The sequence below is a fragment of the Pyrgilauda ruficollis genome, unplaced genomic scaffold (assembly GCF_017590135.1).
Source record: "Pyrgilauda ruficollis isolate IOZ18807 unplaced genomic scaffold, ASM1759013v1 scaffold18, whole genome shotgun sequence".
Taxonomy (NCBI): Eukaryota; Metazoa; Chordata; class Aves; order Passeriformes; family Passeridae; genus Pyrgilauda; species Pyrgilauda ruficollis.
Window position 1 is genome coordinate 5,554,296 of NW_024516984.1, and position 71,643 is coordinate 5,625,938.

General features: G+C 41.8%; 1 protein-coding gene across 5 annotated transcripts; it reads left to right on the top strand.

Moving 5' to 3' along the window:
* Positions 1 to 14,922: 14,922 nt before the first annotated feature.
* TPD52 (tumor protein D52) lies at positions 14,923 to 55,631 on the top strand. 5 transcript variants are annotated; one of them, XM_041464502.1, is made up of 8 exons: positions 38,305 to 38,476; positions 43,446 to 43,561; positions 45,182 to 45,330; positions 46,224 to 46,325; positions 47,335 to 47,361; positions 51,605 to 51,646; positions 52,970 to 53,018; positions 54,122 to 55,631. In XM_041464502.1, the coding sequence occupies exons 1-8, from the start codon at positions 38,305 to 38,307 to the stop codon at positions 54,236 to 54,238; spliced, it is 774 nt and encodes a 257-aa protein (XP_041320436.1). In that variant the 3' UTR covers positions 54,239 to 55,631. The 5 variants fall into 5 exon arrangements, with proteins under 5 accessions (XP_041320438.1, XP_041320439.1, XP_041320436.1 ...); XM_041464505.1 differs by lacking the exons at positions 38,305 to 38,476; positions 47,335 to 47,361; positions 51,605 to 51,646 and adding exons at positions 14,982 to 15,038; positions 23,481 to 23,562; XM_041464504.1 differs by lacking the exons at positions 38,305 to 38,476; positions 47,335 to 47,361; positions 51,605 to 51,646 and adding an exon at positions 14,923 to 15,038.
* Positions 55,632 to 71,643: the final 16,012 nt, after the last annotated feature.

Consider the following 71,643-nt stretch of genomic DNA (forward strand, 5'->3'; position numbering starts at 1 on the left):
GCATGCCAATGCAGCATAGATTTATTAAAACTGAAACCAATCAAATGAAAAAAGCTTTCTCTTTTTGACTCCATGTTATCACTTACAAAGTGGCTGGCCAAAAATTCTGATCCACTTCCTTTATCTCATCCTGATAAATTCTTAGAGAATAGCTACTTAAAATAGTTTATTTATCAAACTTTCTCTCTCTCAGTTTTGTTTTTACCTTTCCTCTGAAAGACTGCTAGTGGGCTGATGTGGTATTTTAACATAGAAAATGTGGGAGCTTTTTAAACTGACATGTTAAAGTTCTTTCAAATTTGAACCTCCTGATCTAACTCTGCTTGCTTGCTAAGACAGAGCAATCTGCAGCTGTTGCTGCACACTTGCCTGTTGTCATTATTTATACACCAGATTAAGGTGAGGGATAATAAATTAACAAAGTGTAGCTCCACAGAGCATGATCCTCAGTGCTTTAAATTGGAACTGACTCTGGTGGGCACAAGAGTGATTTGAGCAGAATTTTGCCCTACAGGCATATTTTTCACCACCCCATCTGTTGCCCCAGATACTAGGGATGGAAATGCACATTTTGCTAATTTTTCTTTCCTTTAAAACCATTTTTCTCTTCTTTCTTGAGACTGTTCCAAATGACATAGGAAACCAACACTCGAACCAGGGCACAGTGGAATGCATGCTACAAGCCAGAACAGCATAAAATATTCAAAGAAGGAATACATGTGTATTCAGGCCAAGTAAAGAGAGGGATTCCTGCAGTCAGGAATCCTTTCAGTGGCTTGAACAAATTATTACTCCTTAGTAATCATTTGCCAAGGATGCCCTCTTCTTTTATCTCTCTTCAACTGACGAGCTGGTGGCCTGACATTTGGTCCCTGGAGCCTTTCCATGAGATTTGCCTTCATCCCATGTCAATCCTCTTTCCAAGAGCTTGAAGAAGCAACTTTATCTTCCTGTAACCCAGAGTAAGGAATGCAGGACACCCAGAATAGAATAGGTCAAGTTCAAAGCAGGAGATTTTCCCCCTGAATTTAATCAAGAGCTCGTTTCTTTGGGATTCCTCATGAGTTAGTCAAAGTGAACTCTTAGCCAGATTAGCTCTGAGAGTTTTGGAGAGAAGTATCCACCTGCAAGCCAGAGCAGCTTTACCTATAAGATCTATGCTTTCCTCTCCTTTTTTTTTCTCACTCCAGGACCATTATTTCCTGCTATGAGCTCTGTTCTGGGTGAAGATGGAAACATGGGACATTATTACTGCAAATTATTTGCCTTTTAGTGAATCCACTTGATTCTCCATTCTGGCAAATTCAGGGCCAACAGTCTATTTCAAGGTTTCCTAATTGTGAAAAATTCTCTCCACACATATTTTTGCCTTTTCTTTTTCTCCACATATTCTGTACCTGATATTGCAGCAGTGACAAACCTCTTTGCCATACTTGGATCTTGCTTAGAGCAATCAATATGTGGGAGTTCAGAAAAGTTCAAGCTGCTCATTTCCCACAGCAATTTACCAATTAATGGAATTAAAACTGCTAGATCAATAAATAAACATAGTCAGATTTTTAGGCTTTGCACCTAGAAATACAGGCCTAACTCAGTAAGTGTTCAAAGCTGAATGATTGGACACTCTTGCGTTCATAATTTCATGTAACTTTTCAAATATTTGTTCCTGAAATACTCCTGAGCTGTATTATTTTACAGCTAAAACTTTGCAGTTTCCTCCTGTCCAATGGAAAAAGCCAGCATATTCCAAATACTGATTTTGACTGAGAGAGATGCAGGATCCCTGGAGGTCCTGAACACTGACCAGCAGCATCCAGGCTTCAGGCTCTACCAGCTGCTGCTGAGAAAGGGCTTCTTTGGGGGTCTTTTGTTAGATCTTTGCAATTTGTTGAATGAAGATGGGGAAAAATGTCCCTGGTTTTTGTGATCTCCCGTTCCATCACAAACAGTATGTCCACTGCTGTGTCTAGAAAAGAAGAGCCCTGGACATTCAGTCATTTCAAGTCCAAATTATCTGGCAGTGATTACTTCAAACACTGATGTTCTCTGGTGGGATCTGGTCCTTGTAAATGTCTTTTTCCATCCTCAGAAGCAGATAAGTGATATCATATTCCTGCTGGCTCAGCAGGGAATTGCTGGCCTCCACAGGCAGGCAGGCAGGTCCCTCTTCCCATGGCAGACTGGGATGTTACTCCACCAGTGAGGAGCCCTGTGAAACATCAGAATTGACCTCTGAGTCAGGAGGTCCCCGTCTGATTCTGCCTGCTCTCTACGTTTCCCTTTCTTTAAACCTAACATATGCTCCGTCTCCAACATATGACTGCTAACCTCCAAATATTTAAGTAATATGATAAGAACTGAAAAGTTTGTATGTTTAATACTGTAATTGGTCCACATGTCCCCTCTCTGACTCTCCATGTGCTCATTGCCTTCTCCATTACTGCTTCTTATCACCACACACATTTATGCCTGTAAGTAGCATGAAATTAATACAATGAAAGCAACCACATTAATCAGACTTTTTCTCTTTTCAGAGGCATCAGCATTTGTATAGAAGAATGACGAAGGAGAGCTTGCTCCATATGCACTTTTGTCTGGTGCTGCTGGATCCAGACCCAGCGCTGGTGTGCAGAGCTCTTCCTGGTAAGGGAAGCTGCCCATCTACTTGAAGCCTACCTGAGATACCTGTCTTTAATAGACATTAAAGCCACATTTTCAGCACAATTCCCCCAAAGTGGTAGATGTGCTTAGTAGTGGGAGAATTAGTAGCAATAACATGTATTTTGTGTGACTTTCACCAGGGATGGACCAGCTCCTCTAAATGGATTATTTTATTTAAAGGGATAACTCCACCCCCTGGTTTTCACACTCCCTGCACAGACCAAGCAGTGTGTTAAGGAGCTCTTCCTCTATCTAAACCTGTCTTCTAATCTCCCAGATGTATTCTTAAAATTAAAATATACTTGCTTTCTTCTTTTATTGTGAAGTCACTCAACAATTAGCCTGCTGAAGATTTGTGAAAATTTCAATTCATACTAATGAGATGCAGTTCTGACTGATATCTGTCAAAGAGAGTAGGAGAAGGTGGGGAAAATTATATTTCTAAACAGGGATGGAAAAATGGAACCTTCTTGCCAGGACTCTGGGCAAATCCCCTTCTGGAGCATAGCTGGCTATATCCAAGGTCAACCAAGCTCCACTGATTAGGGCTGTTGGGAAGACACACAGAAGCACAGGCCTGCCCTCCTGCCTTCTGGGAGATGTTTTTAGCTGAGGTTTTACCCCTGGCCCCACCTGTGCTGCAGTGGTGCCTGTGCCCTGGATGCTGCTGCTGTGATTCTGACCCTGACCCAGCTCCTCCAGATCAGCTTCCTGACTTGCCCTTGTACCTGGCCTGTTGCTACAGACTTGCTTGGTGACCACCCATCTGTGTCTGATGCCGGCTGCTGCCCTGCACCTGATCCTGTCCTGGCTTCTCAGCACCCCAGCTCCTTGGTGAGGGCTCAGCTTTGCTGGCTGTGCTGCCAGGGAGCAGCACAGTGCTCCTCACAGCACCCTGACTTGTTTTTGGGCTTTCCAGAGAATGATTTAACCACATTCTCTAAAATTGCCTTCAATTCAAAACCCAAGTGAAGTTGAATTGCCTTGTGCTGCCACATGCTGAAGCTGTTTCTGCCCAGCTCATTATTTCCAATGAATAATAGCAGATTTGTCAATATTTATATTGCATCCTCAGTAGAAGTCAGCTTGTCTAAGCTGAAGTCAATATCAACTGTAGTGATTCATGCTGGTTCAAAAATCAGTTCACATTTTCTAAACACTTCAGTTGAGTTAAAACCCTTGCACCTTTAGAACAAGAAATATCTTGTGTTAATATCTCCATGTTAATATTTCCCCATTATGTAGATGACAGGCTCAAGGAACGACATTAGCACTTTCCTTCAGCACCATTTATAGCTTTTGACAGCTTCCTGACTTTGATAAAGAGTGTTATGAAAAGCAGAGTCAGCAGGCTGAAGACACTGACTGGGTTATGTTTTTATTAAAAGCATTATTTGGCTGTCACATAATGTCACATGTAAATATCCTCATGATGTTCTAGCAAAGCAATGTCATATAAGCAAAAGGTCTCTGTTTCCCCTGTTGCCTTTGCTGTAAGAATTCCACACCAGCTGTAAGAGAAGGGAATGGGGGCCCTGAAGCTCAAATCCACTCCTCCTGGTTTGTGGGCATTGCTGAGTTCTTGGGCACAGGACACATGAATTCTCAAGCAATATGAGCGAGGTGTTACCTTCCAGATAGATACCTTACAATTGAAGCAAATATTTAGAACCACTATTTTAACTCCATTTTTCATGTGAACAAGTGCTGTCAGATTGATCTGCGTTATAAACTCAGCTCTGAACTCAACTGTGATATACTCTGCAGAGATTATCACCTCTGGACTCAGTTGTAATATACCCTGTGGAGATTATTTGGACTATTCTCATTGCAGTGTGTACCCTACAACAAACAAAAATACCTCTTTGCCTACTGGACTCACCACTAAAGCCATGTCTTGTGGAGTATGCCCTGACTAGTTCAGGACCTGGTTATGTGTAGCTGTGCAAGCCCAGGACTCACCAGCAGTCCATATTTCTGCTGCCCCATGGCTAGACGACAACCTGCAATTCAATTTCTTGCTCTACAGCTACATTACTGAAAATCCCAGAGTTGGGTACTGCAGAGCTGGCCTGGAGTAGCTGCATGATTGGCACAGCAGGTCCTTCTGCCTGCCTTGACACAACAGGGTGAGGGACAGCAAGAGAGCTCCACAGAACCACAGAAAAGGATCACAGAATCATTTAGCTTGGAAAAGACCCTTAAGATCATCAAGCCCAATCATTAACTTAACATCACCAAGTCCACCACTAAACCCTGTTCTCAAGTGCTACATCTACTCATCTTTTAAATACCTGCAGGGATAATGAATCAGTCACTTTCCTGGGCAGCCTGTTCTGATGCTTTATGACCCTTCCAGTGAAAAATTTTTCTTAATAACCAATCCAAACCTCCTCTGGTGCATCTTGAGGCCACTTCCTCTCCTGCTGTCACTTGTTACTTGGGAGAAGACACTCACTACCACCTCCTTTCTGGCAATGAGAGTAGAGAGTGATAAGATGCTTTCTGAGCCTCCTTTTATCCAGGCTAAAAACCTCAGTTTCCTCAGCTGCTCCTCATAAGAGCTTTGTACTCTAAAGCTTTGTGTAAGAAGATATATATACATTAATAAAAAATTAATAGCAATAAACAAATATGTCTCTATTTGTTGCAGCATCACAACTAAAAAAAGCAACCTGGCCTGCAAAATGCATTTCTGTTTGAATTTGTCATTGTTTTGCAAGTAGAGATAATAGTAATATACTTGTGGGAGTGATATAAAAATAGAAATTAATGGGTTTGGAAAATGAGTTCTGAGCACAAGACATCAGAAGTGTGGTGAGCAAGTCTTGCAGCTTGATGTAAACATAACATTTTGGGGTTTTTTTGCCCAAGTTTCACTGTCTCCCAGTACTTGATTATGTATGGCATTCACCTCAATTTTTCTTCTTTTCTTTATGAAGTACCATTAACTAAGCTGTTTTGACCCCAGTTTGCACATGACCTAGATGAAGACAGCACTATGTCGTTAGAACTGCCCAGAAGGCAGAAAAGGTGAGTCTGAGGGCATGAAGCTCCCTCAAGGTTCTTGATGGGAAAAGAAAGTTAAAATAACCAGAATTATATCAAATGCCATTTAAAAAAACATTATTTTGAAGACTTTATCTTATCTTCAGCAGTGGCAAAAAGGAGGCTGGAGGCTGGAGTCTGGCCACTTACCACTGCCTACAACATTAAGGTTGTGAAAGGGTACAATTTTGCCCAATCCTTTTAGTATTTATATTTCTGTTGACTATAAAGAAGAAAAGACAAGGTAAATAAAGACAAGCCATGTAAGAAGCTTCATGAGAAAGGAAGGCTGTTGGAGCTTTGTCTTTTTTTGTGTCTGGCAATGCCTCCTAGGAATGTCTTCCTCCAGCTGCTGTCTTAAGGGCTGGTTTTGCTCTTTGGTCTGCTGGTCTCTCCTTTCCTCCTGTTTAGATGGGGGTGAGGGATCCATAGGGTTTGCAGGCTGGGAAACTGCAAGCAATGCATGGAGAAGCAAGGAGGGAATTCTCTGTCAGCAAACCAGACTGCTGAACTACAGCCCCTGTAAAAATGCATTGCACAGCACCTGGAGGTGCTCTGGGGGAAGCTCATAAACATCACATGGCGGGTGCTGGCATTTTCCCTGACCTGATAAATAATTACAGGCACTTTCCAAATGTCCGAGGACAGTGAGACAGCGCAGTGGCAGTGAGGTGGCAGCTGCCACAGAAATGGGTCGCTGGAAGAGTCATGCAGCTAAGGCAAGTAAAAGCCAAGAAATCATCCATGTGGAAACTGACTTCCTAAACATCCACACCTTCTCTTATTGTGTGCACTTTTGTGCAGAGAGATGGAGCGTAGAAACAGAGAATTTATCATCAGCCAACTTAAGAGGATTGTTGCTTTGGGTTTTTTTTTTTGGGGGGGGGGCAGTGGGCAGGGCTGAGCGGAAGTAGTGTACATGCTCTTTAAATATGAAAGAAATGACCACTTAGAGCTTTTCTAAAAGCTCTGTCTTCCACTGCCCTTATTTATTATTTAGCTCTTCAGCTAACATATTTAATACTGCAAGACACTTGGAGACTCTAGCTTGACAGAAATACTCTGCAGAAAAGCTCCCTCACAGGAGCAGGACACATCTTCAAATGTTAATTACTTTTTCTTCATTAGACAAACCTCTTTTTTACTGCTTTACTCAATAAGAAAATGAATGTGCAGCATGTCTTTAATTTCTTCAGGGTGCATGCTGAACTCCCCTTTCATTTTCTGTTTTGATAACAGTGAAAACTGCACGCCAGTGAGTTGACTCTGACTGTGTCTTGGTACACAGAAGAAGAGAATTAGCTGTGTTATCTGTGATACTTCCTCTTAATGCTGAAATTGGCTGGAGACACAGAGCTACATAGTGATTTACTTTATTAACCTTAAGGATAAGCCATATAAGAGCTGCAAAAGAAACTATGGCCTTGTCATAGGCTGTTTTATGCTGACAGCAGTAGATAAAAAAGTAAGTTGAATGCACACTGAAGATACCATTATGTACCATTTTCACAAGAGAAATAAAAATAGAGAGTTCAGTGTTCTGAGACAACAGCCACAAATAATAGTTTTTCACACAGAAAAGCAGGGTCTGGCTCCAGGCTGAGTAACAAAACCCTTCACATGCTTGTTTCCTTCAGCAAACCAACATATTGTTCATAAAACTCCTCTGAATACCTCGATTAAAGGATTAATTGTCATGAACCTGTGAATTGCAGGACCTGCTCCCTTACAGCTTTTGGACTTACACACTCTTCTATGCCTTTGAACTACAGCACCTAGACACGTCTGTGAGTGTAGGGAGGATGTCATGCATTGATTTCTGGTTTTCAGTGAAAGGAAGTACATTAAAATGCTTTCAGAAGAAGAAGGAAGAGCAGGCAATCAGCTGTTTCCTCAGACCTCCTGTTGTGTTTTGCATTCTCCCAGGGCTTTACAGGTGGATTAGGAGTTTGCCCTTGTAGCACCCCTTACTGCAGTGCAGAGTGTCATTATGTGTAGCACGTCCCTGTTTCCAGCCAGGAGCTCAGTGGAGCCACCCATAGGAGATGTAAAAGGACAAGACTGTGACCAAATTCTGGGTTGTTTTGTGGGGTCCTGCCCTGCAGTGGGGTAGGGGCATTGACATGCCTGGAATGACTGTCCTCCAAAGTAACAAAGGAAAGCCGTCTTGCCAAGTGCACACTAGGAACAGTCAACAGCCTCTGCTACCACAAAGGAAACCGAATCTGCACTGAAACCAAGTCTAGCTAATAGTCAAATACGAGACTCAGACTATTTATTTAGTGAAGTAATGGGAATGAAGAATACGTAATGAAAAAATACAGTTTTGGGACAGTAGAGGGAATTTCTCAGACACAGGAGCTTCACAGTTATTCACCCAGTTCACGTCTATATATTGATCTGGAGAGCTGCTGCTGCTGCAGTGAGGACTGAGAATGAAATTCTCAAAGCATGAACTGAGGACACATCCTGAGGTCAAGAAGGAGCTGAGAGATACAAATTTAGAATGAAGGTATAAACATCTATATGTGGCCCAGCTAGTGCTGTAGGAGGGCAGGATATTGCTTTAAGGGGCATAAATTCTCCTTTGGGTTAGTGGGCAGGTAACTGCATGTGCACTGCTTGCCATCAGCCTGCAGTGTGGCTTTATCACTGCTTACATGCACAAACCTCAGTGAATGCACAGGCAAACAAGAATGCCTTCCTGCTTGCATTTAGCACATGCAGTAATGTATAATTCAGACATGAAATCTACAGGCTATTGCAAATGAAATGAGTACAGTCATTTTCTCTTTGAAGAGAAGAAACTAAACCCGAAATCTGCTTGGGCTGGGGCTGACTGGTGTCTGACTTCACAGAACCACATCTGTGCTTCCTTGTTGCTGATGGGCAGGGAAGTGGCAGCCCCATTTTTGAAAAGTTCTGGTGGCAGTTTAGGCTCTCTGAGAAAATGGATAAACTCTGTGCTGCTTTTAAACAAAATAGATATGTTGTGGGAAAAGAAGGGAGGAGACTTGCTTTATCTGTTTTGTTGTGACTGGAATTGGAAGTATGGTCTGTCTTCTCTGGGGAAATTTCAAGGCATGTTTTTTGCAAGGAGTTTCAAAGTGAGCTTTATAAGATCAGGTAGGAACTATGTTAAAACATGTAGCATAGTTGGCTTTACAACAGTCTGGAGGAAAGGCTAACTTATATGAGTTACATCTGATTTGTGCATCTCTTACTGGAAGCATTTCTAAGTGAGACTGTAATGGAACTGCCTAGTCACTATAATAATGGCAGCAGGGAGTAGACAATGTAACTAGTAAAATATTAATGAGATGAATGAAAGTTTAATCTCAGTGTTTATAGTCTAATTTGTTGCTCTTATTTTCACTTTACATTTTCTAGCTCAGTGGTATGCCTTTTCAGTGAAAACAGCTATATACTTAGAAGCCTGAAACACAGATTTTGTCTCTGCAATAGGCTAGATGTTACAATATCAAGGAACTATGAGCCTTTACTTCTTGTTTGTAAAATGGATAAGGAAAAAATGTCTGAGGGAATTCAGAAGGCTGGAGTCCTACAGCTTCTGTTATGCAAGCAAGCAGGCTTTCCCATTAGTCTTCTTCTGCTTGTAAAATACATAAACAATTTGCAGCAATTTTAGTTAATTGGATCATTGCTTTTTTTTTCTCCCTTGTAACCTTGTAATTGCACTCCTACATATTTCTTCTGGCCCCAGTTCTGCTTTTCTTTTTTTTTTTTTTTTTTTTTTTTTTTTTTTGTCTGTTTCTAAAAAATATTAAATAATACTTCTCTTTTGCGTTTTGGTTTACCAGTAGTGAAGTGGACCTGGTAGTACACAGTCATCTCACAAGAGCATTCCAAAAGTTAACTACAATTTAAATCTAGATCCTCTGGTTCTTAATTATCATGTAGTAACTGTACAACACTGCAGCCTTAAAAATAATTTAGTAATGAGTTACTGAAGACATGACCTCATTTTATTCCCAGTATCAATTTTAGAATGTTAAAATGTTCTATTCATCTATTATTTCAAGGCTCATAGTTCTATTGCATTTTAACATTTTAGAATGTAAAATGTTCTACTTCTGAAATAGCATCATTGTGACTAATTAGCAGTAGTTAATTGACATGGATTTAGTTTAGCTATGGCTTTATCTACAGTATATTTACTACAGCAATAAAGCTTGCTGTAGATCATGATGCATGGTGAAAAGAAAAGACAGTGCATTCCAATCAATATATTTATTTCATAACCGGAAACAGCTAGAAGGCTTGAGAACATTTTATCTCATCATTCCTGGAGCTATAATAGAGCAAATGCTGTCAAAGACAGTTGTGGTACAAGATAAACAGGTAATGAGAAGTTAGAAACATTTCTTCTGCTCACAAATGAAAGTAGCAGAGGTGGGGAGAGGGGGGAAAAATAAATATGAGGTATTGCTAGATATACATTTACAGCATTCATGCATCTGTTTGCACATCTATGCTCAATTTCTTGTATGTATCTCATGCAAAATAAGATCTGTTTGGAGATTTGGGCACTTAATTAAAATAAACATATAGGTATTCTTCCTTCATTGGGAAATAATGAAATAACCAAGAGACACGCAAATTCCAAACTCATGCGGTGCTCTAGCCCTCCCTCTAGTGCCCCTGTAGCAGATTTAACACGGGATTAGAATGATTTACTTATTTATTTATTTTAAATGTTTACTTCCCACCCCAAGCCATTTTACCCCACATCTGCTAGCAGCTGTACACAGAGGGTGCCAAAAGCTGCTACAGGTTTTTGGGAGGTGCAAACTCCCAGTTAACAGCCTTTTGCAGGCACCCAGTCAGATTAGTTACAGGAAGAAGTTAATGTAGGCATTTGAAGATTGGTCCTTTGATGGAAGGTTTAGTGCCTGTAAGGATTTTGGGATTTGACCCAGGACAAATAAAAGTCCCACAGCTAGCACCACTGTGCAATGCTTGTGGAGGCTTCTTTATGGTAGTCTACTCAGCTGAAGACCTCCAAGGTCTTTTGGAGTCATCTCCAACAGCCCTGGCCTCAATGTGTTCTCACTCAAATACTTAGAACTGCAGGGTGTTCAGCATTTAACCAGTTCAGGATTGGTTTCAAAAGTGGCCTTGGACTTGGAGACACTCAGGCATTTAAAGAGGTGGAAAGGCAGCCACAGATATTTTCAGCAACGTGCTGCTCTTCACTTGTGGGAGCCTATGGGATTTTAGAATGCCACTAGGCATCTGCTTATCTATCCCACTCTCATACCATGGTATGATCTTGACCTGTAAACACTAAGAGGTATGAAAAATTTATTTTCCACAAAAGAGTTTTAGCAAGAAATACATAATAAAAACCTATAAACTCTTTGACTTGTGAGTCAGACGATACCAGCCTAAAAAGGCTCTTACACATTCAACATCTCTTTTTGATTGTACAGCTGATTTGGCATAGGCAGATCTGATTTTAGCGACTTTTAATGCTTCCTCAGGAGGGACATATTGCATAGCATTTCTGATCCAATGTATGCCCCTCTTTGGCTGCCAGGACTTTGATCCAGTTAAGTGCTTTCAGGGTTATGCTTGGTGCATCAGGCAATAATGTAGAGGGAGGGAGTGTGCTTGCTTGTCTGTTTTTCTTCCACTAATATCCCAGTGATATTCACCTGGCATATGGTAAATACAGATTCATTACAGCTTTTATTTACCTGTTATACTGGTGGTTCAGAATGTGTATGTGTCCTCTGGTAAACGGGTTTTGAATTTTTACTTTGCAAGGGAGTGCCCAAGCCAGAGGTTATGAGGAAGGGGCTATGAGGTAAGCCAGAGAATGGTGGGCTTAGCTACATCACAATGAATATTTATAAATGTCCCTAGAAGAACACAGATGAGCAACAAGGTTCTTCTCTCACTAAAATTGAATGTCACACTCTTTTGGTCCTGTGAACTTTCTTTGTATGCACTGGAACCATTTCCATTGGAGGTTGTGAACATGATCCTAACCCATGGCAGAATACTTCCCCCTGAGCCTAGGACAGATTTATGGGAGCTAAGGGCTTACTTTTCTGCCTAGAAGAGGTAGTTGAACAGAGGTTTAGCTTAATAAAATTATTCCAGGCCTTGAAAGGAGCCAAGCCAACGGTAATCTTTTATTGCATTTTGAAATAAAATGGAAATAAATTAGTCTTAAATGTATATTCTTCAATATACATTCACTTTGTCAGTATTATATCTTTGACACCTTGGCCTTTATTCACTTCTGACTGCCTTGCCAGTTATTTTCAATAAACAGCTGATCCAGGGGGAATGTATTTTAAAACTGGGCTCTGACTCCACAGTGGGAGTATCAGTATGGCAGAATGCTGGGAAGGCTCCAGGGTCGTGAGTGGGAAATGAAATGTGACATGCAGCCATAATGTCAGGTGTTTCTGTGTGTGTTGCTCTACTCATATTCCCTGGCAATAAACATCCCTTGCACAGGACAGGCCCCATACCACTCAGGACAAAGTATTTTCAAGTCCTGTAATTAGGTGATTCAAAGTTCTAGTAGGCTTGCCTTCTATAGAATCCTAGAATGGCTTGGGTTGGAAGGGACCTTAAAGATCATCTAGTTCCAACCCCACTGAAGTGGACAAGGACACCTTCCACTAGACCAGGTTGCTATACATGCTTTGTTTTCATTTGTTATAACTGATTGAAGAAAACAAGGAGTTGCAGGAACTGATCTCAGTACATCCATTGTCCTATACTTCTGTCCTTTTTCATAGACACAGCGGGACCTTCAGGACAGATGCAACCTTTTCTTCTCAGTTCATGTATTTATGTCCTGTGATCATAATTGGAGCCTGTAGGCAACATTCATACAACTTGTAACATGCTTCAATTTGAGTAACAGGTGCTTGTTACAATTCCATCTTCTTGCTAGTCAGGGCAATGAGCAAAATAGCAATGACATCATTGTATTTGGAGATGGTGAGGTTTGGCTGTTTCTCTTTTATCTAAAAATTTTCTGGGCAGGACATCTGGGGACCTGTTTGGGATCTGGTACCCCATTGCTACTTTGAGAGGGCCATAGCTGCTGGGGAAATTGAACAGCACAGTATCCAGCAGGACTGGGAAGGGGGTTTTTCTAAGCTTAGAGTTCAGCAACTGTGAGTAAAACTGTGCATTCAGGCTGTACTTGCATTTAGCAGGGTGTTCCTCAGCTGGGTGGGTGGTGAGTGAATCAGCAGTGCTCTACTCTACTCAAACTCAGCTGGGCTGGTGGGAGTGTCATTACCAGAGGGTACTGAACCAGCTCTCCAGGTAGTAGTCCTTTCCTGATGGCCAACTCTTGCTTTTATGGATGTGCTAGTGAAATGTCCCTTCCCCTACAAGAGGCAGTGAGATGCTGACAGCTTCACTGCTCTGCGAGTTGGTTCTTGACGGGCATTTCAGAGCTGCCAGGCCTGCTAGTAGTGAAAAGTACCTTCAAAGAAGGGCAAATTTTATTGCTACTGATATTCTTCCACTGCCATTACAGATAATGTATAACATATCTGCTGGTCAGTGGGAAAGCTTGGGACTTCAAGTGGAGTACTGTGGGGGAATTTTTTTTTTTAATAGAAGCAGATGTACCCTCTCAAATATCTATTTGAATTTATTTTTTGAAACCATCATAAAACATATCTGAGATGTGTGTTGAGTCATATATCTGGGAAAAAAATATAAACATGCAGGGTATATTCTGATTGACTTCCTGTTTTCGTGGCATCACTCTAACAACGTCCTGCTGCAACTATGCATATCCTAGAATATAAACATGCTCTCCTTTTCCCTAGCAAAAGCTCACATTTCTCAGCTGCCTTGTGGATCGAAAGCTACCTGGATTTGCTGCTGCTGTTTTTTATCCAAAGCAAGGACATTCTGAGTTGGCACCTCATGACTCTCTATTGTGCTCTGCTTTAGCATGTGACTGTGCATGCTGAACGCTGGGGACAATTTGGCTATTCACACAGCCCTGCCATGGAGGCCTTGCTGCTCATTCTGCACAAGCATTGATCTTTTCAAACAATCAAATCCATAGATGTCAAGGCCAGGGATTTGAAAAGGGTAAAGCAAAAATCTATTTGGTAGCTTAATATTGTCGGTAAGGCAGACTGCTGGTCAAAATGCATAATGAAAACTTCTCTGCACTTAATGATAATTCAATAGAAAGAGCTGTGATTGCAGGGAGGATTGCAGCTAGAAAAGTTGTTGGTTTTCTCTTCAGCTGCTGAAGTCTCCTTAAGGCAGCCACAGCCATCAGCTTGCTGTAAATGCTAGTGAGTCTTGCAGGGCAATCTTTAAAGTGAGAATAAAATCACAGTTTAACTTCTATAATGCAGCACAATTTGTGTGGATGGGTATATTTTGATATACAACCAGAAGGAAGATCCCACAGCCGCACAAAGGTGCTGGGGCATGTCCAGAGAAGGACAAAAGCTGGTGAAGGGTCTGGAGCACAAGTCTTGTGAGGAATGGCTGAGGAAGCTGGGGCTGTATAGCCTGGAGAAAGGGAGGTTCAGGGGTGATCTGATCGCTCTCTACAACCACCTGAAAGCCAGGTGGCATCTGCCTCTTGTCCCAGGCAATCAGCAACTGGACAAGATGACACAGTCTTAAGCTATGCTCAGGGTGGTTTAGGTTGGACATTAGGAAGAATTTTATCACTGAAAGGGAGATTAGATGTGGGAACGGGCCACTCAGGGCGGTGATGGAGTCCCTGTCCCTAGAGGTGTTTAAGCAAAGATTGGATTTGGCACTTGGTGCTATGCTCTGGTTGACAAGCTGGTGTTTGGTCACAGGTTGGACTCGGTGACCTCAGAGATTTTATCCAACCTAACTGATTCTGTGAACTGGATCTCTTCGGTGGTAGCTTCCTCCTGCCCGTCGCACCAGCTGCGGGCAGCACGTTGGTTGTGTCTCGCCGCACAAGCCGGTGCCACGCGGAGTCAGCCAGCACAAGCCGAGGTGCAGCAGCACAGCGGAGCCAGGCGCTGCCCTGGAGCCAGGGCACAGCCGGTGAGGGGCTGACCGAGGGGCAGGCTCGGGGCGGCTCACCCTGCGGGCCGCGCCGCGCTGCGCTCACCTGCGCGGGGCGGGGCGGGGCGGGCGGTGCTCGCTCACCTGGGCGGGACGCGCCGCTGAGTGACGGGCGCGGCCCCGCCCCGCGGGCACGGGCGGTGCCTCAGCTGCCACCCAGGCGCCGGCGGGGGCGGGCGTCGAGCCGAGCTGGGGTAGCCGCGACGGGCACCGGGACGGGCGCGGGGCCGCCATGGAGCCCCCGAGGGACCAAGGTAGGGCGTGGGGTGGGCGCTGCCGCTGCGCCCCGGGCGGCTGGCGGCGCTGGCGCGGCGGGGGCGGCGGTGGTGGCTCTCGCAGCCCTTCGCTGCTCGGCCCGGAACTGCCCTGCCCAGCCCAGCCTTGCCGGGCCGGGCAGCGCTGGGGCCGGGCGGTGCGGAAGGGGCTGCCCGCGGCCTGGGCAAGGCTGCGCCGGCCGTCGGCTCGGGAAATGCGGAACCGGGGCCGGGCGGCGGAGCACGGGGCGGCTGCCGGGCCCCCAGCCGCGGCTGCACGGGCAGCGCATCCCGGCCTAACCGCGGCGCTTCGCGGGCAGAATAAACTTTCTACTTTCACCCTGCAGTAAAAGTAAAGCTCTTCCATTATAGAGTGTGCGACTTTGGATTGACCAGCGCTGTTCGCAGGGTTTGTTCCCTTTTAGTCGTCTCCAGCCCGGGGTTGCTCCACAGCTGGCAGCTCTGTTAGGGCAGCTGTCCCTCGGCCCCTGAGCGGCAGCAGGGCTGGCGCCTCTGTGGTGCTTCACTGGTGTGCCTTTTGCCTGGGAAGACTGGTGTCCTGGCTGCCGTGCCTGCAACACTCTTCCTAAAACTTCATGGTTTATTGAAACCAAAATCCTTGGGACACCTTGCCCAAGATAATAGTGCCCTGATAAAAACTGACATGAATGCAAGCAAAGCACGTTCTCTTGCTGTATAAGCTTATCCCACAGAGGTGTATTACATTTATCCAACCCATTCACGAATCAGTTGGAGCCTTTTATATGGTGTGGTACTGAACGACATGCCAGCTGCTCTCCTCTAGACGAGGTAGGGCAGGCTGGGGTCACTAAGTTACCTGCAGCAAGCTGGCAGGGCTGCTTGGCCCAGCTCGGTGTCTGTGCCCTTGGGCTGATTTCATTCAGGGTTTTCCTGCTTGGCATGCTGGGGATGGCAGGAGGCCTGCACTTGTGGCGGCTGGGATATTGGAGGTGCAGGAGCTGCTGGGAACGTACCCCTTATTCTGCCACAGTCAAGCTTTGTGCTCTGCTAGCTGAGCAGGCGCCAGCCTTGATTTGCTCCCAGCTGAGTGTTTCGAGGATTGTGTAGTACACTTGTAGAATCAACAATGCTTTCTGAGTTTCTCTGTATTTACAGAAAAGGTCAGGCTATCTCTGCCTGAGCAGAAGGTAATCTGGTGAGGAGCTGAATCACCTCAGGGAGGTTTCTTCAACCATTTTGAAGTCCTGTGTCTATCTTCAATATAGGTATAAATTAAAAACAGAACAAACAAAAAAACCCCAACAAACTCCCCCAAAAAAGGAAAGAAAACAGCTCCCAAACCCTATTCTTGGGTACCACCAAACAGAATTGTGCCAGCAAATAGCACAACTGTCAGTTGCTTCAGAATTCTGATTGCAACTGCAGGAGCATTAAAACTGGTTTCAGTATTTGTTTCAAAGTTCTTGAGGCTATAAAAAAGGCAAAGGTTGTTATTGCAACTGCAGGGTCTTGAACATCTAATGATGGGAAAGGAGAGTAAAATAACATGATCTTTTGAAAAACTGTGGTGACAGTCCTGATACTTCCTAGAGGCTTGTTTTGCTGTTGTACTCATTTCTGTTATAAATTGCTTCGTACTAAGAGGGTATTGCACCTCAGGATGTTTATCAGAATAGTGTACCTAGTGTGATGCAAGGGACTATTACAGAGCAAAGGTGGTGCAACACCTTCTTCCTCTGCCTTCTTTTTGGAGTAATTATGCTGTTTTCTCTTCATGGTGAGGTGGAGATCTGCAGATACAGTGGGAAAATCTAGAATAGTCAACACACTTGTGCCAGTTGATTAAAGGCTTCTAATACCCTGCCAATTAGACTTCAAAGACCACCTTGGCAAACTGGAGTGCTTGCATTGGAAACTCCTTGATGATACAATATTATTATTCACTAAAGCCAACATATATGGTTAAAGTCCAGGCCATCAGGTCCTGTCTCTGGTGCCAGTGTAAACCTTCTGGATTACCACTTCCAAACAGAAATTAATTTGTGTAAAATTGTGAGTCAGAGGTTGCACTCTTTGTTGTTATGGTGACAGCTTTCTCACATAGCGGTAATTAGGAAGAAAATCTAGGTTATGGTTAAGACTGCAGCCAAACTAGATGAGGCTAATGCTCCAGGTGTAGAACGTGCTTAAGTCTCTCCTCTCTCTTGAGCAGTCAGATTTGGCAGCAGTCCTTAAGATGTTGTTCCTAGCCTACTACCAGCAGCATCAGAATCACTGGGCAACTTTTCACTTGAGATGTCTTTGTTTTCAGTGAAGGGATATTTGGACAGACTGGATGGCTCCAGGTGATTCTCAGTGCACTCCAACAGCTCTGGAAATAGGTCTCCAAGCACTCAGAGTCTCTTGCTCTGTGATTACAGGCACCAAAGCAGTAGTGGCAGCTCAAGCCAAATGGCTATAATATTATCCTGAGATGAGGAGTCCCTTGTTCTGTTGCTTTTCTTTAACTTGTCATGAACAAAAATCTGATTCACTCTATGGACTTAGTTGCTGAATAGATTAATAACTGCAGTTTTGCTTTTACAAAGATGCTGTTGTCCCCTCTTCGTCCCTACTCCCCCTGCCAAAAGAAAGCAAAACAACAAAACCACAACCACACCTGATTTTGCTTGCAAAATGAGTCTCTCTCTGACTTGCCACTGTTACTGTTGGTGCTGGTACAGTTTCTCAGTGGAAAAATAAGGATGAAGCTGCCCCTACAGTGTAAGCAGTGTTCTGAATGAGGAGACTGTGCGATTGAGCAGTCTCACAAACACATGCACCACAGCACAGATATCTGGTAATGATCCATCTCCAATGTTGTGTTCAGGGTTCCTCTTATGCTTCAGCAACACTTCACTTATGTAATTTTTTGTCTTTCAAAATCTTCAGGCTTTTGTGGTACTTAAAAGTAGTCCCATAACACTACATGTGATTTCTTGAGAGACTATGTAAATCTATCTTTTCCTGTAGCCTTGATTTGTACTTTCGGGGCTGACAGAGTAGACTTTAATATTCTTTTTTGTGTAGAAAGAACTTATTGTTGGCAGTAGGGCAAAGTTTCCCCCATTGTCCTGTTGGACAAAGCTGCACCTTTTCCTACTGCTTTATTTGTTTTCTTATCACTAGGTACTTGCAGTACTGTAGGTATGATTTTTTTTTTTTCACTTAATATGCAATTGTGAAATCAAACACTTGTAAGTAAATACAAGTGGACAGCTGTTGTGGGAACTGCAAAGAAAGAATGATTTCACTGAGCTGAGTGTCTGTAGCAGTGACTTGAAGATGACAGAAGTATCAGAAGGTTTACGAGTTGGTCCCTTGAACAGCAGCAGTCTTTCATTTCTTTTGCAAGAAAAACTGTATTGGTGGGGAAAACCTTGTTCTGACTGAGGCTGAGGGTCCTGATGTGATAAGGTGGCATTACATAGTTATTTGATGGCACTGCTGTCCTCTCTCAGCAGTGCATGAATGAGGTACAGAAATGTGGGGGATCAGTGTGCTGTGTTGGAGGGATGCTGGAGCAGCTGATGCGCAGCTGTTGGGTGGGCAGCTGGAGGCTGGACCAATGTCAGCTGTTCCTGCCTTCTGCAATGCTTGAGCATTGGAGGGTAACTGGAACTCTTCATTCATACTCACACCCACTTCAGTAGGGTATGGAGAAGGGGACCAGCCCAGTGCTCCAACTGTGGAAAGAATCTGTTGCTTGTGGTATGCATGGATCTTTTTCCCTGTTCCCTGCAATGACCACTGTCCCAAGCAGTCAATGCAGTCCTTCACTCATGCAGAGTAAGGTCTACTCTCAGACCTTTTAGTGCAGGGAAAGCTTAGCTAAGGATCTGTGTCCTTTAATCCTCCAATGAGGCCAAGCTGTAAGTGCTCAGGGCTTTTAAAATCCCCAAACTACGTGAAACTGATGCAATTCCTTTTTATTCCAGTTTCCCACACTTTGAAGCAGCCCACGAGTTCCCCCTTGCTCCCACTGCAAATGCCTACCAAAGCAATGGGAGGCCTTGGGGGCTCAGGCTGACATTTCTGGCCTAGAATAAAGCACTGCAGCTTGGCTTCGGTTTAAGAATGTGCTGGTGGAGGCTGAGCAGGTGCCTTGCTCTGCTTGATCTGGATGCTTTATGGGTAAAGTGGGAACAGCTGGTTTTCATGGCTGAAAGTTGGCTGCCATCTGTTAACACCTCTCCTGGCCTGGGCACGAGCGCTGTTGAGCTGCTATGAACTGTGCTTGGAGGCTGCAGAGCGCAGCCCCTTCCATCTGCAGGGGCTGTCAGTAACCACATACTGCACTACTCTGCCTTGGGAATGTTATCTCTATTCATTTTTATGTCATTCATATCTCTGTTCATGCTACTGTCTATCTTTTATGTACATTTTCCCCCCCTTGTCTTCTACAGCTGCTGAATACAGCAGCCTTTGACTAACAACTTCTGCTTTGTGAGCCAGATGTCACTATAGTCCCAGGAGGAGCTGGGTGATAAAGGAAGTGGGTGTTGGGGCTTCTGATGCTTTCTGCCATGCACTGACCCTGCTGGGTAAGGACATCCCAAAATCTGCTTTTGTTGCCTGAGTGTTGTAAAGGCTGCAAAGGCTTTGTCCTGTTTCTTCACAACTGTTTGCTCCTTTAACAGGAGAACGTCCTGGCAGTTTTTATTGGCAGGAAGTCCCTCAGCCAGTATAGAGAAAAACAAGGGACTAGATTTGCCATGTAAAATCAGTGAGCTGTTTGTGGATTGCTGATTCCTGAGGGTGCTGGATATTGCTGCAGGTAAGGGACGATATGTGCTATATCTCTTCAAAAAGTGATGTTTCCATGGCAGCAGATACAGTGCAGGGAGTGTTCTTGAAACCCAATGTTTCTTGACCAATTTTCAAAAGAAAATAATCCAAACTCTTCCTTCTTAATTTAATAGGAGAGAGCAGCAGTGTTGTTTGCTGAGCCCTGTGCAGCAGACACCTGATAGGTGTGGGGGTTTTGTGCTTTTATGAGATGCTGCCCTCCAGGTAGGAGAATGATGATCCCACTGTTGCCTCCACTGGAGTCTTTGTAATATGGGCACTTCTAATTTGAGATTTCCTATATGGAGGAAGGGGAGGTGTTTACCCTTGTTCTTTTAATATCCTGCAGTGAGTAAGCAGAAAAATGTCAAACAAAGGGTGACTGAAAGGGAAAGCAGGCATTAAGTGAGATTAAGCACTAAATTGAAATGCTCTTGTTCAGCCAACACAGTCACTCTGTATCAGCTTCAATTTAAGTCTCCAGAGGGACAGCTTTCTCTCCTGTTAAAGGTGGAGTGTTTTCAAAATTGCTCATATTTGGGTGTGTTAGCCAGAGTGATTGGGAACCTTCACTCAAAAACCTAGTATTGGAGGACAGGCTTTCTACTGCAAGCCTTCTGTTTTGAAAAGGGCTGCAGTAACAGACCAGCTACCCTGAACTTTCTAATCTGGATCTCTCCTGAAGGTTCAGTGTCACTCCTGCCATTTCCTCTTACTTGTCTTCCTCCTTTTCCTCTGCCTCTGGTTAAGGGAGCAGAAGTGAAAGAATATATAGCTGTGTGTTGGCTTTGGCTGTTTGGCAAGATGATACCATGAGTTGGGCTGACTGGTCTGTAGTATCTGCTATGAAAACACTTATTTCTGGCAGAGGTGTAGATGGCTGTATGGATTTTCTGCTAGTGCGAGTACAAGTACAGCTGCAGGAGTCTGCAGCCACTTGTCCCTGGGTGGGGTAGGGGGAGCAAGACAGCACTGGCTGCCAGCAAATGCTCGTGTGTGGGAAAAATGCTCACTGTGCTGTTACTTGCTCCTGAGCAGAAAGGGGTGGATTGATGCTATCTAGAGAGAAACCAGCACTACTGCTGTGGTGTGAATGCTGTCACTGAGAGGCAGCTTTCCTGTTTTGCAAGCTAACTTCTCTATTCCAGAGTGTGAGAGCAGAGCAATAAGTGTCCTTGGATGCTGACTGACAGTGAAGTGGCCCAGCAAATGCTGCCTTGGCCAAGCCTGGAACGCTCCCTTTTCTGCAGAACTGAGGTCTACAGGTACATGCTGTGACACGTGTGGTTTGGAGTGACAGGCTTCTGAACTGCCCCTCTTCTGCTTGTAGCTTCCCAGCAGAACAAGAAATGTACACTGTGCTTAAAAACTTCACAGATAAAGAGGAAGCACACTTTGTGTGTGTACATGGAAAGAAAACCTCATTATTTTTAGTGTGGTTGAAATATTAGCAGTCTAATTCAATAATAGTCTAATCAATAATTCAATTTAGAAAAATACTATTATGCAGATGAAGTCTTAGTAATAATAAAGCTAACATACAAACTTAGTTTTTGCACGTTTTTCTTGGTGGTTTACTCATCCTACCTCTGGCTTCTGAGGCTGGTAATATTGTTTTAGTGGTGGCAGGGGCATTAGAGCAAGTTATCATATTGTGACTCCTTTTCTGGGAGGACTAGGATGGTGGTGGTTTCTTCCTCACTGTAGGATCCACTGGAATCCTTCTGTTTGCTTTTTACATATCTGTCGTTTCTTTCATGGCTTTTCAGGCTCTGTATTTCATCCAAATCTATTCTATAAAGTGCCTTTTATATATGCTGGGTATTATTCCTTTGTTCTGTTATCTCTATAATAATTTTGTCCAACTGCACATCTCAACTGGTGACTGCTGACTTTCTTACAGCCATGGGATCTCCATTGTCAGCTCTGTGCTCCTTTACTTGTACCATGCCTGTATTCTCACATTCTGTGTCTCTGCTGAGGCACACCAAGTAAAACAAACCCTCAAGCAAATTAAGAAGGGTAGAAACAGAGCAAGGCTGACAAGTCTCTAGTCCTGGGGCCTTGCATGCTTGGCTCAAAGCTTACGTTCTGTCACTAGCAATGCCTGTGTTGTACTGTGGAGTAACGAAGAGGCTGGGGAGCACCTGCAGCTTGCTGGGGGTGGTGGGTTAGGCAAGCAGAGGCAGAAGAACAGGTATTTTTTCCTGTTTAGCTTTCCCTTGTTTAGCAGCTAGAGGGAAGTGGTGCTTCATCAGAACCCCCTAACCCCGTAAAGAGATGAAAAGATGTGCCAAGGGAGGCAACCTGGGCTGGAGTTGGTGTTTTCAGACAGGTGCTCCTCTTGTGCTTTGCTATGATTGGACTCTTATGTATGACACTGGCATTGGTTCATGAGAAAAAGCTCAAAAATGTTGAAAACAAAGCTTTGTAAGTAATGTTTTTTAACTTCTCCTTAGCCTGGCAAAGCTGTGTATTTCAGTTATGAGCATTGGGGATGTTGCTTGTATCTGTTTTGCATTGTTTACTTTTTGCCTAAAGTATTTTAATTAAACTACTAGCAGGGATCCCAAGATGAGCAAGAAGTGATCTTACTCATGTATCTTTGTTCTCTGCCTAAATGTGTATCACATCATGACATTAGAAAGTCTTGATTAATTTGATCAGGATAGCAGAATTTGAAAGAAATTCCTCTTATGCTTCTACTTGAGTTCTCTCTGTCTGATGTTTATTGCAGTGTTCAACAGCAATCCAGTCCCTGGGAATAACATAGCAGTGGACATTTGCAGCTGCTGCCAGGACAGGCTGCCTTTGAAGAAGGCCATTTCACTGAACTTGCATCTTCTGAACTTGCATCTTCTGTAGTCTCTGCAGGAGAACGTCAGAGTTCTGATATGCCCCTTGCTTTTCCTCACACAGGTTCCCAGGAATGGGGCTGTATGTACAAGGACTTGCTTATAAGCATCTTTAAAGAAGCTGTCCTTTAAGTAGGAACCAGTACTTCCTACTCAAAAGAAGGGTCTGGGTTATGAAATGGGTACAGCTCCCACTGACTAGAGTGCACCTTTCTCTGTAGTGTCTGTACTGTTACATAGAAGAGAATTCCCTTCAGCACATCTCAGAAGTGTTTTGCCTGCTTCTGAGGAGTTTTAAAAGCAGGGTGAAGGCAGAGCAGAAAGCCCCTGGATCAATCACTGTTTTTAACCTGCTGACTGCTCAGAGCTTTGGTTACTGCTGGCAGAGGTTAGTTCTGTGCCTGCACACACACAGGCCTCGGAGTGTGTGAGCGGATCACACGCGCTGTGCAGGCTGTTTCCATAGCACCAAAAAGTCTGCGCCAGGCAGTCCCTGAAGAGGCTTTGCTGAGCAGCTGACGTGCATTCAGGACTGAGGAGCATCAGAAGTAGTACCAGCCTAGGCATAGGGTGGGAATGGAGCCTGATTTAAATATTGACTTTCCTGTTGCCAGATGTCTCTGTCTTGGCAGAAGGAAAGCAGGCTGTTTTACTGCAATGTGCTTTTCTTTGAGCTGTGAGCTCTTAAAAGCACCATTCATGCTCTGTTTCGTCTCCTCAGCAAGCTGCTTGCAAGATGAGTGTTCCAAAACTGTATTTTTTTATTTTTTTTTTACAGGGAGTTTGTTCTTGAGTAAAAGGAAAGACCTGAAATGACTTCTTGTCTTTCTCTTAAGCCTGCTCTGGTGCTTGCATGGCAGGTATGTTTTACCTTCTTGTGCTCTGAGTTCTGACAAGCCTCTTTGTCTGTTGCCTGGGCAGACTCTATAGGTGCTGTGCAGCTCTGGTATCCCAAGTATGTCATGTAGGAGCCCCTCTGCAGCTTTGGTATCCCAAGTATGTCATGGGCCTTCAAGAAAGGGATGGGTCCATCTGCTGTGTTCAGAACATTGCCTGTGGTCTGTCACCACCTCTGAAGACACTTGAAGGAACAGAAGTTCCTGCAGAGCACCCCAAGGAGAACTGTCTGAACATCTGAAGAAGGTCACAACCCCAGCTTCCCATTGTCTGAAATGCCGAGCCCATTGTGGGTCTGGCTCCATACTTCTTCCACAGCTCAGGCCATGGTTGGATCCCTGCACAGTACCTTTTTCCACCAGCTCATGGTTCAGGGTGTGTGGGGACCTCACCCCCAAGCTTGTTGGGAGGATCCTGTGAATCATGGAAGTTGTTGTTTATGTAGTTTAACTGCCAAAAACTCTACTGCACTTCTAGATGGCTGCCACTGTCATATGATTTAAGTGCAGTAATTTGGAAGGAGGGGAAGACTCTGAAACATTACTGTTATTTTCTCCAATGAAGCAGTCCTTAACTGCAATAAAGATGTATTTTAGATACCCACTCTAAACCTCCTTGCCTGAAAACTCTGATGATGGAATAAACAGTTGCAGCTACCATTTAAGTAACTGTTTATAGCAATCAGTCTTAAGTACTAGCCTTCCGTAAAATACATTTGAATTTCTTAGTGCACTTCTAGTAAATGATGAGGTACAACAGAGACACCTGTCTGTACTTTGTGAACTGCTACTTGAGCTTTGTATATCAAACTTGTTAGCACTTGATGTAGCAGAACTAGTGTGGACACTAAGCAGGTAGTAGTATGCTTCTTGGGAAAAGTGAAATGCAGTGGCTTAATGTCTCTTTTTGAATATAGTCTTGATTTTTAGATGCAAACGAATTTTGCTTTCCTGCTCTTCAGTTTAATCTTTAAATACTCAGTTAACTTATTTTTGTTTTTCTGGAGGAGTCTTTGATTAGTGTAGGGAGAAGAATTCGGTTTTGGACTGTGGTGTCTCCAAGAGTTGACTTTTTCTGCAGAACTTAGTCTACTGGAAATACATTCTTGATTATTCATTTTCAGCAGTGCTGACATTCAATATAAACTTGTTTAATTCTGTTTAATATCAAAGGAGGAAAAAGCCAGCAGCTCACCAGGTATGTAACAAGGGCCAGAGAGGTGCTGCATGTATTGCAGGATGTGGCCTCTGTGTGCTGGGCTGCACTAACCTGCCCACTGATTGAGTTGTTTGGACAATACAGAGCACTTCTGTAAAGAAGCAGGAGTTTCATGGTTTTGCTGGTGTATGTATGTGGATACTTCAGGTTCAAATGTGGTTTTGAGGACTTGGTTTTAACAGTCCAGCAACCCTACAGGGAAGGTGATGGGTGATCCCATAACACAGCTACAGTGGTAGGTGAGCCTTCTGCCTAATGCAGCCCTCTGGGTGCATTGCTTAAAACACCAACTTCTGAGCTGCAAGCTGTTCACACTCTTAAAGTGTGTAATTTGTTCCTGTAAATTATTCTGGGTTAAGGCAACCTGCGGTATATCATTACAGGCTGGGGAACAAAGGGATTGAGAGCAGCCCTGCAGAGAGGGCCTTAGGCTGGTGCTGGTGTATGAAAAGCTGGACACGAGTCAACAGTGTGCACTTGCAGCCCAGAAGGCCATAACACATCCTGGGCCTTATCAAAAGCAGCAGAGGCAGCTGGTCAAGGGAAGTGGTTCTGCCCCTCTTCTTGGATCTCATTGGATCTCACCTGGAGTATTGTGTCCAGTTCTGTGGTCCCTAGAACAGGAAAAACTTGGACCTGTTGAAGCTGGTTCAAAGGAGCGCCATAAAAATCATTGAAGGGGTGGAACACCTATTATATGAGGAAAGGCTGAGAAAGATGAGCTTGTTCAGCCTGGAGAAAAGAAGGTTCCAGGGTAATCTTACTTCAACCTTTCAGTAGTTAAAGGTGGCTTATATGAAAGATGGTGACAGACTTTTTAGCAGCACCTGTTGTGATAGGACAAGGGGTAGTGGTTTTGAGCTGAAGGAGGGCAGCTTCAGACTAGATATAGACAAATTTTATATGATGAGGGTGGTGAAACACTGGAACAGGTTGCCCAGAGAGGTGGTGGATGCTTGATTCCTCAAAACATTGGAGGTTTTTAGTGGTCCACTGGACATTTGGAAGGTCCAATGGAAACACTGGATGAGGTTCTGAACAACCTGATCGAGTTTAAGATGTCCCTAGCAGGGGAGCTGGAGCTCCCTTCCAACCCAAACCATTGTATGGTAAAACACAGATACTGACCAAATCTTTAACTGGGAAACTTACACCACCCTTAAAGGTATTTGGGGCATCCTGCTTTGCTTCCTTTGTGTGTGAATTGCAGATGAACATGAGTACTATGGTTCATGAGCAGTGATGAGCAGGGAGAATTAGTTTCTACACATTTCTGAACAGTAGCAAGTGAAACCTGTTGGAGTTGCTGCTTTGAAGCTGAGTGGTTTTGATTGGCTTCTGTGCCTGTCACTGGGCAAGGTTTTTGGCATGACAGATTTTTGGAGATTGTATAAGAAGGATTGTATAAGAAGGAAAACAAATTGAATGTCAACGGAATCAGCAGAGTGATGTGCTGAGTACTTCCTCTGTGGTGAGGAAGTGTTTTTGGGATAAATGGCAAAAGGGAGACCTTTACTGGGATGAATGTACAGACTTTCATTCTGTGTTAGCACACTGATACATGAAGCCTTTAGTATGCTTCTGTTTCTTGTTTACAATTCAAGACCAAGCTTTACCTTGGTGAATCCCAGAAACATACTTCCCTCCCATCCCCAATGATGAGTATTTTCCTATTCCAAAGCAACTTTTGAGAAAGTGAAAATATGAGAAGAGGGATACAAAAGTCAAAGCAAGACCTCTGTGTTTTGTGAAGAGGAGCTGAGAAGACTTTTCAATATTTTTAGAAGGGATAGCTGATAAATTAAGGATAGAGCAAGTGCCAAGTAAAATAACTTCTCTAGTCTTCCTTTTCCAAGGTGATATTACTGGAAAGGCCTTGTTTCCCCTTCATGCAAGGTGGTGCCAGCAGCATTTCTGAGGGATATGATGGCTTCTTAGTAGTAATGCTGTATCACAGCTCCCTGCTGCAGGGCACACTTGTGGATTGACAATTGAGGACTAGCAGTATGCAAAGCAGTGTTTCGACTTCCACCTCTTCAATATCCCGATCAAGTGTTTACCAGAATGAAAAATTGTGGATTGCATTATTCATAGCTGTTTAAGCTGAGTTATTTTGAGTGGTTTTTTTGTGCTGATGGCCAAGCTGTGCTGTGCCAAATCTGATGTAACAATAACCTGGGTACCAGCTAGAGCAGTTCTTAACCATAAAGTTTGAAAAGTTTACCAGACTAATCTGTTAAACACAATGGATCCATTAAACTAGGGCATCACCAGTACTCAGAATGGCTATGAATAGATATATTTTTTTTGTTTGACATTTACAGTTGTGAAATGAGCTTTGTGGTGAATTAGCTTGTGCAATACGGAGTGATGCTAAACTTAGATTTCACGTAGCAGTGTAAAGCTTTATTCTTGGAGTTTGCACTCTTGTTCTGTTTCAGGTCAAATACTAGGAGGAGGCAACTTGTGGAACAGTGCAGTTCTGGAGCAGCTGGTTACTAAAATCAGTGGAGGCATGCTTTCTTTACCAAAAAACCCCCAACCACAAATCCCAACATAAAAAACCCACAAACAACCAAACCCACATAAAACTAAAAAAAACCCCAGTCACCCCCTCCCCTTCTTTTCTTTCATTTCCTGTCTACTTTTAGAGATGAAGCTCAATATCCTTCAAACTTTGCTCCTTTAAACCTGCATTTCTTTCCTCCCCTGTAGTTTTCATCACATCAACTGCACTAGAATCAGGAAAAATGTCTGCCTTTGTGTGCATTAGATAGGTCTTTCCAGTTCTGTCCACTATCGTAATTTCAGTAAAATGAATGGTTAAACTCATTCTGCTTACTTTACTGTGAAATATGAGGAGCCTGGACTTATCTAAGCATGCTGGTATTTAGGAAAACTTCCCTTTGTATGGAATAGGCTGGAACACAACTAGGTGGTGCATAAATATATTAATATTGCTTGGAGATCTTGAGAGAATAGTTCTTTCATGATCTGAACCTGTGTAGGTTGTTAAAAAGGAAATGCAGGTTGCCTGTAATGTCACCCAGCAGCAAAAAAGTAGCATCTCATGTCCAAAGTCTGATCTGATGGAGGCAGGTATGCTCAAGTCTTCTAGGACCTGGAAGTCCTTTAAAGCTTTATATCTTTTTGTGGAATCATCACTGGACAAACTTGCTTGACCCTTATCTTTGCCGTCTCCAGCTTTTGGAGTGATTAGTGTTTTATGACTGTCTGTTGATTTATGTGACAGCAGTATCTCTCTAGGCTAACAGTTTCATTTAATTTACTGTCCTAGTGTGACTTGGAGTAGGGGCAAATGTCTCTTAACAGGATTTACTCAGCTGAAGCAGCATTAAAAGTCAGTCAAGGACATATCAATAGGATAAAATCTCAGAGTACTTATTAATATAATGGCAACTTCAGTGGTCATAATAATCTAAAGGTAGATGCATTATCTGCATTATATTAGAAAAAAAAAAGGCTGGTCAGTGCAGTTGGTTTGTTAGTGAATTGCTGCTGGTTGCTGCATGCACTGTTGCAGGATTCTGCCTCTTATCTGTTAAATGAGATTAAGAGCAGTGCAGAAGTATTCAAGCCCACATCCTGAGTTTGTCTGTGTCCAAGGTCCTTTAAGCAGTGATAGCTATTGCTCAAAATCCGTTCGGAAGCACTGTATGAGTTGGTGCCTCCCAGCTGGATGTGGAATTTAGCAGTATGGGCAAGCAGCAGCCACATTCCATCTGGAACAGGACGCTTGAAGCACTACACAGTTGAATGGGTGACTGGTAAAGTGCTGGACTGTAAAACAATAGGTAATGTGTCTTGTTTGATGCTGTAGGGAAAACAACACAACTTATTATGAGCAACTTACTATGGATTTTCAAGTGAGAGATTTCCAGTAACAGTGAGCTGCTGCACAAGTACTTTGTACCAGCAATCTGATGGTGTGCCATTAGCACTGCTTTGTTAGGTCATACTTCCTTAAGTTTAGGAGGGTGCACTGAAACTCTGCAGTGTGAGAAATGTAAATGAATAATAAGGGCTTGTCTTCATTTTGGACTTATCTGCTTGGAAAAGCTGAAACTGGCTCAGTGTCTATTGTCAACTTTTGGGTACCTCATGAGCAGGCTGGTTCTCTGAAGGGATTGTAGCAAAACCCATTACTGGTTTAAAGGTGTGGATTGACTGGTTGAAGAAGGGAGATCAGGAGCAGGTTCTTATGACCTGAAACATTTCTGGGGCTATATGTCTGTGAATTTATAGTACTAGTGCACTTTGCTGCTGACTAGGCAGAGTTTTACAGTTTCACAAAGATTTCATACTATGCTCTCAGATAAGCCAAGAGCAGAAATGTTAATAGGATTTCTATGCAGCTTGCTACTTGCAGTTGTTTGCCTTTGAGAAATTGTACTTTAAGTTTTATGTAATTACACTTGTTGGACAGTACAAGTCAAAATTGTAAACTTACTTAGTCAAGTCCTGAGAAGGGAAAAAATCTGGTGATTTGTCATTGCTATGCAAAGAGCTGATCTTTATCATGGATAGCAGAATAAGGTGCCAGGCTACAGCAGGAGTGCACCTTAACCATGAAACCAGTAACTTGTGTGAGGTAAAATTAGCAGTACTTCTAGAAAATGTCACTCCTTTTGGTGTTGTGTGTGCATCCTTTGTGGAAGTTCACGTGGAGATTACTGTGCTCTGACTATTTTGGGGAGATTTGTGTGGTTGTGCTAAAAATTACTGTGTCCTGAGTGCAGAAGTGACTCTCCCAGTGCTTCTAAAGGGCAAGCTGACATCTCTAGATGAACTGACATGTGTTTGGAAGCTTTTGTGTCAGCTTTTTTCTGGACTGAGGAACTTTGCTCTCAGGTTCCCCTAGCATGCAGTAGAGAGAGTTACTGGAGGAGTAAAGGAAACTGCACTGGAGTGGATGAAAAATAAATTGAGGAATCTGAGAAGGGAATTTAAAGACTTAAGCCTAATTTCCTTGGGTTCTGTACAGTTGATAAAGGGTAAAGGAGGAGAGGCTCCTGCTGAAAGGCAGCTTTAGCTCAGTGACACCGGTAGTTTATTTGTCTACTGCAACTTTTTCTTTCTGTACAAGAGTGAAGTCTTCCTGCTGCAGAGGCATACATTCACTTCCCTCCTGGAGAAGGGGTGTCAGGGGGAAGTAGATGGCTTTTGTAGTCGCCAAGAGCTGCTTCTGTGTCTGGAGTCACATGTCAGACCCAAAAAGTTGCTTGTTCGTTTAGTGAGCGAAGTGTAAGCTGTCCCTTTTATGAAAATACAGGAGACTTTTTCCTCTTCCAGAATCTGTCAGCTTTTTCCTGCAGCCTCGTAACAGAAACCAGCATAGTCTCTACTGCTGCAAATGCTTTTGCTTTACTTGTGAGCTATCATAATACTCCTGTACTCCATAATACTTCTCTTCTGGGTAGATGTGGAGAAGTGGAAAGTCTCCCATGAAGTCTTTGTCCATATTTCAGTTTAGAGAGTGTGGGAGAAAATGGAACTTTATTCTGTCAGCAGGTAGGTATTTGTAAATCTACTTCACAAGATGAAGGGTGGGCCACAGACCTCCCCTAAGGCAGGATGTCAGGACCCCTTGTGTTCCTGAAAAAGAGAGGTCCCTGGAAGATCCTTGGAGAATATGGAGGAGCAGCCTGTGACTTAGTACAGCCATTGTGTTAATCACAGGATGGTTAAGGAGGGAAGGAGCTCTGGAGGTTCAACCCCTCTGTTAGGGCAGGGCCACCTGGAGCTCGTTGCCCAGGACTATATCACAGAATGGTTTGAGTTGGAAGGGACCTTAGCACTCATCAGTTCAACCCCCAGGCATGGGCAGGGATGCCACCCACTAACTAGATCAGGTTGCTCAGGGCCCATCTAACCTGGCGTCAAACACTTCCAGGGATGGGGCATCTACCACATCTGGGCAAGCTGTTCCAGTGCCTGACCACCCTCTGAGAAAATAATTTCTTACTAATGTCTAATGTAAATTTCTCCTCTTTTAGTTTGAAACTGTTCCCCCTTGTCCTGTCACTATCTACCTGTGTAAAAAGTTGTTCTTCCTCTTTTACAAGTCCCCTTTAGGTACTGTAAGTACGCAATGAGGCCTCCCTGGAGTCCTCTTCAGGCTGAACAAGTGCAACTTCCTCAGCATGTCTTTGTAGGATCTCTTGTAGAAAGATCATCTTTGTGCCCTTTCTCTAGATCAGCTCTAGCAGGTCAATACTCTTTTTTGCTGAGAACTTCAGAGCTGGATGCTGTGCTTTAGGTGGTGTCTCACAAGGGCAGTGTAGAGGTGGAGAATCACCTCCTTTGACCTGCTAGTCATTCTGCTTTCAATGCAGCCCAGGATGTGTTTGGCTTTCTGGACTGTAAGCACACACTGGTAGCTCATGTCCGGCTTTTTATCCACCCAAGTCTTTCTCTGCAGGGCTGCTCTCAAGAACTTTTCCCAGCCTGTACTTGTATGTGGGATTGCCCTGACTCAGGTGCAACACCTTGCACTTGTACCTGTTGAACTTGATGAGGTTCTCATGGACCCACTTGTTGAGTTTCTCCAGGTCCTTCTGGACAGCACCTTGTCCTTCTGTTCTGTCACCTACACAGTGCAGCTTTGTATCGTGTACAAACTTGCTGAATGTTGATGCCACTGTCTGTGTCATCAATAAAGGTATTAAAAACTACTGGTCCTTGATATCCATGTCCACCTTGATGTCCAGATGGCTTTTGAATATCTTCAAGAATGGGTTTTAGTAAGTACTTACCCTAAACCCTTGTTGCTTACATCAAATTGTGTGCTGCTTGGTTGCCTCTGTACTTCTGCCCTTTGATAGTAAATGATGGAATTTCTGTGCTATATCAAATCTGGGCATCGACTTGGTAATTACATGGTGGGACCTACTGAGTACCACAAGCAATGAAGATTTTGTTGGTATCATTAAGGTGCTGCTAAGACTACAGAGGGTGCTTTTTTTTTTTTTTTTGTTTGTTTGTTTGTTTGTTTTTAAATTTTAGATATCACAATCTGTAATTCAGCTTAATGTGTAACTGAATTTGCTTTGTTCTTAAAACCTCAGTGTCAATTTCATGGTGAGACCTGGTAACATAGAATGGGGATGGTGAACTTTTCTGGAGCTGCTTTTCAGAAATGGAGGCTCTAGGATGCTGTGTTAAAAGAGGGAGGTTTGCTTTAAGAATGCAGAAAAGCAGTCTTGTCTTCTGAGGGAGGCTGGAAGTCACTCCAGAGTCACTCAAGTAAAATTTTAATTAGATTGCAAGGTTGCATACTGAAACTTTGCTTGAGACAATCCCATTTCTGCACTGCAGTGTTCCTAATCTTTTCCAGCTATCATCTAGCTGCAGCTCAGCACTGTTTCTTTACATTTTTGACAGGGTCAGTCTCTTGCCTGAGGAATCAGAGTCTATAGAGAATGGCAGCATAACCCGGATAAGTGGCTGAAGTGAAATAACTAAATACATTCCTCTAAAATCTATCTGAAAGTGTTTTAACTCTGTTAATCTCACTTGGAAGTGTTCCTCTGTGTTTGCAGGCTTTGATCTGACTTCTCCAAAGTCAGTGAAAACTCTGATCACTGATTCTGGGGTGGTACTCTGTCCTTTGGCCTGGTCCTTTTCCATAGATTGGAAAGATTTTCACCTGTTACTGTTGGAGCTGACAAACATGAGCTTTGAGCACTGTTTGAGACACACAGCTTTGTCATAAATCTGGGATTTCTGCTTAATCTAAATGCTGAAACACTTGAAAGATGCTAGAGAATATGTGCAGATATAGACAATTTTGTCTGACATGAATGGGTTAAGTATTTTACTGGAGTGTCAGCTTGTCTAGTCGCAGGATATGCTGGAGCGTGGATCTACTCCCTCACAAGAGCTCAGGAAATTAGTCTGAGTTTATAATTGGATTGAGAGGAGAGACGAGAACTGCTGCCTTCGCCAAGACATGCGTCAGCTGTCTGAAATACTGTGGGCTGAGACTTTGCTTTAAGAGAAGAGCAACACTGGCAACCGTGTGATCCCTACCTGTAACATTTGGAAGTGTTTGTGTTGCAGGGAGATATATCTTCAAAGAGGTGGTGGTTGGTGGTGGTTTTTTGGGTTTTTTGTTTGTTTTAATAAGAGTAAGTGAAGGCAGCACTTAGGCTAAAGAAAGTACTGAGGAAGGTATCTCTGTACAAAGAACTGTACTGAATGATGTGGTTGTATCAGGCAGAGCTTGTCCAGAGAGAGCATGTGGACGAGGCTGAAGTACTGAGATTAATGTCATGGTGTTGAGTTGTACCCTGCTAGAAGACTGCAGATACTTAACCCCTTCAGCCACATTCTGCTGACCATTTCTAACGGGCCTGCAGAAGCCTGTACTTGTACTATTCAGGAATTGCTGTAGCTGTGCAGCTCCATTCATGTCATGCACAAATCTCAGGGGACTGAAAGAAGCGTCTGCTGTTAAAGGAAGGGGAGAGAGCACAATGTGATAGGAGCACTAATGTACAAATTTCATCCTTGTTTAATCTTTGGGCTTCTGTCCTCTTGCTTCACAGCATCCTTTTCTCTTAATGCAATTTTAAGGCCTCAGATCAGGTGCTGAAAGGCTTTACTTGTCTGTAAACTGGTAAGACTTTGAAGATCAAATTGATGCCACAGAATCTAGACTGGCTTAAGATGCTTAAGTAGATTTATGGCTCTTAAAATGGCTTATGCCATATAAAACTCTTTGGAGTGGGGAGAGGATCCTGACTGTTGCTGCCTGATTGGGAACTACCTAGGAAAGATGGGGGTGGTGGAAGACCATCTGACTGGAAGTCTTTGCCCCAGACACACTTACTGGAAGGCCTCTTATCAATCTTGTGTCATAGCAGACTGCAGAAGTTGAAATTCAAACCAAGTATAGGCTGAGAAGGCAATTGAATCTCCATAGGCAACCTTGAAATAAGAGTCTGAATCTTTTTGCTATGCCCCCAAAGAGCAAGTGCTTCTCGCACCTCTTCCCCCCTTTGTCAACAAAGTCTTCCCATAATTTTCCCTCATTTTCTTTTGCTTGCTTGGTTAAGTGCTGGAGACATGATAACCTTGCCAAAAGTATGAGCTGTGGTGCACAAGTTTGGCAGCTCTGGGCACAATCAGGATACGAACACAGGATCGTGTTCAGTGTGGTGAAGGTGCCTGTGTTAACAGCAGTACTCATTCATACTTCATCCTACTTTCTGTAGAGAAAGAGGGATATAAGGTTTCCATGCATAAACAAACTATTGCTCTGTTAGACCTGTGTGTGGGAAAAGGAGCTTCTCCACAAGGCTACCATAACATCCTATCCCTGCTTAGCTGCCATGAAGGTAGAAGTGCTTCAGTACTATATTACATTGCTTAAATTGTTGCTAGAGCCTTAGGTTAAGGTGGAAGCTGCAGACCTGCGTAGCAGGTGCTAGCTGAAGAAAGAACCACGCCTGAGACTAAGCAGGCAGATATCTGGTGAACGGTGTTTGTTCAAACTTAACAGCTTTTCTCGCTGTGGAGGGAGTTCCCTTCCTTGTGATTCATGAGGTGCACAATCTGTACTGACTGTTAATGCTAGATAGTTACCTGGGAAAGCTTTAAGTACACTCTGTAACCTTAACAGAGGAGATTACGACATGGTTAATGGTAGGAATTGTGATGGTAATACTTTGCTGAGGCTTGTCAAGCCTTCCTGAGGCACTTTGTGACATTCAGTTGAACTTGTCAGTGATTGGTTCAAGCATCCTTGACAGAAGGTATCTACCTTTGTGCCAGTCTCTCAGACACCAGCTTCTAAAATGCCATAGATGACTTAAGTACTAACCTCTAAGTTATCCTGAGGTGTTAAGGGCAAATGAATGCTTGTTCTGGAACGGCAGTATCTTCGGTTTTAATCTCTGGCACAGTAAGCAAAAAACCACTGCTACTTCAGTCTGGAACAGCTCCTTCCTTAGGCTTCAAGGTCTTTGCAGGTATCAAGACCTTGCAGCTGGTATCTGCAGTAACAACCAAGGTTGTTACCAAGGTACAGAGTAAAACTGAATTTGCAGTGCAGGGCAAAGAACAAAGATACTTGAGGATGCATGGTTAATTACTCTAAGCCATGTAACAGAAGCCTAAACTTAAGCTTCGGCTCTGAAATGTGTCTGTCTTGCCCTGGGAAGGCAGCATCCATCTATTAGGGTATGGCTCTACAGCCTCAGTTCCACCTCCAGCCAGCTGCAAGTGCTCTGAATTATTGTGAATGAGAGGAAGCCAGTCCAGCAGGATATTTTGGTCAGGGGAAGGCCCTTTAGAAAGGCCTCATAATGTGCCTGTTTTCATAGTGTACAGAAATCTTGATTGCTGTGGCTGTCAAGAGCTGCTAAACTGCTCAGAAAACTTCACACTGCAGAGAAAAACCTTGCTTTTTGGTTCAGTGAAGCTGCTGTTTGTCATCCCCATCCTGCTTTGTTTCCTTAGGCCATCACTTGAGTTTGGAAAATCCCTTGGAGAGAGATTGAATCCTCCTCCTCCAAATGCACCGCAGCTAGCAGAACCTATCTTCTTTAGACTGGCTTTAGGCAGTATGGGGGAGTTGCTGCCTTGGTCTGCCCTGAATCCCTGGATGTACTAAGGAACTTCTGGGGAAGAAGCAGAGAAAATAATTGTTATGGCTGGCAGGGGATCTCTCAAAACTAAAGATTGTCTTCCCTGAAGTGGATGAGTTAGCAATGACAGCCTAGAAGCTGTCCTACAGGAGATTTGGAAGGGTGGACTGCAGTCCTTTCTATAGAGAGATTGACTTATACTTCAGTTAGAAGACCGTTAAATTTCCTGAAGTGATGAGGAAGAAGCTTGTTCAGCAAAACAGCTTCCTTCATCACCAGGCAGGATTTGTACCTGAGAAAAGTGAGGAGCAACACTCCTGTAAACTCCAGCAGGTGAGAGAGCAGGAGTCTGATGTGTTTAGGTGATGTGTTTGATAGGTGCTGTAGCAACCCATCTGTATGGCCACTATAACTGAGCAAAGAGAGGACCTTGAAATAAGGAGCACTTGCATGGTGTCCCTCTCCTGGCAGTGACTTTAGAACAGTAATATATCTGTAATATTTCTAAAAACTAGAGATTGTCTTGGGTGACTTCTGGGCTTGTGCTCAGGCTATGCATAAGGAGGAACAAAAGCAGAATTCAGCCTCTCAGGTGGAGGCTCAGATTTGTAAATCAGCAAATCTTCCCTGTAAGCCAAATGTATGTTCCAGCAGTGGGCCACATCCTGTATGTGTCTCTGACTACACTGAGGAGGTGTTGAAGAGTTTTACCCACACAGATTTGTCAGTAGGGGTGGCAGGCCAGGTCAGTGGTTGCGATTGGCAATCCAGATGTCTCTAGGGACATGAAACAACGTAGTGCAACTTGTGCACTACGAAGATATAGGAAGAGTACCAGATTTTTTTGAATGGTTGGTAATGGGTAAATCTGAATGTAGGGAATTTCCTGTAAAAACAAGAATGTAATGCTTGATTCAGGAAATGCCTAGGAAATGGTATTCTTGATTGTTAGCAGGGATCAACAGATTTTCATAAAGGGTTCTTTTTCCTATAATAGCTACTTGCAGTTGTAGCCAGCTAGCACTGACCAGTGTTAAAGTGAATGATTATTTAGGGTTAGGCAAAAGTCCTAGGGTGTAGCCTCCCCTTCTCTCTCTCTCACTGTTGGGAGAGTGATGGTAGAAAACACCCAGTTCTTTATGTGCCACATGTGATAACTTGTCATTTTGCCTAACTCAGCACAACTACTGCCTGAGCCTTTTGCACAGAAGGCAGCCCCTGGCTGCTGAGTTATACAAGGGAGAGCTGTGAAGCACAATATGTAGCTGTTCATATTAACAAACTTGGTTAATAGAGTATATTATTACTGTAGCCGTGTTACAGTTCTCTGCTGCCTGTGGATGCTTTAACTACAATTTGTGACCAAAGCTTTGACCTTTGCCAGGTGAACTTTGCAGTATTTCTGGCAGATGTCACAGCCACGTGTCGGAAATGCAGAGGGGCATTCTATTTTCTTCTTTTCAGTGGGCTTGGAAAATAGCAGAGACCTGTGTTTCAGGCTCCAGCACTCTCATTGTTATGAGCCTGCAGGTATTTGCACCAAAAATGAATGTAGGTCTTTAGCCTAAAGGATCTGCTTTTTAATTAGCTGGAAGGTCTGTTCCTGTGGCAACTGACTGACTGCAGTGGAAATGGGAAGTTAAAATTCCAGAAGGGGTGTGCTTTCTTCTCATATGCACTGGGATTACTTTGCTTGGACTTGACTTCGGAATGCTGCAAGGCTCCTTCACTTCTCTGGAATAATGCCTGATCATCTCTGTCCTTACTGTGCAGGCAAAGACTAACTTCCATTTGATTATGCTTCTCTGTGTGCAGGCTGCAGTGAGGATCCCAGGTGAAGGTGTGGGGTTTGGGAGGAAATTGTTGCTCAGCTCTAAAGGTGATCTACATTGCTAGTAACCTTGTGTTTTCAGTGAAAGAAGCTGACCTTGAAATAAAAATACAACAATGTAGTGAAGTGCTGCAAAACTGTGCTGAATGCCTCTTTTAGGTAAGAAGCATTTCTGCTTCCCAGAGTTGAATCTTGAAGGCCTGGCATGAAGTCAGATGGCTTGTGTAAGTTGATCTTTCTTTATGGTATACGTATCAAAACATAAATACATTTCAGGTGATGCATTACTGCTGTTACTGGCTGCTGTAAACAATGCTGGTTGAAGCAGCAAGTGTAGTTCATAAATATTTAACAACCCCCTCACCAAAACAAAACCCCCTCAGACCCAGATATGTTTAGTCTCATGAGCGAAAGTCATAATGCACATTAGAACGTTCATCAGTAAACCTAGGTGGTGTTTATAGGCCAGCCTTCAGAGAGGAGTGCTGCTCTCTCCTATTCTGAACTTGCACTATGGCATGATACCTGGGCAGCAGAGACTGAGTTCTCACTAGTGGTTATTACACTGATGGAAGCAGCTGGAGAAATAGCTATGCACACAGAATTTTCCATTAATCAGAGAAAAAAGTCCAACACAGATGGTATATAGGATAGATTAAGCTGGTAATCCTTTTGTGTCCTAGAAGATTAAGGATATCCTGGTGTAGCTGCAGTCAGCTGACCTTTTCTTATTTAAATGACTGAACACAGTTGATTCAGTTCTGCAGAGGACCAAGGCTCTTCCAGAAGCCATGAGTGGTGCACTGTGAATGTTTGTTAAAGGAACGGTCTGTTGAAGTACAGCCTCAGTTATAAATTTACAGGAACTTAACTTTGTGCCATGTAAACAGCAGCAGCTACAGGATGGCTAAGAAATCACTTGCTGGACGGCTCTGTCATATGTAGCAGAGCTGGATTCTCCAAGGAGGCACAGTGAGTGTCATGTGGAGAAATGGAGGGTTTCTGAATGCTGCTGTCTGGGTTGCCCCAGAAAGTGAAGATGAATGCTTCAGTGGAAGAGGAGGATGGCTGCGTGCACTGAACTGTCTGGCATGGATCTATATGAGGATTACAAATCACCCTTCGATTTCAATGCTGGAGTGAACAGAAATTATCTTTACTTGTCGCCTGGCATAAACCTTTCTCCACCTGGATCACCTACACTGACAAAGTCTGGTAACTCCCTTCTCTTCCTTCCTTAAAATCTCTACAAAATGCTTAGCAATTAATACCTGTAAAGCTTCTCAAATTAAAAAATCTGTAAAAGCTGGCCTCCTGTTAATTCTGGCAGTGTGTTCTTCAGTGTGCCATGTAGATAATATCTCATGCTTTACATTATTTGTGATTTATTCAGCAGAAAGGCAGTTTGAGGGAAAACGAAGTGGCAAAAACAATTAGGAACAAAACTTATGCAAGATTGCAATAATTTGCCTAGTTTGTCTGTTAGATTTTTTTGGAGGAGGAGGCAGAAATTGCATTTTTAGTAGGACTTCAGAGCTCTGGATAGTCTAAAATCTGCTTTTGCCTTAATACCGAAAATCTCACTGGTTAATGAAAATTCCCTCTAAAACCTTTATTCCATTCCTCCTAGCATTTAAAATGCTGCAAACCTTCCACCTGCAGATACGAACTGCACTGGGACTGCCCTGTGCTGTGCTGCAGTGGCATCCATTTAGTGCTTAACCCTATGAGTTTCTTGCTGGTAGACTGTTGTACAGAACACCTCTAGCTGTGCCTCCCAACACTCCCCAATCCTAGTTTGTTGTCATTCCTTTCTATTCCTTGCTGCCAGATGTAATCTTCCAAAGTAATTTTAAATATAGAAAGCTTATACCTACTTCCGGTGTGGCAAAGCAAAGTTACACAGGGCTTATTTCTTAAAATTTTAAAGAAACATGCATCCCTTGGGGAGCCTCTGTGTGAACTATAACACCCCTCTCTGTGAACTTGCTGAGCCAGAGGCTACTGGGAAACTGTGGTCAGCATTCACTTCTGCAATTACTGCTTCTCCCAGCTCTTCTAAAGGAGGGAGGAAGCAGCTGTTTGTGTCAGGTGATGATGCATCACCATTACCACCAGCCTTTTCTGGGCTTTATTTTCTTTTTCATTTGCTTTGAATGAATACCTAGCATTTGGGAGAAGCCCAAGAATTTTCTGCCCCATGTTGAAGGAATATGTCTCACTTTGGCTGCTTCACTGAGATAAACGGGAAGCACTTAAATCTGATCTTTCTTATATACTGCAGAATAAATATGCTCTGCAATACTGTATGTTACTCAAATGTTAGAGTGGTTCTATAACTTTGCAACAGCTTGTTCCCTGAACTATAACAAGCACCTTTTTTCTTTAGCTTTGCCAACTGTAGAGTGATAACTACACAGAAGTTGAGTCCACAGGCTCTGCAGTATGGATCTGGGAGGGCTGGGTTTCTGTCAGTGCCTCACTAAAAGCGTACTCTGGTCTGTCTAAAGTTCAGGAATGCTCCTGATTGCTGCTGATCTCTGAATTCAGGCTGGGGAGGTAGGGACTGCTCGTCAAAATAGAGCATGAACTTGGATTGAAACAGGCCAAAGCAAACCACAAATCAGAAAAACTGAGTGTTAATTGAATTACTCTAATGCTTTACCTACCCTGGCAGAATAATAGGGACTTAAATGCCATTTCCCTGAATGTGATCCATGGAGTCCTAATCAACTAACTTGCTCATGTCTTTATTTGGTTCATTAAAGTAGATCTAATAAACTGCTGGGAAGATATGTTAATCTTAGAAATACAGACCTAAAAACTGACTTAAAGCTAGTTAAGTTTTCTCAATACTAAGTCATTATGATTTTTTCCTCCAAACAGATTTTTTATTCTGTTTGAGAGACATGAAACGTTCAGTTAAGCTTGGTTATAACAGAGTACCAAATGACTGAATTTTAAGTCCTTCACAATCTAATGATGCAAGAGAACTAACATAACGAAAGGTAACAAGTTGAAAGCTGTAATAATAATTTTACATAGTAATATAAAATAATAATAGCGACAGTTCTGTTGGCAAAAAAAGACCACAAGTGAGAAATGCTCTTTTAGTAGTAGTTTGAGCCAAAGCATTTAAATCTTCGGCTGATTGCTGATTTCCTGGTTTCTTGGCCCATGCCTCATAGAAAGATCTAAGGTGGGCTGTGCATGTTTCCTTATGAAGTTTTTTCAAAGCCAGGATCTTACTGGCTGTCAGCCCTAGTTTATGGGATACATTTGGATTGTAGCCACACCATTGTGGAGGTCTGTGGGTTGTTAGCTGTGTAGACAACTGCTCCTTGATCAGACAGCCCAGCACGGCCTTTCCCGTAGCATGGATGATCCCTGTGTCCTGCAGGTATTGAACTGAGGAATGGGAGCAAAGGGAAGAGGGGTGAGCAGTGACAGGAGAGAGCGTGGAGGTGCCAGAGTGAAGATTGGTGGGAAGATGTTCATATACTGCATGTGGAGCTCAAAAAAATAATAAATGGGAGGGGCTCCGAAGGCAAGAGGAAGGCATGGTCAGTTGTGCAGAACTCTGCAGAATCAGTGCTCTGAATAGCAGTGATTTCCTGTTTGCCTAAAAACTCTAGGAGTGTGAAGGGGAGGAGAGATCATTCCCTTGCTTCTTAGCATTGTATTAAATTAAAATTCTTAAATTCTATTTGGTAAGCAAGAAGCAGAACAGCCTTAAAAATGAGTTTTCCAAAGAGAAGTTACATTCCCCAAATGGAAGCTGTTGCTGCAGGAGACAATCTGGCGTGTGTTCTTACTGGTGGATTCACTTGATCTATTTTTGGTGATTTAATCCAGATGACTCCTCATAATCAGATTGAACAGATTTTCAGCTGGTTGTGCTAATGCTTTTGGAGTCAGGGTGGTTTTGGTACTTGCAAACTTTCTGAAATGGCTTTGTGATGGCAAGCAGGTGGTCCCTGAAGGGCTGCAGGTGAGAGCAAGGTCAGGAATCACAGTAGAACATACTGAGAGGGTGTTGGGTGTGGAGGAGAAATGCAGTTCAAATTGTTTTCCTTCAGGGTAGGTTATGTAATTAATAGGTTAAATAGCAATTTAACAAAAAAGGTGTGGCATTCTTAACTGTTAAGGAAATATGTTGATGCATAAAACAAAAGTTATCTGATGGTGAAACATAATCCTTTGTTTTAGGTGCCATAGTGCTATGCTTTGGTTTGGGCGTTAGACTTTGAAGTTCTTACTGCCCTAGATTTTTGACAGAAAGTAGTGTATTGGGAAACCCACAGGACCTACATTATGTTTGTAGAAGACACATGTTAATCTCTGGGAAAACATGACACAGATCTCATGAATAAATGCAGAATGAGGTTTAATTTTCTTCCTGTCGGCTTCCTTCTCAGTGCACTCGGTAGTAACACAAAAGTCCGGTCCAGGTAGCAGTGTGCTTCTAGAGGACAAGTGTTCTGGACACAGATACAGGCACACAACATGCCATTTTGGAAAGAATTTGTGGAATTGAGTTTTACCTGAGTTCAGTAATTTGATCCAAGAACAAGGTTTCTTTTTTCGGCTTGACAGCTGCTAGGAGTGTGTTTCATAGAATGCATACAACGAATTACAGACTCACAGAATCTTTTTTCCCCCTGGTTTTTCAGTTGATTGTGATGTAGCTGTTTGATATGAAACCTCACAGCAAAATCATAGTGGTGATTAATGAGTTTTTGATTCCCAAAGGATAGTATGGAGTGCTATCAGAAGCTGCTGAAATGAGAATGGAATTTTATTGGCTAGATGGTTAATTTCTATAGTGATTAACAGGAAATGTTACATAATGTGTCTTCAACTTAGATTAATTATATATTTATGTACATATACACACACATGTATATATGTATATACACACACATGTATATGTATACATACACACACTCTTCCTCGCTCCTTATTAACAGACAATCCTGATCTCTTTCCTCTTGTATTTTAAGATTTTTATTTGGCTTCTTTTTTTTTATTATCTGTAAGGGTGTTTTATGTCTTGAATAGAGAATTACTTCTGGGAATCCACAATCATTCCAGCATGCAGTCTCCCTGCAATTAGAACAGAATTCCTTGATTTTGGCAAACTTTAAGTGTCAGCTACAAAGACTCAAAATGGGAAATCTTTTGCTGGAAATTTTGTTGCATAAAAGGTGTTTAAAATGGTCTTACTGCAAGCACTAAGGAGTAAAAAACTGAATCATTACAGTTATTGTATCATAGTAATACAAATAATATCATCCTCCTTCCTTGCACTGAAGCTGTGAAAGCAAAAGTTGAGGAAGACCATGGGGATGTTTGTGGTTTATGTAGGAAAATTAGGCAGAGTTTTGGTTTCTGGATTTGGAAGAGGCAGCAGTTTGAGTGGATGTGTATTCTTATCAGTCCCTTCTCAGTACTCTCCTGCTTTGAAGCAACAGCCTTTTGTTCCCGAGCTCTGTTTCTGGGCTTCCCATCTGTCTTAAGGTCAGGTGCAAACCAGGAGCTTACTTCCAGTTCCATGATATCTGCAACTTCTAGTTCCATGATATCTAGGCACTGTGGTCCCAATTACTAGGGACAGAGAGCTCAAGAAGGGTACAGAGTTCCTACTTGCAGTGCAGTAGTTTTCTGCACTGTTGTTAACCTTGCTTGTGGCTGCACCCAGTGTGCTCAGAATGGACACTTTATAATCTGATCCAGAGAGTAGTAAGGGAGGGTGCCTCTGCACTGGCCTTGAGCATCTCCAGCACTTCCAGAGTTTTGGGAAGAAATGTGCCAACCAAATAGTGCCAGATGAATGAGAGATCAGAATGTGCACAGACTCCTGGGCAAAGTTGTGTAGGAAACACTGGTCAGGACGTAGCATTCTGCGTCTTGGTTTCTGTGCAGAGTAGTGGGAAGTGTTGTTCTCAACAGGTTTCCAGTCTCCTATTATAGCAGCAGTTGCCATTATATTGAGCTTTAATACAGCTTGATAGAATGAAAAATAAAATGCCTTTGGTTTCCTTCCTGTAGTTGGGGAGCATGGCTTTGGTGTCCTGTCATCAGTTTTTTTGTGTACTGGCACAAAAAAGCTGTGTGCTAATGTTAGCTGTTGTTTGGCAGACTTGTGACAATCTGACTTTTAATGCTTTTTGTTCGTCTCAAGGGCTGCTGAGGAGTGACTCTATACCTGAGGTTGGAGAGGATGCTGCTGCTACAGTCAGTATGGCAGAAACACTCTCAGAAGAAGAACGGGATGAGCTAAGAAAAGAGCTTGCCAAGGTAATTATTTTGCAAATAGCTCTTAAACTTGTTTTGATAATGAAAATATGGGATAATGTTATCTTTAAACATACAGTTAATACTTTGCATAGTTATTCAGTGAGTGTCTAAAGCTGGCATTCCTGTGTGTTGCACAGATAGGAAGGAAGGGTGTCAAGGAGAAAAGAGCAGCCAGTTCTAGTGATGGGGAATTAAGCTGAAAGTGCTGAATGTACAGATTTTAAACTAAGATACATAAATACCTAACCCTTTTTTTTTTCCCTTGAGTGAGAAGGGGTAAATCAGCAGAGAGAACATGGTTGGAAGCCAAAACCCAAGTATTGTCTCAAGTGGCGTGGAGTAGCTAAAACTGTTTCTTTCACGAAGAATGCTTTGTAGTAATATCTGTGTAGGCATTGTATTGCTAGTGTCTGACCATGTTACTGTTCTTGTCCATAACAAAATATTTTTAAGAGTGAGAAAAAGTAGCATTCTTTGAAGAGCAGACAGGCAAATATTCAAGCCTGATACATGCCAAAGTCAAGCTCTTTTAAGCAGCCAGTCTTTTTGCTTTAGTAGCTTTATGGGACTTAGGACCCTTATGAAAGTCGCTAACTTAAGCCCAAGGTTAGCAAACAAAGGTGAGCTTTAAATTAAGCACATTTAATACATTCTTGTATTTGGCAGTCCTGAGTATCATTTCATGCCAAAGATAGTGAGGGTGGGCTGGTCCTGCTAGGGTATGTCATGCTGGACTTGAGGCAGATATCCAAAACAGCGGTGCATTGATGATACTGTAAGGAGTACAGTAAGGAGCTGTACTCCTGTAAGGAAGCTTAAATGAGTGGGCAGCCTGCTGCTCTAAACTGGGGTCATCTTGCCTGGATGAGGAAGTAGGATGGGAGGGATGCCCTTGCCTTTATTATATGTATGGCCTTAGTGCCTCTGTCACTTCTATAAAGCTCACAGAATGGCATCGTAGAACTGTGCTGACACCTCTGGTCATGTTTCCAGGAGAGGCTTAAGTGGCCATCTGAGTAAAGAAGGAAGTGCACAAATACAGTTTTCTAGTTACAGAGCAGGTGCTATGTTGTGTGTTTGTGTGAGTTTTGACAGCTCAGTCTGCCACAGTTTCCACACCTGCTCTGGGGAAGGCACTCCTGTGGCTGGATCCAGTTTACAGGTGCTGGCTTAAGCCACAAAAAGACCTTTCTGTTGAAGCAAGGAGACAAAATTTGCATACGACAGACATGCTCTGAGCTTCCCGATACTCGTCACACATTGGTGTATCTTCTGACGTGGAAGTAGAATACAGGCTTGGCAATTGTCATGGGTTTGGCTAATCTTCAACCTTTACATATCATGGGTAATAATTTCTAACTATGCAGTCTTTTAGTTACCAACTTCCTTGTACATATTCCAGTAACAGAGCTAGCTGCAGGTAGATTACTTTCTCACTAACTCTTGTAGTGTCTGTTAGATTTCCCTTTTAGTATTTAGGAATGACTGTGAGGCAACGTTAAAAACCTCTGCCCTCCCATTACTGATGTCTAGTAGATGCTTTAAAGAAACACATAGTTAAATGGTTGGGTATATTCCTTGTTAACTGTTAACCACTTGTTAACAACTCTTGTGCCACAGGTGGAAGAGGAAATCCAGACGCTCTCACAAGTGCTAGCTGCCAAAGAGAAGCATCTAGCAGAAATCAAGAGAAAGCTGGGAATTAACTCACTACAGGAACTAAAGCAGAACATTACCAAAAGCTGGCAAGATGTTACATCAACCACAGCGTATGTACCAGCTCGTGATGATTGTTTAGACTGTTGAAGTGAAAACTGTTTAGATCTTGTGTCATGTCTAAACACTCTGTTCTTGTGAAATGAGTATATATAACACAAAGTTTAGTTGTATTAATACTTCTCTGGGTAAATCAACGTAGACATTTTTAAAAGAAGAACACTGCAAGCTATATCTCATGTGAAAGAAGAATGATTGACCAAAATATGGGCTATTCTAACACACTTCTGTCTGTCTGATACATCTGAGATACCAAGGTGTCCTAAGTCCAACAGAATACCCTTCTTTTCCACCCTGAAAAATTGTTGTAAACTGAGCCCATGCAGGAAAAGTATGAAGTCACAGTTACTGTTCTTGCCAAACACAATTGTTAGCTTAAGGTCTAGAGCAAGTTGTCTTCTGCAGTTAATAACCACAGAATGTCACAAGATGTACCTGAAACTTTTTATGGTGAATTTTATTGACAGAAATGTGCGGTACAAGAATTTAGACACTTGGCACAAAAAATAGACCCTTTTTAGTGTGTGGGCATAGTTTTGTTTATTTGTGTTTTATTTTCTTTTGTATTTTTAAGTGGTTTTTTTTTTTTTCTTGATTGGGATGTTTTCTGTGTGAGTTTATTTTGTATTTTAATAAATCCTATGATAGCAGATAGCATCTGTTCTAGGGGTGGGGTAGTAGGTGCATGTTGGTGAACTGTGTCTGGTCAGAGCTGGCAGAGATGCTGTAGCCAGAAGGGGCTGCAAAGGCTCAAAATAATATCTTAAGCAGGTTCTCCATTTGGCCCCAAAGCTGAAGTGTACTGCTGCATTTAATACAAATAGACACACACTAAAAGTTTCCTTATTAAAATAACTAAAACCTAAATGTTTTTTTTTGAACACAGATACAAGAGAACATCAGAAACCCTGTCGCAGGCTGGTCAGAAGGCTTCTGCTGCTTTTTCTTCTGTTGGTTCAGTCATAACCAAGAAATTTGAAGATGTCAGGTAGGATTTTGCAAGTAATTGCATTTTTTATTTAAGTGGATGATCAATAAATTTATGCTGTTGACATACCTAGTGCTTCTAAAAGCTAATCTATCAAGAGCCTTCAGCAGCTGTTGTAGGGGAGGTAAGAGACTCACTGTAGAATCTGCTTGTATGTCCTCACTGATGCTGAGGAGTTCTGTGGTGTGTGTTTTATGTAGGCAAGAAAAGCAATGTGTGCTACCACCTCCACTGCTGCTCTTATTTTCTGGTGTGATTGCAGGTGGCACTGTCTGCCTGCCTCTGTGGGGTACACATAGCACTGTCATTTCTGCTCTCTTTCTCAGCTTGTGGAATATTATATTTAAACAACTACTATCTTTAACTGTTTGTGTTATGTTCGTTTGCTCTTCTGTTGTTGTTGTTGGTTTTTGTTTGGGTTTTTTGTTCGTTTGTTTTTGTTTTGTGTGTCGATTCCTTCCAGGTCTGTTTTATTTCTTTCTAAGCTGTTCTGCCTCATAGAAGTGGCTTGATTTTATTACATTTTTAAGAGACTACTGGCACTTTTTAATTCTTAACTATTGTTGGCATGTAATCTATTTTGACTTTGTGCCAAATGACACAGTCTTTCATACACATTAGGTAAGTCTGCCAAGTCATTTTTAGAATATTTTGAGCTGCTTGCAAAAATCCTGCTGGATGCAATACAATCAGATGCTTAGCTTACAATTCCTTGATTATGTAATTCTTAGTACTGGAACCTATACAATTATTCATCCCACAGGTAACTTGTTGTTGTTAAACTTATTTTTCAGTTATTGGGCAAATAAAAATTCACACATTCTCACAGAATATTGCTGCTTTGGCAGCAGTGTAATAAAATCAGCCATTTTAAAGTGCTGCCATTAACTTCTTGCTTTTTGAAGTCTAGTGAGAAAATGCTTTGAGTACAGCTACACAGTTACAGATTTTTCTTCAGATTTATCAGAACTTCATTTCTCTCTTTAATGCTTACTCTGGCATTGTGCAGACTACAGGCATTTTCACATTCCTTTAGGTAAGGTGGGCACAAGAATTGCTTCTCAAACTAAGCATGTAGTCAGATTGTCTCCATTACAGTTTTTGATTTAAGTTTTGTCTGTAAAAGGTTATTTCTTCTTTTCTTCAGTGTTAGTAAGAGTGAAACTGAAGCCCTGTTAATGTCAGGGAAGATGTTTCTTCATGTTCACCTGGTACCTATCTCAGAACATGAAATCTTGAGTATACGTAATAATTAATTAGTCTTTCTTCCTGTTAGAAAGAAACCCACTAAAATGATTCTGCAAGGTTTTTTATCAGGAGACAGAATATGGTGTTGAGGTCAATGGCATGCAGTACTTCTTTGTCTGTACAGTGTTTGTGCCGTGGCAGAGTAGAGATTTTCCCCTTTTTGTGTTTATTACAATGCTGTTTAGCATTGTGATTCTAACTAAATGACTAGAATCTAAATGTAAAATAGTTTATACATTCTTTGTTCGTAGTTTGTCCAGTGAAACAGTCCTTGAGTTGATTACTTTAGCAATGCCAGTATTTTAGTTACTTCATCCACATTAACTTTGATCTAAGCAAATACTCAGTGTTTTCAGCACTTAAAATTCCTGTGTAACAATTTCTGTCTATTTCCTCTCAGCCCATTTATCTGAGTCTGACTTAATCTTTTCTGTACTCCCCCACTAAGGAGCTAAAGACAGCAGTAGGATCTCTATAAAGATCTTGGGATTTGGCTCCTAGCATACTAACTGGGAGCTGTTGTCCCAAGGGAGGTGATGGGCAGAGGCACAGGATACTATGAGAACTGAGACTCTGAAGTGAGCTCAGTTTGATCAGGTATAAGAATAGCAGCAAGTCTCAAATATGTCCTGTTCAGTATCAGTGAGACAGTGGGAACCTGGAAGACTTCTCTGTTCCTTCTGAATGCAGAGCTGTTCACTTAACAGGAGTCACTTTTCTGCCGTAAGGCTGTGGTGTTCCCCAATTAGTATTGGACTATTGGACCGGACAAGGACAAGCACAGACTCAGAGTTGTCTTCTACTTCTAAGGAATATATATATACTAAGGAATACTTTAAGAGTGTCCTAATTACTCTAGTTAGTGGCTCTCTGGGTGTTGAGTACTCTATCAGAAACTAGGCTACTGGGAGAGAATATAACAGCATCAGAGAAGTCTGCTGGTGTGCTTCTCAGGGAGAATTGTGATGATGGAAATGCAAGGTATTGTTACAAATTCAGGGGTAGCTGTGTTTAGAAAACAAAAGTGTGAAGAATTAGTTGTTGTTGCACTTGAAACAAAATATTCAACATGTTTTTCACGAGAACCAAATTCATTTGGAATTCAGCCAGTGAATTCAGATCCGAGGCGTATAAGACTGCTCAAGGGCAAGTCTGAGCTTCAAAAAGGTTTAGATGCCTAAATTTTTTCCTGGAAGTTAGAGTTGATGGGCCTGATACTTGAACTTTTACTGAATATGCAGGTTCATTTTTGTTCTTACACTCTTGCATTGGCTTCATTGTGGCTTCACTTTCCCTTGTATTGTTTTGGTTGAGGGACTTCTCACCTATAGTGGTGTGATTTCTTCCATGTTGGACTATTTTTACATATTCCATGCAGCAAACATCACACACAGATATTTATTTGGGCACTTCAAAGTGATGTAATAGGGAATTGCAAAAGGGAGTGAGGCAGCTGCTGGAGCTGTGATTTTGGAAACTACTGAAATAGAGAGGAAGGGAGGACTGGTAGTGCAATGTCGGTGTATTTTTGCTTCCTTTTTGTATTTGTTTCCTCTGCTCTTTGTTATGATGAAAATGAACTTTGTTCCATCTTAGGTTTCTCCTAATACCTTTATTCTCTTTATAAGAATTTGTTTTAGTTTTGATGAGCTAACCTTCCTTCTGTAGGCCACATGAGTATTCTGTGCAAAGTGGTAGTACCAAGATGTAGCTTCTGAGCAGTCATGACTTTCCACTTGGCTCTTCTTGCACTGCATCCCTGTAATGGAGCAAAGTCCATCTTTGCCTTGCTCTGAGATTGCAGAATAACTTTCTTTGCTTGCTTTAGAAGTCTAATCTATGATCATACCATAACATATCAGCATATCAGCTGGAAATTTAACTACAAAGTAACTAGCTACTGTGTATATTAAGCTGTGTTTTCTAGCCTGGGACTCTGGCATACCTCCTTGTGCCTTTTCAAAATGTGAGGCAATGGAGTAGCTTTAAAAAATTATTGTGTAGAGGATAAAAAAGCTTTAATACAATACAAAATACATGGAAGACTGGAGAGCAGCTTACTGTGCCTTTTTTGTTTATTGTCTTTTTTAAACTCGGGGTTTGCTTTCAAGCATTGCAAAGAGGCTTGTCTTTCAAACTGCCCAGGTTGATGGCCTAGTTGAGTGAGTGCTTTAGTGTGGCATTCTGTCATTTGGGAAAGAAATACAAGTTCTCTTCTTCATAAAGCTGTTCAAGGCTTAATTGTGCCCCTTGCATTACCTGAAGAATAGGTGGTTTATGTTAAAAAAAAATCAACTGCATTTATCTAATTCAGTTCTCCTGCAAACCAGATCATTGTATGATAACACTTATGTAATGTCTTATGGTTACTGAGGGTATACAGAAGTGTATTGTCCAGCAGCAAGTAAAGTCTTCATGAATATATGAAAATAGTTCTTCTATTAAATGATGTCTGAGATGAAACTAAACTTTTGTAGACACCTGTTAAAACGTCTGTTATACACTATAGATTGTTGTTTTTCAGTGTGAGCAGTTCTACAGTTTGTAAATATATGTATTTAATCCTCTTTAGCCTTAAACTTCTTGGGGAGAAACTTCTTGCAGCATGAGGGAAATTGGCTGAGCATTGACTGAAATTAGTTAGTGTCAGTGTAGCTTTGTAATAAAACCTGCCATGTAGCAAGCCCAGAACTCGTAGTAATCCACATCACAGTGAAGAATATATATTACAGTCCAGAAGACAATCAGCTTGTCTGTGATCTGGAAAAGCCTGTGGAAGCCAGACCATCCATAAGAATGAAACACAGGAGAAATGGGGTTGGGGAAATAGATGAAACATAGCTGTGCATTACTGAAGTGTCAAGAAAGCATCTGGCCTTGTGTGTCTGATTCCCAGTACGCTGTAACTACAAATCAACGTGCAGTTGTGCATCTGCCTTAAGGGATCCCAACCTTTCTTTCTATTATGGTATTTTACTGATGAGCCCTCATAAAGGATCTCTTAAAACTTTTTCTGCAGTAAACATAGAACTTTTTTTCTTCTGTGAATGTATCTTCCATTGATTGTGCTGAGATGCTAATTGTAAGTTTGGAGGTACATTTTATGAGAGTTGGTTCCCTTCCCTCCTCTCCTTCCCCAGCAACTGCCTGAAAAGTATTCTCTTGAAAGACATAAAGCCCAGACAAATTTTGACATTCCATATATAGTCATGAAAACTTGTGATCATCACTTGTAATAATTCTAAGTTACTGTTGTGGTATTTGGTAAGAATTACTTAACGTATAAGGCCTGTTCGTATCTGCAGTAAACAGGGATTTCCTGTATGGAACTAAATTAGATGTGCGGTAGTGGTGTTAAGGCTATGCAGGAGCTCCTTCATCTATACCAGTTAGCTTCTAGGAGTAGATGTGTTCTCTTGCTAGACAAACAATAACTGTATAGCAACACTGGCAGGTTATAGAAATCCTGCATGAATTTCAGAGCACAGGATTTATCCTGCTCCCAGCATAAACCCGACCTTGAATACTGGCTGATGTGACTGCTTTTGTTGATTGATGAGTAGATAATTTGTACTGATGAGTGTAAAGAACTTGTACTGAATGTAAATGGAAGCCTTCTGGATGTAGATATTTTTTTCAGTAGGAAGATTAGCTGATTTATAAGACTCTCAAGTGTTTACTACTTGCTGTTGCCAAAACTGTAAATGCAGCATGACTCCTGTTGCTTGAGAAACTTAACGAGCAGACAGACTGTTGCAGCTAAGCAGAACAAGTACTAACAAGCATGGCACTTGAATCTTTCTAAAAGAGAAAAAGGTTGCTGCAGCTTTTGCTCTGATGTACTTGTGTGTGTGTGTGTGCATGGCTAAGCAATTTAAGAAAGCAAACCCAAGCAGTTACTAAGACTGTGTAAGACTGTCTGGCTGTTCACCAAAGACAGTTTACAGAAGTCAGCTCTCTAAGCCAATTTCTTCTCAATGTAATACTTAAACTAACTTGTCGCTTTCTTTTCTCTTAATGCTGGCATTTAGTATACGCTCCATACAACATTCAATTAGTATGCCTATTATGAGGTAATGTATGCATAATCCAGCTGTTTGCTTTATTTATTTTCATGTGTGGAATCAAGTCAGATTGAACTTAAGTCAACTAACATAGTTTTATAAAAAACCAAAAACCCAACCAGCTTTGTAGAGGATTTCCTGTACTAACATATAGGATAAAATTTGTTTTATTTCTGGTTAATGGAGGTGGTTATCAAACACCTGGAAAGTGACATTTCCCTACTGTTTGGAAAACTACAACAGCTTTTCCCTGTCTGTTAGAGTGTAATGTTACTAAATGATTCCAAGTTTAAAAAGCAGTAGCTTGGCATATGTTTTTGAAAATGAAAGTGAGTAAAAAAACCCCTGTGTTTTCACAAAAAGTCTCTTGGTGATCTGGGGTGCTTGCCTTTTCTCTCCACTTGCTTGGCACTGTGTCACTGTGTTCTTTCTTAAGGAAAAAGAGTGCAGCTAAGTGGCTGACCTACACAAATGTCAAGCAAAGAAAGAAGGGAAGCTGTGGGCTTCTTTTGAATAACGCCCTTGTCTTCAGTATTTATATAATACTTTTTTGAGTAATCCTTAGTTCTGGTCCACTGAAGGCAAGCATTTTCCATCCTACATAAAGGCAGAAAAAGTGTACAGAGTGTTGTACAAATTTGCACGTGGCAGTGACAACTACTTGGAGCATTAAGCCACTCTTCTGATCCTAATGAATTATACACCAGTCCTCAGCACTGGAAATCCCAAGCTGTCCTGCTTTTTGTATGCAGAGCTTACTATTTGTAATTACAGCTGCCTTTGGCACTTAAAGGCAAGGGGGAGTCTCACTTAAATTTAACATGTTAGCAGAAAATGCCACTGTGAACCATGTTTTATTTATTGAACATGTAGCAAAGTAAACCGAACTAGCTTTCCTATAAAAAGTGAAAAAACTCTGATGAGCTGTCTTCAGCAATAATGTATTAGGCTAACCAGAAGTGATGACTAAGATTTTCTGAATAAGTGCTTTAAGCCAGAAATGTGTTTGAAATGACTGGGAATAATAAGCTAAACCTAAAATACTTGCTAGTTCTCCCTTCCATGTTGGTAGGAAGGATCCTGGACCTGGCAATGTTTAGTTGCCAAAGATGAAAGTGAGCCTGCAATTTGAGTATGTTTGAATTTTAGTTTTGTAGTACTTGGGGGGATCCAGATGTAAACTTTTTTGGCTATCTTTAAAACAGGGAAAGAGTCCCAAACAAATCTCATGTTACTGTTGGGAAAAAGGAACTGTCTGCTTGTTTTGTTATGTTTATATGTTAATTAGATGTGGTTTTAATTCTGTGGTTCCTTTTTTTTTTATTTTTGTAGAAATTCTCCTACTTTCAAATCCTTTGAGGAAAAAGTTGAAAACTTCAAGGTAAGAATTTCTAAAACACCTTGGTGATTGTGCAGCTGTGGATGTGGAGAAAAGACTCAAGTGGATTCTGGGCAGCCTATTTTTTAGTTACTGGTAGAGGTGCTTAGAGGAACATCTTTTTAAGTCCTGTGAGAACAGTTTCTCTGCCTAATGATTTGTAAATAAAATAATGGGCTGCCTGTACCTCATACAGGAGGATGCCTTTAGAAGAACTAACAGCCAGCTAACCTGCACAAACAGCTAGTATTAGGTATGCAAAATAATTAATACCTAATGCTAGGTATCCAGAATTTTCTAGGCTTTTGTTTCATGCCTGTCTAGGGACTAGTATCCTACACATGCGAATACTTTGGGATACATCTCTCATTTCTGGCATAAAAGACAAAAGGCCTTTGCACCTTAATTTTAACTTCACTCCTGAAAGCCTCAAGTGCCAGAAACAACCATTAATAACTTCTCCAGGTAAAAACTCACTTCAAAAATAACTAATCTGTATAATCAGAACCAGATTTGACTCCTCCTGGGCACACTGGGCTTGATAAGAAGCATGCGAGTGATAGCAAGGAGAACTGGGCCTTCCCTTGCAATTAATTGGCATTTACACCCGCCCCTGCAGTCCTACAGAGCAAATGCTGCGGAGGGAAGTGAAAAGGCAAACATGTTGCATGGAGAAAGTAACATAGTTGCTCTGCTCCTGTGAAGATCTCAGGACTTGCTCTTGAGACTCAAAACTGTCCAAAGTTCCTTCTTGAGAAATAAAGTAGCGAGTTTTAACTCTGAATCTCTTAAAGACTTCAGGGTTTGAAAGGCTTCATACCCTTATCCACTTGTAACTGAGGGTGTGTCAACCTTTGGACTCTGGAATCAGGGCTGCTTCAAGTACCTCAAAGTCAAAGGGAGATTACTGTGTTAATCTGCTGGTGAGTGTTTCCTGTCACATATGTACAGATTTGTTGTAAGAATATTGTGGAGGTCTCCTAGATCTGGAAAAGCTGCTTTGTTGAAGAGAGTTATTAAACCAGACGTACTGGTTTTGTACAGTTAAGCATGTTTGACGTGCCAGCTAACTACTATGCTTTGTTGGGGTTCTCTCTATGTTCTAGTCTAAAGTTGGAGGAAGCAAACCTGCTGGGGGAGACTTTGGAGAAGTTCTCAACTCTGCTGCCAATGCCAGTGCCACAGAAACTATTGCAGAACAGACAGAGGAAGAGACCCACTGAGATTTCTGCTTCTGTCCTGCTACCCACTGCCAGATGCTGCAAGGAAAAACCAAGCACACTTGTAACATTCTCTGCGCTCTTTCCACCAGATGTGCTTTTATTTAGCACGTAGTTATTTTACCCGATTAACTGATACCAAGCTTGTTTGTGGGTTCAAAATATTTTTGAAACTAAAATACATTGTTTGGGGTTTTGTGTGGGAAGGGGAATTTCTATGCCTTTCAAGTATTTAAAGGACTTACTTGTAATTTGAAGACAACCTTTAAAATATAGCAATGAAAAAAACTCTTTTGAGAAGTTAATTATATTGTACAGATACTGTGGATACATATTTTCTTTTCAATCTGTAATTACTGCTCAACTTAATCCTTATGAATCTACTGCTGCTGTCAAACTGAAGCTTGTTACTTCGCTCCCTTGTGATTGTTTCAGTTGAGTGTTGCCTGCAAGGGACACTGGACTAGGAGGCCGGACAAGGTGGAAGGATCACTCCCAGCTAAAGAAAGGACTTCAGTTTCAGCAGGCTTTACACAAGTTATAGCAGGATCACACATGAGTAGGAATGTACTGTCTTTTGAGCGTGTTCCTCATACAGCAGGTGTGGATAGGTGATAGAACATGTAAAACTTACTCATCAGTCCGTGCATTGTCCACCTCAGAAACTTCTGACCGACGCAGATGGAAGCAAGATGCCTCATGGTGCTGGTTTGGTTCAGTCACCATGGCATTTTCAGTCTTGTTTTTTGTACAGAATGTCACTGTGGTAAGATGACACTCTTCTGAACATTGGACCAGTCACAAATAGATTCATTCACACGTGGTGGTGTCATATTCACACTAACAAAGCATGGAATAGAAGAATAAGCCTGACCCCAGAAGTGGTTCTTTTGTAGTCACCAAGACAATTGCTCCGATAGCCTAATGTTGTTTCTCTTGTAGGCTGAACCCTGGAAACATCTGCTACACCATCTTACTCTTTTTTTATGTATTTAAGGCAACAGCCCTGTTCCCAGCCCCAGAAGCCTGTTTTGAGAGGTGCACAGTGTCATCGCTCAGCGTAGCTCTCCTAAAGATGTGTCCTCCTACATCTTGTTTTGTCTGCTGTACTCCTCAAATTCCTTGTGTTCTATGTGTTTCTGCCACATGGTTAGAACATTTTGTCACCTTGCTTAGAACTGGAAACAAGTTTTGCTACATTTGTGTGAAATCCATGAAACTTCAACTGCCACAGGTGTCTGGAGGAAAAAAAGTTGGCTCCTGACAACCTTGCTAGCATGTCAGATGTAGAATGTGTGCTTAATTACAATGTGAGAAGCTTAATAAAAGTGTATGTGAGGAATGTATTGTCCTGTGAACATGAAGGATAATGTAAATAAGTAAGGAAATTTCATTTCTAATGGAAGCAGTCCTTTAAGTTTGGTTCAAAGCTGTGCTGATATGTACTGCTGGGACTCTGCATGGCTGAGCTTGGCATTTCTAGAGAAGACTGAGCCTAGGTTGCCTTCTAGTGGCTTACATAAAATTACAAATCACAGCATTGTTAGGGTTGTAAGGGACCTCTGGAGTTCATCTAGTCCAAACTCCCTGTTGAGGCAGGGTCATCTCTGGAGCAGGTTGTACAGGATTGTGCCCAGGTGGGTTTTGAATGTCTCCAGAGAGTGAGAATCCAAGACCTTCTTCAGCAGCCTGTTCAAGTGCTCTGCCACTACATAAAATTAAACTGCCCTTGTTACATTGTGAAGTTCAGAAAACAGGTTGACATGTTCCCTCAGCCTCTGACAGCTCCAGCTTAACAAAGGAACAGAGAATAGAGTGGTACAGAGAGAATGGATCTCTTCCTCTTTTGGGTCAGTACCATGTAGGGCAAGTTCTTCTGGAACATGATCCTTATTGGATGGGTCTTTTATTTATTTATCTGACAAAGAGGAAGGTAATCTAGTCCAGAGTTGAGCTTTCTGTTTTCTGAAGGAAAGCTTTTTTTTTTTTTTTAAGGCCACATGGTGATCCTTTTATTGTAACACATTATTACACTCCAGGAGCTTTTGCTGTATCTTTCTCCACCCCCACCTTCCTTTCTTCGTGTGCAGGTGGCTTTGGGGCTGCTGTGACCACTGAAGCTCTGCTTTCAGGGCTGGTGTAGTAATCACAGAATCAAGTAGGCTGGAAAATACCTCTGAGAGCAGGGAGTCCAACCTGTGACCAAACAGCACCTTATCGACTAGACCATGGCACTAAGTGGGGCTCCAGAGGGGATAGCAGAAGGTTGTGTCGGGGAATGTTCAGGCTGGGTATTACAAGAAGGTTTTTCCCACAGAGGGTGTTTGGGCACTGGAACAGGCTCCCCAGGGAAGTTGTCACAGTACCAAGCTTTACAGAGTTCAAGAAGTGTTTGGACAATGCTCTCAGGTGCATGGTGTGACTCTTGGCGTGTCCTGTGCTGGATCAGGTGTTGAACTCCATGGTCCTTGTGGGTCCCGTCCAGCTCCGGTTATTCTATCAAGTGCCACGTCCAGTCTTTCCTTAAATACCTCCAGGGATGGTGACTCCACCCACTTTCTGAGCATTGCAAGACGTAATTACCTTTTCCGTGAAGAAATTCCCCCAGATGTCCAACCCCCCGTCCCCTGGCGCAGCCTCAGCTCTGTCCAGTCGCTGTCGCCGGGGGGCAGCGCGGCGCCCGCCGTCCCTCACCCAAGATGGCGCCGCCCGCCTCAGCCCTGCGCGCTGCGCCTGCGCGCGCGGCGGAGGTACCGCCCCCGCTCAGTGATGGCGGCGGCGCTGTGGGGCCGCGCGGCCCGGCCATGGCGGGTGCTGCTGCCCGCGGTCCGCAGGGCCAGCGGGGTCGCGCCGGGAGCCGCCGAGACTCCCCCGCCGCGAACGGAGCAGCGCCCGGGCAGCGGCACCGCGGGCTTCTCTCCCCGGCAGGTGAGGGCGGGAGGGGATCGAGCCGGGGCAGCGTCCTCGACCATAATGCGGCCACATGTGGAGTGCTGTGTCCGGTTCTGGTCTCGGCAGTACAAAAGAGAGGAGGAGCTGCTGGAGAGGGACCAGCGGAAGGCTAGAAAGATGGGGAGAGGTCTGGAGCATCTGTCTCACGAGGGGAAGCTGCGGGAGCTGGGCCTGTTCAGTCCGGAGAAGACAAGACTGAAAGGGGATCTCATCAATGCATATAAATAGCTCAAAGGCAGGTGCCGACAGGATGGCGCCAGGGTGTTTTCAGTGGTGCCTAGCGACACCACTAGGATAGGGAGCAGTGGCCATAAACTAAAGTACAATCAGTTTCACCTCAACACGAGGAAGAACTTTTTTGCACTGAGGGTGGCAGAGCACTGGAACAGGCTGCCCGGGGAGGTTGTGGAGTCTCCCTCTCTGGAGACATTCAAAACCCAGAAAGCCACACATTCCAGTGTCACCTGCTCGAGGTAACCCTGCCTTGGCAGGAGGGTTGGCCTGGATGATGTCCAGAGATCCTTTCCATCCCTGACAACTCTGATTTTCTCTTCTCAGCACTTCACCCTTCATAATAAGTAGCCTGCAGAAACGTGGACAGCTCATATTTCTTTTTAAGATGCTCCTACAAAAATGTAATGTAGAAAGCATGCAAGCAGTTTTGGTTGTGTAGAATGCAAGGTACTGCTGCGTTCAGGCTTTTTACAAGCTGGCAGGGAGGATGTGGAAAATCTCTTAATGATTTTATTGTGTCACATCAAAGACCTGTTAAACCAGTATTCCAGAGACTTTTAGTGGAAATATAAAGGCTTTTATAAATGAAACACCTGTAGGATTGTATGTGTGTGAAGCCAGCATAAGAAACATCAGGACAAGGGTTGAAAGGATGCTGCATGTTGTTGTGAAAACCCACATTTCTCTGGGAAGCTGTCCTTGGCTGTAAAATTAGGATGGTGTGCTTGGCAAGGCGTGCACTCTGGTAAGCTGCAGCATGAATGATTCGTCAGGAGCAGACCCTGCTCCTGAAGTGCACAAGGAAGGTTACAGGATTGTGTCTCATATCTTATGTGCCATTTGTTTTCCTGTTACTCCACCATGAATCAGTCATGCTGCAGCTTACCAGAGTGCTGCAGTAAGTAGAATTCTGGAGCAAAGGACCACCCCATCAATAGCTGTTGACTCCTGAAGGGTGTAAAAGATTTGTCCAAAATCTAGTTCATCATTGCCAAACAGGAATAATGTCAGAGGTGTGGTGAGGCCTTGATAGCTGGCAGCCTTCATCCTCGGTGTTGTACCCAAATGGGTTTTCCCCAGATGCTTGTTGGGAATCCAGGGAATGAAAATGTGAGTAGGTGGAACCTGGGAGAGAGGGAGTGGTAAAATAAACTTAGAGATTTTGTGAATAACCATCACTTTCTCTAGCAGTGCATTGAGTTTTGTCATGCTCATTTTTCCCACAGATTGTGACAGTGCCCATTAGCAGACAGGTAGGGAAACAGAAGACAGCTCTGTGTGTGTACTGACACATTCCAGAATGAATTCCAGAAGAGATCTTCCAAGCTGAAAACCCCTGACCTCTCTTTATTCCTCAGGTAGAAGTGATCCCATGCTGGTGTTTATCCTTGACAGTCATATTTTTGTAACTTTTTTCAGTTCTTTTTGACTACACCTGTATCTGAGATTATTTGAAATGTGCTTGGTAGGATATGGAGATTAAGGCTGTGAATTATTATGTCAGGACTTATTTGGTACCACAGGTGTAGAACTGGAAATGCCTGTCACTGAATCCAAGACCTGATATTCCCAGTTACTGCATAGTCTATGACATTCTGTTTTCCATTGAAAATCCACACTAGCAAGGCTGGCTGTGCAAAGATCAGAGGTTTGCCTAACCCAGGGGCTCAGGTGGTGTCCAAGGAGATGTCCACGGAAGAGTTTAGGAACAGAATTACTTGATGTAGCTGAATGCTACTCTGGGTATTTGGGGATTTAATTTTTTGCCCTTTTTGTTTTTCTGTTGAAGTGAGTAGCTGGGAACATTATTTTCTATCTACATAACATCTTTCTATCTGTAAATGGATTGTTATCAAGCCTTTACAGCTTCTTAACTGACTCACATGTTACATTTTATTCACAACATGTGAATTGCATAGACAAATACAAATAATGCATTTCTAGAAATCAAACTAGGGTTTTAAAATGAATATCTGGACCACAACTCTGAACTTCTGTGCACTTTGCTGAGCTACTTTTTCACTTGAAACAGAAGAAGGAAAATAGCTTGCTTTGCAGTGCCTAGTCGTGTTCAAAGCATAATAATGAGGTGAAGATTACCATGAGTCTACTTTCATGCTGTTCTCAGCCCAGGTAGTGCTCAGTGAGTCTGAGTGTGATTAATGTTTATTCACTGATTGCTCTTTGAGTAGTTTACTGAAGAGGGAGTGGGTTTTGGTGAGAATGAGTTAGCAGTGGCAGGTGGCATGAAACGAGGGAAATGAAAGGGATCTGACTGCAGTGTAATCTATTCATTTAGTGTAGCTTTCTTGAAACCTCATTATCACCACTTGAGCAGCTATTTGATTGCTAGAAAGTATGTTATTTGGTAAATAAACTTTCTATAGATGGGAGCAACCCTGATGCTACTTTGGTAGTACTTATGGGAGGATGCACTGGATGCTGATGGTAAAACTCAAATATTTAGAAGCCATTTTGATAAGATCCTTCTAAGAGAAGCACACACTCATCTTGGGAGAGGCTGTGGTGGCTCTACTTGCAGTTCCTTCCTGTGGTCCCAGCACCTGCAGGATCTGATTTTTGAAGAAAGAGGAGTGTGGTCTTGCTCATCCCTTACCTGAGCTAAAGTCACAGGAAAACTTGTGTTCCTTATCTCAGCTGACAAGTGCTGCCTGTCTTTTGCTGTGCCTCATCCTGTAAGAGCCAGAGCTGGTGTTTGGATTCTTTGTTTTTCTCTTTTTTTTTTTATTTTTTTTTTTTTTGGAAGAGGCTGTATAACAGTTCCTGTATGGGTTTCCTATGTCAGCTGTTCCTTCATTTTTGAAACCAGATCAGCTGACTGATATTTGGGTGGCAGTGGCTTAGTTTAGACAAATATAAATAAACTTGATAAATGGGCATGTTGACATGTGTTTGTCTTCAGATGATTCAAAAAGCACAGGGTGATACTTTTCCTAGGTACCTCTTTAAGGTTTTTTTGCAGCAGTGTGTGCTGCTGCCCTTACCTCAGAACTGCCTGGTGGTGTCTCTGCTGTGTTGGTAATTTTACAGGGGTTCAGATTTGTGTTTTAGCTTTCACCTTGAGTTTACAGTTCTGTTGTTACTGTTTTGTTGATAGTGAAACTTACAGACAAAGCACCTAAATATTGATTAAAATTGTTGAAAAGGTAGCAACTTGGTAAGCCAAATGTCCTGATAAACATGTGACATTCGTCTACAGCAGGCAACTCACTTCTTGCTGCATTTGCCTTCTGCACTTTGATATTTAAGTTTTGCATTATAAACAACAAAGAAAAAAAAACAGGTTTAAAGTTCTTTTTTTCCTCTATGGAATTGCTTAACGAAATCTTTTAGAAGGACCAAATGCTTTAAGTGTTACCTTCATTAATGGTTTAAAGTTGCTTGCCTAGTGAAATAGGAAACCTTGTCTTTAGGAAGGATGAGATGGTTTTTGACACAGGTAGAGAAATGTTTTGTGAGCTGTGTTGTTAGCTCAGTTACCAAAGTTTGAAGAAAATGTAAGAATAAACTAACTAATTAAGAATAAATGGACATTATTTTCTTCACTGGGAACTAAGTAGTCTAAAAATGTTTCAAATTGGAGTGATGGAGTTTGTCAAGCGTCCTTTTAGGTAGAAATGGGCTGTTGTTAAGTGAACCCCGCTGCTAATCCGCTCTGTATGTCACAGGGTGATGAAGCTGCTCTGTTGGGATTTTTCGCGTGAGAGTAGCAGGGTACAACCATCAGGTGCGTGTCAGGGACCCGTTACACGAGCAGAAAGTTGTCCTTGCTCAGAAGGAGGGGTCTGCAGCCCCTGGCTCGGCCAGGCTGTGGGTCCAGCCGGCAGGGATGAGTGAACATCCCCGCCCGGCACAGCAGAGGGCACTGCTTGTTTCCAGATGCCGCAGCAAAAGCAGCACGTTTGAGGGATTTCCTGTTTAATTCCTTGAATACCGTGTTCGAAGGGAAAGCATCTGTTAGAGAAGAAACGTGACTGATTTTGTCTAAAGTTCAGATGGAAGGGATTGGATTGGTATCAGTACATTATAATATCTAATTTGTGAAAGAGAGAGATTAGAAATTAGTCTTCCAGTCACATGCATGTTTTTAAATTAACTTAGCCACAGGTTCTTTGCTGAAAGGATTAGTAAATTTGAGGAAAGTGTCTGTGTATTTAAATGTCACTCTTTAAAAAATAAAATATCAGTACTCATTAAGGAAGAAAAAAAAATAAATTTCATAGGTCATGTAAAGAGCTGTTTCATCTGTTTGTGTTTTAGGGGATAAATTAAAAACTAAAACACAAAAGTGACAATTTAAAAGGAATGTATTACATTTCTGAAAGCTACATGAGTATCTTTATAAAGAATGTGTAGTAGACTTTTTGTGCAGTATCTGGTCATCCTCAGGTTAAAATAATGTGTGACACTGGATGTTTTGAAATAAAATAGTAAACAAAAATTAAAATTATTTTAATCTAATCATTAATGGGAACTATTTCTCTCAATCTGTCTTCCCACCTAGGTTAACATCTAGAAGATGATTTCCCTGAAGTTGCAGTTATTTGAGAGCAAAAATACTGATTAATATTTAGTGCAATTTTCACTTGTAATTTTCATAGTGTAATACTTCTTAGTATACCCAGAATCTTTGTGTGACTGGAGCGCTTTGCTAGTGCTAATAAATAACTAATAAATAACATTCTTTGTTTGTTACAAATATAACAGCATTTTATAAAACCTATATGCCAAGCACAGAGGTCACTGTTTCAGGTGGATGATCTTCTGGCCAGCATTCAGGTGCTGAAAACTGTGACTAACTGAGAGAGGGACATGCCAGTTGTGGGGTTTGTGGGATCTGGAAGTTTCTCTTGATTTGCTTTGCCAGATTGTAATTCTGTGTTTGAGAAACTTGGGTTATGTGTGCTCATGCTATGCTGTGAACTCGTCCTGGTGCTTTCAGGTTCGTGCTAAATAAGGGCTATGTCACAGCCTTCTCAGCATCCTCTCAGCTGGATCTGCTTGAAATGCTGGTTTGTATTACAGTAGGAATCAACCTGTTTGTCCTTCGTTTGACCTCTGTGAAGGAGCAGTTCTGTCTTGCGAATGCTCTGGCTGAGGCACCAAAACTTGTCTGTTCTGACTTGGATTTGTCCCAGCTGAAGGCTGGGTCAGTCAGATGACCTGCTTTGCATGACAGGATTTTGTAAAACTCACACGGAGTGACACTCTCTGGAAGGAAGTAGACAGGACTTCTGATGTTGGGCAACAGAGGAATGATGCATGCTGCCCTTTGGAGGACTTAATTATAGTACAGTAACATTGTCACTGCTGCCTATCACAGCTGTGTACTCAGGGACACAAATCCATGTGGGAAGGCCCTTAGTCCTTGGTTGACTTGAGGAAGATGAAGATCACAGCTCTGGAGGAGTTGTCTCTGGAACTTGCTCCCTCAGATAGCTCTGGGTTGGCGAGTTGGTTGCTTTGGCATTGCTGGGGGTCCATGCGTAGTAGGGGATGTGCCCTTGATGACTGGCTTTCAGAGTGAAATCCCCAAAATTAAACTGCCTTGGGACTGCCAGTGTCATGGAGAAAAGGAAGTGCGTGGCAGCTGCCTGGGCTTGATTGACTGCGTGTGAGATATCTGGAAGAAGGTGCATGCAACCATAATGTGACAGTTAAATAGGAATTGAAATCCTTTCAGTGGTTACTATTATCAACAGGATATTTACATCCCCTGCTGCTGTGGGAGAGCCCAGTTATTCTCCTATTACGACTATTGAAACAGCATACTGTCCCCCAGGAACCTGGAAAAAAAAGAAGTGCCAGGAAGAGCAGGGTAGTGATAAATGGAGATACTGGGCTCAAAACACCGTGGGCTGTTCTCAGGACTGTGTGTGCTCATCTGGTTAGATTTTCTTTTTGACATTATCCATTGCAGTAGGTTCACCCACTTTCTGTGATTTAGATGCTAATGTTCTATTTGTTTGCTACAAAGTTACCCTTGAAAGAAATATATGGCTAAATACTTCATGTTTTAAATTCTATATAGAAGTTATTTAATTTCAAGAAAAAACAAGCTGCTTTATTGTGACTAAATTCTGTGCTATTTTGTGTTGTGAAATAAAATCTTAGCTCAGCGTTGTTTAGTAAATGATCCACCTGGCTAGTCAACAGCATATTTTCAAAGCTGCATTTGAAATTCTTTATGAAAGTCTTGTTTTGCAGTTTCTTTGCTGTGTATCCAGTCAAAATGTGAAGATAAATGGAAAACCTTCCTTTTACTACAAACACAAAGAAGCTGGTATTGAGTCAACCAGTGCAGCAGATTGTACATTTATAAGCCATGTTGGGTAAGCCTTGGTGGTTTGGGTAGCATTATAGTGTGTTAGCAATATGACTTTCTGGTTTTAAATGGGCAGCTGATTGATGAAAAAGTTTCAAAAAGGGATCTAGAAGTAGCAGATGATTAATTTTTGTGATACAGCTGGACTGACCTTCCCCTCCCCAGATGTCCTCTAATGTTTTATGCTATTCCTCCTAAGCACATGCACAGTTACATAAAGTGAAAGGAAAAAAAGAGTATGTTTTTAAATTTTAGTCGTGTGTCACTGTTTACCAAATACCAAAACACCCAGACCCAAACACAATAGTGTAAACCTTTGACTTTTCTGATAATGGGCAGGGATAGCCATAATTGACTAAAAAAAAATCACCTTTATTTGCATTTACTGTGGTAGCACAATATTTGTTGTAGGACATATGAGATGAGTCTGTTAACTGAAAAAATTGACATTTGTTTTGTGAACAGTACTGCTACACTCGACTTAGTAGCATGTAGTAAGGCACTGGTAAGTTGAATACATTTACAAAATATTCTGAATAATTATGTTCTTTCATGAGTTGAAGGACAGTTTGTATACTGCATCTCAATGATAAGGTTAAGAAGCACCCATCTTCAAATAGAGAAAAAGCTACAAATAGTTTTAACAATGGAGATTTCTAGACAACAAAGAAGTTTTGATACTGAAAGTACAGTTCAGGGAAAACCTGTTGAATATTAGTCACAGCACCCAAATCCTACTCCTGTGATCTTTTCTTTTGAGATCTACATGATCCTTCTTGAAAAATGTAATCGTGAGAGACAAAGGTAGTTTTCACCATGGTATTTTACTGGTTTAGTACTACATGTATTTGGTTAATTGTTACTTGCATCTCTTTTAAAAATGTGCTTAGTTCACAGTATTACATTGTTCATTATTATGAGGGCAATATATATACAAATATATACATTCAAGCATATCATGTGTTCTCCGCACAGCTGAGATATTTTTAATTAGAAGTTGTTCTGTATGCAAAAATTAAACTAGGTTTGGAATATGCTGTATTCATCAGTCAGCATTGCAGCAAGTACGAAAATATGGACCTTGATGGAAGGTTGTTAATGAAGATACATTTATATCCAGTAGTGTATGATGAAACTTTTGTTGTTTTTAAAATTGAAGTGTAGTCCTTTCCTAATCTGCAATCAAAATATGATTTTAAACACTTTTTAAAAATGTATAATTTCACTATGGAAAGTTGGCTTAACGTTTGTGTCTGTAGCCAGGCAAAATCTTCCAGTGGTCTTTGCCAAGTATGACAACCCTTATAACTTCCTATAACTGTGTTTGCTTCCCTTTGGACAATGCTACTAAATATGAATAATCCTGTTCTTGGTAAAACGGCAGTTTAGTACTCTCCATATTTTTTCTTTTTAGGATAAGAAAGGTTGGTAAACAGGAACTGAATACAAGCAAGATACTCTTCTGTGAAAATAATTTATTCCTGCATTACATGAATTTCAAAGTAACCCTGTGGATATTTTTGTGCAGTAGCCTCTTTCTTAGTTAGCTCTTCCTAGGTGGAAGTCGGTGAAGCAGTACAATTCTTACATTTTTTCTTTAAGAGTTATGTGCCAGAAGGTTTAATGGCTTGCGTGGTATTTGTGTTGTTGAAAGTATAACATGTACTTCTGTACATGTTACATTCTGTAACTGAATCTTAGACTATTGATTTTTAGGTTGGAGACAATCACTGGGGCCATGTAGGTTGACTGACTGACATAAGGCACTGAATTTCAGCCAGAGACTTTTGCATTTACCCTAGCAAGTGTGTCTTTCAGGTAAATTTGTGGATTTAAAAATTGATAAATACCCTTTGCTCTTGTGAGACCCCACCTGGAGTACTTCATCCAGTTATGGGGTCTCCAGTATTTGAAAGATGGAGCAAGTCCAGAGGAGGCCACAAAAATTATAGCAGGGCTGGAGCACTGCTGCTGTGAAGAAAACAGGCTGAGGGAGTTGGGGTTGTTCAGCCTGCAGAACAGAGGGCTCTGGGAAGACCTTTCTGTGTGCTTTCAACATAAAGTAAAAAGTCCCTCTCAGTCTTTATTGTAGGGCCTATAGTGATGGGTGCAGTGGTTTTAAACTGGAAGAGGGTGGATCTGAGTTGGACAAAAGGAAGAATGGTGGGGGTGGTGAGGCACTGGAGTAGGAAGCTGTGGATGCCCCATCCCTGGAAGTGTTCAAGGCCAGATTGGATGGGGCTCCGAGCAACCAGGTCCAGTGGCAGATGTCCCTGCTCATGGCAGGGGGCATTAGGACCAGGTGGCCTTTAAAGTCCCTTCCAGCCCAAACCATTCTGTGGAAAAAATATCAGTCATAATGTGTGTGTGTAAGAAAGCAACATCCATCCAAGTTTCTATTCCAGTGTTACCTTTGGTGTTTTCAGCCTTTGAGGGCAGTTGGATATCCAGTTGATGTAACTATCCAAATGGGATTTCCTAGAGGCTTTTAATTAGTGTTATTGTAGTTTATTTCAGTCTAAATTGATAACTAAGTAGGATATTCTTCATATTCCAGTGCTTATAGCTTGGCTGATTTCAAATGGAGTGGCAAGAGCAGGTCTAAGTTTGCAACTAAGATTTTAGATACTGTCAGATTGTTTTGTCCAAGTTGCAAAGAAGGCTTATGGAGTAGATCATGCTGTCTGAGATACTCCACAGAGGAGAGGGTGCTCTTCTCCAGAGAGTTCAGTTCAGTATGCTCACAGGTATGCTGGGACTTTGAGACTTGCAGCACATGTGTGCAGCAGGCACTACAAGATTTTACCTTCACGTTAGCAGTGAGAGTGGAATTCTGTGCTCCTTAAAGCCTAATCCTGAAGTATGAACAAAAACAAGGACTCAGGGCTTTTATGAGGGGGATTTTACAAAATACTATTAGGCTTTGACAATAAAATCTAAAATCCACCAAAAATCTTAATATCAGGAGGGAAGTTGGAGTGATGCTTTGCCAAAACACTTAGTTACTTCTCCTCATCAAGGGATGGTTCAATGCCTCACTTCAGCTTCTTCCAATCTTTTTAGCTGACAACTTTTGTGTGGTTTGCATTTTAAAATAAAACCACAGTTCTTCACTGTGCTGAGGAGAGTGTATGGATGTTCCACTTTTGATTGAAACAGCAGAAGTTTGCTTTGCTTTCTGGTCCTTCTTTAGGGGTACTTGCAGTTTTAAAATTATGATAAGAAATAACTCTGGACAATTAAAACCTGAAGTATGCAAAGTTTTTGAAATTTAAGAAAAATTGAATAAAGAATGAATACATAGCAGTCAATTTACCTCATCCTCTTATAGGCAAAACAGAGCTGTTTCCCTTGCTTTTTCTCATCATAAAATCAGAAAGATTTTTTTTCCCCTCCAAATCCTACAGTTTTGGAGGAAAATCTGGTGCTTACCATGTTCTTCTTGAATATCACTTTTGTAGTACCACATTGTATTAAAAAGTGGTTCTGTTTTCTTCTCCCCTCTCCTACTTTTTTCAAAACTTTACTTTAAAAAGTTGAGTACAAATACTATCTGTGTTTATTTGAAAACTATAGAATTAGGAGTTTTCTACCACTGGTGGTGCAATTCAAATCATTACTCAAACTGAGAAGAAATGAAGGAATATGGTGTCTGCTGGAACTCTTAGTTACGCTGTTACTTCTTCTACTGGCCTGTAGATATTAAATAATTAATATTAGACTAGAGTCCTTATAACTAAAATAATTCCCTTATAGAATTCATAACATGGTAAATGGTGTGGAAGTGCTGTCTTCATGGAAATTTGGCCTTGAACAACTGTTGCATAGGATGTGATTAATATGAAGTTTTTTATAAATATCTTGTATATATATATATGTATCTATATATATCTGTATGTCTTGTAAAAATCTAGCAGGGACACTTCCATTTTTTTCCTTGACTGCTTGCAAAGCTCTTCTTCGTGACTTTGCAGTCATTAAACTTAGATTTTTCCCTAAATTACTGCTTTGAATCACAAATCCTTGTTTTATGCTTTCTATTTGGACTCTTTTCCTTCAGTAGTTTTATTAAATCTTGCTTTTGTTTAAGCTTTGTTCAGTATTTAGTCTTCAAAACCTTTTGTTTACTAGAAGTTTAAATCAGTTCTTCACTTTAATCTTTTTGTACAGAATAAAGTGGAAAAGTCTCTTGTTTAAAGGAAACTGAAGAGGTCTTCCCTGTCTTTGTGGTTGCCCACTTTGGGTTGTAAATTGAATCTGTGGGGAAACAGCATAAACTTCAGTTTTTTGATTTTTTTTTTTTTTTATTGGAACAAAACCTCAGGCCACTCATTGGGGAGGAAAAAGAGCTGTATTCTTGGGAGGATAAATGTAAAACAGACAGTGGACTTTAAAGAATAGACTCTGTTCATGCTGTCTTTGGTTATACTTGTGCCTGTGCTGTTATTTATTAGTATTAGTAATGTAATTAGTAATTAGTAATGATGTGCTGTTATTTATTAGTATTAGTAGGTGAATTTTATGGCTTTTATATTTACTTATGTGTATGCTAGGTAAATTCTGTGTCCTTGTTTATTCTTATACAGCTTTGCCTAATCCAGTCTTCCTATTTTCTACTCTGCTCATAGTTTCACCTGTCTGTTTTCACCTGTTTTATCCATAAATATGTGGAGTTTTAAAATAATAGTATCTTAAGATTTTCATTGGTACATATTGCAGAATTAAACATTGGGCTTCACAAAATTCTAAAATAGCCTTATACATTTTTGAAGCACTGGCATCATGCTGGTGTTTATTTTATGTGTTGTCTATGTATATGAGCAGCATATATTGAGCAATTTGCAGACGATTGTCTTCCTTAATACTGCATAAGATGAATGTCATTGGCAAATAAGAGAATAACAAGTAATTTGATACTTTTTCCAGTGGTTGTCAAATACTAGAATAGAGATGGAGAAGAGACAGTTCCTGTCTTTGCATTACTCTTAACATACAAGTCCAAAAGATGCTCCTGAGATATATTTCATCTTAGACTTCTGATTTAATAGAATCATAGGATGAGCTGAGTTGGAAGGAACCTTAAGGATCATCTGGTTCCAACCATCCTTCCATGGGTAGGGACACCTTCCACTATACCAGGTATCTCTGAGCCCTGTCCAAGCTGGCCTTGAGCACTTCCAGGGATGGGGAATTCACAGCTTCTCCATTCTTCCATGTACTACAGAATACAAGCAAGTCATGTAATGTATATTGCAAGTACAAGTATTGATCAGATTTTGTTCCTCTTTATTGTTTACTGTTTATTATTATATCTGTTGATAATAAACAAGTAGGTGAACCCCTGCAGAACCATAGTTTGTGTTGTGTGGAAAAGTAATGGTAGGCACAAATCTTCTCCAAAGAAGTAGGTTGTATAATACTGTAGTTGGTGCTGTATACTGAGGTGGTCACTAATGGTTTTCTGGATCTCAGGATGTATCTAAGCTGTGGGACAGGGTTTAAAAAATTTGTAGTAAGGAAAAAAAACCCAATTATGTGTCACCTTGTCCCTTGGGTAGAAGTACAGGTGGTAGAGACCCAAGGTGGGCAGTGCAGGATGTTTTGCTCAGTGCAGAATTACTTTAGAAGAGGAGACAAAATGTCTGTGACTACTCGAGGTGTGGAGGTTTAGTGTAAATGCTGTCTTGGTAGATAATGGCTGTACAGTAAAATGAGCCTGAATAGTCAAAGCTTAGTTGGTTTTAAAGAAATGTAGCTCAGGCATGTACTAGATGTTGGCTGTGTTTTTTGAGTAAGTAAGTAATAAATGTTAATGTCCATTCTTACACTTTAAAAATATTTTTCCCTAAACTTTTTTTTCCTACTGATATGGGAAGCAGAGTTTTTTCTTTGGAAAAGCTCTAAGAATCACTGATTACTGCTAGGCACAAAGTTGTGACCATATTCAAAGTTGAAGGTGGAGAAGCTACATGAACTTACTTGGTCAAGGCGAGACTGAGAGCTGTTCATCCCTGAAATGAGTTAAAGGCATGATGCCTAAAGTTTGAGTGGTTATATTCTGAGAGGAGAATAAGATACATGGAGCTTCTCAAGAAGGACTCATCAGCATTAGAACAAATAGTTTAATATATCAAAAGAAGTCAGCACCTAGAGAAAACACTTTGAGATGTAATTGCTTGTATCCTTATATGTTAAATTTTCAGTCACTGAAGTCGTGCCAGTTCACTTCCTGCTCCTCATGACTGTTGTTTCTTGGGATAACATCAGTACCAGGGAAACTGTGTTGGTGAAAACAAAGGTTGATGGTTGTTCTTTGAGAAATTCAGGAGAGTTCTCAAGGCAGTGCTTCTTGGGCTGCTTCTGGATGGAAGGTTGGTAACTGTTGGATGTCAGATTTTGTGGTGTAGTGTCTGAGCTGGTCCTGCTGTCTTTAAGGTGATATTCTTCTGCATGATGGAGTTCTGACTTAAATACAGATTGTTGCTTTCAAGTAAAAAGTAGTAAAAGAGAAAAATTGAGTGAGTAAACTGCATGAATCTCTATGACCTGTTACCCTAGTAATGTCTTCAATGCTTAACAGAATTCCTGGATTTAGGTTTCTATCTAAGCAAAAGTGCACGCCTCCAATAGTTATAAGGTATGGAAAATTGCTGGGCTAGTAGATAGTAGAATTTTTTAGATTGCTTGTTGAAATAAGTACATTATCAATATATACTCGTTTAGTGGGGAGCTTAATATGTTGAGTTTTGTTTTAATATTCTTTATAGCAGGCTCCAGTCATCTTTCCTGAGTAAAATAGTGCATGTTGAAAGTGATTTCAGGAGATTATCTGTTCAGACCCCTTGTTCCAAGCAGGATAAACTTAGTTGAGGTTGCTCACGGCCTTTTCCAGTCCCATTTTGGATATCTAAGCTATTGGGGCCCTTAGCTATTGAGGATTCACAGTAACTTATTACTGCAAGTTGGTTTTTCCATTTTGTTGTTTTATGTAATTAAGTTGGGACAGAAAGGTCCATCTAGCTAGGGATGACAGTGCTGAGGAAAACCAATTTGATAGTTACAGAGGGTTGTGTTCTTTGCATGCTGCTAGATGTTAATATGTCATTCACCCATTAATTGTAGCAATCAGATTACCAATCTCCCATCTCTCCTCATCTGTATCTCTCACATTCCAGTGTGCATTCTACTTGCCTTTGCAAGCAGACATAAAGCATGTAGCCTGGGTTTTCAGATATTTTGCTCAGTGGGTGGGATAGGGCCACCCTGCTTGTACAGTCATAGGCTTTGCTCCACAAATAGTATGTTGCATTCCTCCATTGGAGTTACTTCTTTTGTCTGGATCCTACTGGGGTTTAAGTCTATGACTTTTCCCACTCTGTGGTTAATATGTATCATCTTGGAGAGCTCTGTTCCTGAAAGAGCTGCTGCTTTTTTGTTGAACTGTGCATACTGAAAGTGGTTGGTATTCAAATATGTACAAAAAATACTTTAAAATTCAGAAATTAGAATGAAAATTAAACAAATTTGGCATTTAAGGAGGAGGCGGGTAAAAAAAAAAAAAGCCTTTATACTTCAGATATTTGAAAAAAATGTACCATTTGTGCTTCTGAATTTTGTAATAATCTCCAGTTTTTTGTGACTTGCCATGTTATCAATGCATCATCTATCAGAGCTGCATGGCCAGCACTCCTTGAGAATCAGAAAAGTGAAGTGCTTAATAAAGAGTGTTGCCCTGTTACTGTACAGTCATACTGTTTTTCTGTAATGCTACTGTGGAGAATCCAGTTAAGGAGATTTAGAAGTTGTAGAGGAAAGCACTCAAAATGTCATTAAATCTCTTTAAATGCTTGAGATAAATTACTCTTTAATGAGATCT

Bases quoted from the DNA above. Each gene is read 5' to 3' on its own strand.
- TPD52 (XM_041464502.1), top strand. From the start codon at position 38,305: ATGCTTCAGTGGAAGAGGAGGATGGCTGCGTGCACTGAACTGTCTGGC. The intron at 45,331-46,223 runs GTATGTACCAGC...TTTTGAACACAG, and splicing joins GATGTTACATCAACCACAGC to ATACAAGAGAACATCAGAAA. The intron at 46,326-47,334 runs GTAGGATTTTGC...GGCATTGTGCAG, and splicing joins AAGAAATTTGAAGATGTCAG to ACTACAGGCATTTTCACATT.